Source organism: Elaeis guineensis, chromosome 16 (assembly GCF_000442705.2).
Source record: "Elaeis guineensis isolate ETL-2024a chromosome 16, EG11, whole genome shotgun sequence".
Classification (NCBI taxonomy): Eukaryota; Viridiplantae; Streptophyta; class Magnoliopsida; order Arecales; family Arecaceae; genus Elaeis; species Elaeis guineensis.
The window spans coordinates 41,452,353-41,524,441 of NC_026008.2; the positions used below are offsets into that span (position 1 = coordinate 41,452,353).

The window sequence follows — 72,089 nt, forward strand, 5'->3', positions numbered from 1 at the left end:
GTCGCCCCTGACCCCATCCCCACCCCCGACCCCCCAACACCACCCTTGCAACCCCTTCCACCGACCGACCCCCTCCTCGACCGCGTGTCGCCCCCGACCGCCCACGGCCACCCACCCCACCCTCGTGTCGCCCCCGATCGCCCACCCCTGCAACCCCCTCCACCGGCTGACATCCTCTCCGATCCCCTGTCGCCCCCGGCTGCCCCCATCTCACCCCCCGTCGCCCCCCGACCCCATCCCCATCCTCGTGTCGCCCTCGGCCGCCCACCCCCACCCTGTAATGTCCCTCCGCTGGTTGACCCCCTCTCCGCCCCTTTGTCACCCCCGGCCGCCCACCCCCACCCCTGCAACCCCCTCCACCCCTCGGTGGTCCGATTAACCAAAAAAAAAAAAGGTGACGGATCGTACCTATGAGGGAAGGGATGGTGAGCGATGGAAGAGCCGGAGAGGAAGCGATGGCAGTGGAAGCGACGACCGGTGGAAGTGATGATGGAAGTGACATCGGAGCCAGAGAGGGAGAGGGAGAGGGAGGGAGAGCTCCGAGGGAGCAGGGGGAGAGGAGGGTTTCACGGGAAGAAAAGGGGGGAGAGCTCATAGAGAGAGGGAGAGGAGGGTTTTGCGATCGCCGATGATGGAAGGGACGTCGATTTAATGTGAATTAAATAAAGAACTATTAACGAAAAAATTTTCATCGCTAATATTATTATTAGCGATGAAAAATGATTTTCATCATTAATAATTTTCATTTAAAAAATTTTTCATTAAAAAATTTTTTTTGCTAAAAAATTTCATCTAAAAATAAATTATTGGTGATATAATAAAAAAATTTCATCGTTATTAACAATATTAGCATCAAAAATATAATTTTCGTTGCTAATAAATTCTACCCAATTTTTTTTTTCTCTAACAATTTTTTCTTCAAAAAATTTAAAAAATTTATTTTTAAAATAATTTTTTTAACAAAAACACCTTTTCATCGCTAATAATTTTTTTTCATTAACAAATTTTTTATTCATAATAATTAATTAAAATAATATTTTTAAAATATGATTATCGATGAAAAATAAATTTACGTTATAAATATATTTTTATAAAAAATTCATAAAAGAATTTACAGACTATTTACAATGAAAATTGATTTTACGTTGCTAATAATTAAATATCTTTTCAATAATAATTTTATAAAAAAATAATTTTATATTTTTTTCACCAAAAAATTTTCATCCAAAAAAATTAATAAAAAAATAATATTAAAAAAATATTCATGATGAAAAATAAAATTAATTTTTTTAATCTAAAAAATTAATTTTTTATTAATAAATTTTTTTATATAGATAGTTAATTTATGATTTTTTTAAATTTTTTTTTTTCTAAAAAATTATGTACATAAAAAATATAATTATGATAAAAAGTTTAATTTATGTCGCTAATAATTATGATAAGAACAGCTATTCGACTTTCGCAATGGAATGAATTTTACTATAGAAGATCGATAGCTTTGAGATCTTCGATCTCTAAGGAGCTTGTCTTCTTCTTGGAGTCTTCGTTCTGAAAGTCAGAGTACGAAAATATCGTGACAATTCTGAGATCGCGAGAGAAATTTATCAAGATTGAGATTTGAAGGATAGGATAGGGACAGAAAGTTAAAGGTTCAGAAGTTCGTATATTGCATGCTTGTGAGGATCGAACTTGAAAAATTTAAGAGGAATTGTGTGAGCATCAAAGATTTAGCAATTAACCAGAATCAAAGCAAACCCACAGATAGTGCAAGTTGTATTATAAAGCACTAGCTCATATTTATGTTTTACATTGCTAGGAAGATGAGTGCTCTTATTGTTTGTTTCTTATGGTTAGAACTCCTATAGAGATATATTTGAGCATCGATCGATGCGGAAAGTATGGTACCTTTTGAGATCGTAGAAGTTATGCTAGAATGTGCTGCTTAACTATATGATTTTTACATGAAAGGAAACTCCTTTTATGTAGTTTAAGACAGATACTCTATCAAAAATATTCATTGATATCACTACAAAAAATAGATGCAGTTGCCTTACACAAAATCAAGAATTTAAATTTTATAATTTTTTTAAATTTTTAATTTTTTTACATATTGATGACGAAAATATTTTGATCGTAAATAATAGTATTTATGATGAAAATAAAATTTTTATCATAAATACTAGATTATTTATGACAGAAAATTTTCGTCGTAAATAATAAGCAACTTTTGATTTTTTTAAATTACTAATTTTTTTAAATATTTACGATAAAAATATTTTTATCGTAAATAATCGAGTATTTATGATAATTTTTTTTTTCATCATAAAAAATTTATTTACAATGAAAAATTTTCATCACAAATTATAAGCAACTTTTGATTTTTTTTTAATTTTTGATTTTTTAACTATTAGAGATGAAAATATTTTCATTAGAAATAATCATAAATTTATGATGAAATTTTTTTTTCATCATAAAAATACTTATTTATGATGAAAAATTTTCATCATAAATAATAAGTAATTTTTAATTTTTTAAAATTTTTAATTTTTTGACTATTTATGATGAAAAATTTTCATTGAAAATAATCAAGTATTTACAATAATTATTTATTTTTTATCATAAATAATAATTATTTATGATGAAAAATTTTATAGCAAATAATTAGTAATTTTTTATTTTTTTTAAATTTTTAATTTTTTTACATCGTAACTAATTAAATATTTATGATAAAAAAAAATTTTCATCGCAAATACTCAATTATTTATGATGCAATATTTTCATCGTAAATAATTTATAATTTATAATTTTTTTATTTTTTTTCAAGTATTGGTGATAAAAATGTTTTCATTGGGAATAAGATTAGTGCCGACGAAAAAATATTTTTTATTATAAATACTTAAATTATTTACGATGAAAATATTTTCATTATGAATATTTAAAAATTTAAAATTAAAATAAATAATATATTATTTACGATGAAAATATTCATCACAAATAATGTATATTTACGATGGAATAAATTTTTCGTCACTGATAATCAATTATTTACGATGAAAAATTATTTTCATCATAAATATTTTATTATTTATGATAAATTTTATTTTTTATCATAAATAAAATTAATAATGATAAAAATATTTTTATTATAAATAATTTTATTATATATATATATATATATATATATATATATATATATATATATATATATATATATATATATATATATATATTTTGTAGTGCCACACCCGTTCTCTCCTCCTCCATGCAATTGTGACTGCTATAAGACTGACAACACCCTCTAGCACCACCGCACGTATCATCCTGGAGGACACCCCCTTATATCTAACTTTTCAAGTTCTGTTTGGTATTAATTTATGATAAATTTTTCTTTGCTTGTCTTTGCTTTATCTTTCTTGTTCTCTTTTCTGATCTCAGATTTTCGTCTGGGAGATGGAGGTAAAGATGAGTACATATTCATACATTATAATTTCTTATTCAATCAAGAAAAGATCACACACACACACACACACACACACATATATATATATATATGGAGCACAAATTTATGAGACTAGTTTTAATCGCCTTATTTTTTTCTAATGGTCTAAATGAAATCAGCTCTAAAATTTCTTAAGGTAGGGTGAGAGTTGACAGCGACATTGGAAGGGCACAGTTTAGATCTGCTGTGCCCTGGGTGCAATACACGCAAGACTTCTGAGAATTATGCTCGGCGCTACAATTGCTTTCACACACAATATGCATTCTTTGTGCCAGCACAGCGATTAGCTCGTGCATGCATGACCCCGGTTTGCAGATGAATTACGATCTTGAAGATGAGGAATCAAGTGCTGTCACTTTCTTCGCTCTATTCTATTGAGGAGGAGTGATTTTCTCTCCTCTTAACTAGATAAGCTATGAATAATATTTCACAAGTCCAATCTACGATGACAAACGTTGATCCAATAAAAATAGAAAAACTAAATAATCAAGAATATAGAAACACCAAATTTTTATATAGAAAACCTCAATTCAAGAAAGAAAAAAATTATAGGACATCAATATGAAATCGACTAATCAATAATACGAAGAGTACAAGAGATTCATCAAAACAAAATAATATAAAAGTACAAAAAAAATCTCTACAAGAAAAATATCGATAAATTTTTAACATACAAAATTATATATATACTTTCAAAAAGAAAAATCTTTAATTTTTTAAAAGTACCAAATATTTTTATAGATGAAATAAGTGAAGAAAGCCAAGCTTTTTGTTTTGAACTTCCATCCTAAAAGAATCTTATATGAGAAATCCTTATGATATGTGAAAACTCAAATTCTATCTCTCCTCTATTTTTTTTCTTTCTCTTCTCTTTGTAGATAATCATTAGAAATATACGTCCTATTAACTAGATTTGTGTCTAATATCTATTAATATAGTGTGGATACAGAGTTTGCTCAAAATATTAGTAAGCCCAACATCTTCAACTACGAAAGTTCCAAATTAATGTTTTATGAAGTAGAGAAGGGAAAGAGAGTAGAAGATGTCAAGGACCATTAGCAGTCAGCAGACAACGGAATCATTGTCCGATTCTTCAAGTTGGTATGGCGACTGTTCCCTGGAAATAAAATCTGTGGAGTAGTTTACCGATGAGTGGCAATAATTAGAGCAATCAGATGATGGATAGCTCCAGCACTCAAAGACTTTTCGGCACTTGCGCACTCTAGGCTGAGTTTAACGAGAGCTTTTGATCTGTCCATGAACAACTGAGATCGTTGAACGCGATAGGTGGGTTTTTGTTATATATATGATGATATAGAGCACCAATTAGCAAAAATAATGAATAAATGAACAGGTCTGGCAAACAGCCAGCGCTGGGTTGGATGGGACATGCTTGGGTGGTGGGTCCTCTGGAAGTGGAGTTTTTATTTCCGGCAAGAATTAGTAAAATTACTGTAGATCATATATGATGTAATAAAATTGATATGAAATATATCATCTAATTATATTGAAACATACGATCATTATTTTTTAAGATATATTTTTTTAAAAATATTATAATATTCTATGATTAAATTATGACTTCTTATCTATATAAAAAAATATTTTCATCATTAAAAATTTATAAATTTTTAAATAATAAAAATATCTCATTCTTTTTTATAATATCATGTATACAGGAAGTCATAATTTGACTGTAAAAGCTACAGAATATCATCATTTTTAAAAAAAAAAAAATTCGTCATTCAATATTTTAAACGAAAAAATAGATTTGCAGACATTAAATGTACATTGAAAAGTGATAACTAGTAGCCTAATTAAATAAGATGATATACTTTTTTTTACATCAGATATGGTATACAAAGAACTACTCTTTTCGACAATGTATAAGGTGTATCTTTGGCTCGATAGAAAAATACATCTTCCTTCTCACACCGATTTCAAAATGATCCAAGTATGACTTATCCATTGCATATCTGGAAGTGAACAGTTGATGATCCAATTAATGGTGGATTAGCACGAAAGAAGAAGAATCCTCCTTTCATGCTAAAGCCTCTGATCCATGTGTATGGGTCGACCATTATTGGTTTCGATCTTTCGCTGCTCGCCTCTGATTGTTTTAAATTAGTTAAGTTTGTAAATGTAAAATATGTAAAAAAAATATCTTTTCTTAAAATTAATATTCTAGACATGTATTTTAAGATGCATCAGACGTCGGCCTAACATTATGAGCCACATAACCCTATTTGCATAGCATGTGTATCAGCAATGGTTGTCTATTTTTCACTCGAAAATGTAGTAATGAACTTGCATGATCAAGTTAGGTGCGCGTGATTAACTTAAATAGTATAATGTTAAAAAATGTGACCTTATTTTAAGCGACAGAATTTTTTGGATGTTTTTATTTTTTTGAAAAAGTAGAATGAGAGTGTTGGGGGATACCCACCGACCGACCGACTGGCGGCCCGACCGACTTGCGGCCCGACCGACTGGCGGCCCGACCGACTGGCGACCCGACCGACTTGCGGCCCGATCGACTGGCGGCCCGACCGACTGGCGGCCCGACCGACCGACTGGCGGCCCGACCGACCGACTGGCGGCCCGACCGACTTGCGGCCCGACCGACTGGCGGCCCGACCGACCGGAGGGACCGACTGGCCTACAGCCGGGAGCGACCGACTGACGGACGCCACTACCGGCCATTCAACGGTCCGCCGCCGATTGGGGATATGTCGGGCGTATCTTTCCCGACCGACCGAACCCAGGGATCCGATGGCCGACTCACGAAAGACTCGCCAACCAACGGAGGGGCCCGACACCACTCAGCTGGCCACCGACTTTGGGTCGGTCGGCTCCTCCAATCGCCGTACAGCCGCCAGACCTTGTCAGTTCTGACAGCGGCATGCGGCGCGGCTACCTAGGGACATTGTCCCGCCGAGGGCATTGTCAACCCTGGTGATTTGACAGCCGCATGGCGACGTGACATTTTCACGGCGACTCTGACAGTCCACAGTGAGTTGACAGTTCCTCACTTGTCCGCGCCATTAATGACGGCGCCATACCATGCTCCACTATATAAACCGGGGAAGGCAACAGTGCAGGGGGATGGATCCGCTCCGTCTCTCCCAAAAACGCAGGCACGCTCCTCTCTCCCTCTCTCTCTCTCTCGATCGAGCTCTCCGTCTACATTTCACTGTTGTCCAGTCACCTCTCTGACTTGACCGTCGGAGGGTCCCCGTCGGAGCCGCCTCCAGTCAGAGTGGACTTCTCGTTTTTGTAGGTGCACGCTTTCTGATGATCGGACGATGAGGCGATTGGCCGCAACAGAAAGAAAGCTCAATAAGGAGGATCGAAATGCTTTTAACATTTATTTTTCACCATCCTACGAAGCTCAACTTCAAACTAATGCAAACTTCAAGTCACTTGGCACGAATCTAATGGTGGTGTGGTGCAAATTTTATATGGTAAATTAATAATGCCAACTTGCACGCTCACCATACAACATTTTTTTCAAAAAAGAAAAAAAGAAAGCTCAGTAAAGAATTCAAGAATCATCAGATTTAGATTGGATTGCTGACACTGGATTAGGTACTAGATCACTCAGTTCTAAGGCTTAAACTCTAGGATCCAACTTAACGAGTTAATTAAATTATCAAGGAGTGCACGACTCAACCTGACTTAGCTTACTAGAAGATTTTATACATAAAATTATGTTAAATATTTTATTTATAGTCGCTGCAGTTTACTTTATATTTATCTAATAACATATTTTACTTTATAATATTTTTATATATATTTAGTTATTTGAAGTATTATTATCTCTGCATAAACTTGCAAGTTAACTTTTACCCTGTAAAATCACAGTTAAAATATATTGTTTGCAAGAAATCGTATCCAGGGCCAACTTATGGGCAAAAAAGTCATTCATGCAACTACTAATTCGGACCCTCTTTGAAGCTTTAGTATCCATACAGGTCCCATCTTCCAACCGCCTCCCCTCAAAAAACCTCGCCAGCGTTTCGAACCCATCCAGAGTCCGCCAACCGGAAACTATTGTCCCTTCCTTCCTATCTCCGCCCTGTTCCCAATGCAACGCCAGCCCTCCGCTGCCGTCCTCCTCCTCCTCTTCGTCGCCGTATGGAGAACCGTCAACGGGGACCCCCAGGCCAACCTTCTAGGCCAGGGCTGCAGCCTGTACAAGGTCTCCTCCCCTTCCCTCTTCTTCGATAACCTCAACGCCACCTTCGCCAACCTACGCTCCAACCTCTCTGCCTCCGCCTCCGGCTCCTCCCGCTTCGCCACTGCGCAGCAAACCTCCGTCTCCAACCCCGTCTATGCCCTCTTCCAGTGCCGCGACTACCTCTCCACCGCCGACTGCGTCTCCTGCCTTGCCGCTGCCGAGCTCCTTATCCGCAACTGCTCCACCGCCAACGGCGGCCGTGTCATCCTCGACGGCTGCTTCCTCCGCTACGAGAGTTCCCCCTTCTTCGACCAGACCACCCAACAAGGGAACCGGGGCCTCTGCAGCAACGGCACCGCCGCCGCTGGCGGCGCCTTCTCCGCTGCCGCGGAGGAGCTCCTCCTGGATCTGAGCACCGCCGTGCCGCGGATAGAGAATTACTTCGCGGCGGCGGAGCAGGGCGGGGTGTACGGGGTGGCGCAGTGCGTGAGGACGGTCAGCGAGAGCGGGTGCGGAGACTGCCTCCGGGGGGCGTACGGGAATATCAAGGGCTGTCCGCCTGATGCGGAGGGGAGGGCCGTCGATGCGGGCTGTTTTATGAGGTACTCGGATAAAGCCTTCTTCCCGGCCAATCAGACGGTCGATCTCGCCCCTTACTTGAAATCAGGTGAACTCTTTAAGATTTTGTTTAATTCTCAGAAAATTTTTTTGGATGACCCGAAGCGCCAAAATTAACGCCCCAATTCGCGCTCGAATCGCACTTGGGTTCGGGTTGTATCTTCTTTCGCGCCGTTAGATCGCATTTTGCACGGCTCTCAAAGCTCTCCAATTTTTTTTTTCCGGCGGCAAAGAAGGATTCACTTTCCTTGCGAATCTACCGTTAGATCATCTACTAATCTCTTTTTTTTTTTTTTTTTGGTAACATCTACTAATCTCTTTGAGACATAGGCAGCGGATCAACGATGGACTTCAGAGTGTTTTGAGATCTGTGCGGTGGATGATCCAATGGTGGATTCATCTGAAGGGGCATGAATCCTTCTTTTCCGGCGCATGAAAGACACCACCCGATCCCCAATCCCTATTATAACGGCCTTTTTGGCATATTGAAGCGGTTAGCTTTTGTTATAATATATACAAGAATGATATCCGAGCACCATGGGGAGACAATGAAGAATGAATAATATAACTATAAATATAAATATATATTTCTGTTATAAAAATATAAATTTATATAATTAAAAAATAAATAAATTTTGGCTTTCTTTTTCAATGTAACTCGTGCTCGATTTTTTTTGTGCACTATTTTACTTTTTTTTTTTCTTTTTGTGCATGGAGAATTATTTTTTTATGTGCTTTTGAACGAAATGTTTTATTTTTTTCTTTTTAAAGAGTTTAACTAAAAAATATCTAATTTATCTTCGGAGAAAATATTGCGAAGGAATTACACCAACTCCTTTTTTTTCCTACTCGTACATGATTTTTTTCTGCACCAATTTATTCATGATTTTTTTTGAATTTTTTTTTTTTACTTTCACTAATATACTCATGGTTTTCTTTAATTTTTTTTTTTTTGTCTCGTACATTTTTTTTTTGTGAGGTAATTTATTCATGGGTTTTTTCCTTTTTTTTTTTTTATATGGAGAAAATGTTACAGTTGGATTTCCTTTTTGAAGATAAAATATTACTAAGAAATTTTCATTTGGGTGAGTCCCGTTAAAAATCTAATTTGTGCATGAAGAAAATATTATGAGTGAATTATGTTTCCTTTGTTGTGCATAGAAGAAAATATGTGCACAAATTCTTTCTTTTACATACTTCTAAAAATAATTAAGAAGAGCCAATTTGTCAATGAATTGCTTTGTATTTTTTCTAAGAATTTCCTTTACATGAAAGTAGCTGCATAACACATTATAGGGCTGGCTCCTTAATTATTTTAGCATAAGTTGCTGCAGCTCGAGTGTTCCAAAAATAATGAAGGAGAGTCAATCTTTCTATATATATATTTTTTAATTTTTTTGAATTTGAAGAGAGAGCGAGTATTCCCTTTTATTTTCATTTAACAATATAGAGTTGGAATGCTGCTACTAGTGACCTATTATATCACTGCTCGGTCCATTGATCATATTTTATTACATAGAACTCAATGATTGGCTAAGTAGTACCCCTGATACTACTATTCCCATGTACCATTCTTGTCTACCGCATGAGACCGTTGAACCATGCGATAGTACATCTCTAGGATTTTTCTATTCCCGAAGTTTGGATTCATTGTATTTGGATAATATCCTTTAGAATAGCTATCAAATGGGAAAATAATAAATAATGATAAGAAAAGTTGAAATCCTCTGATTTACTTTTGGTGGTGTCGTCTGCAACTTTTTACACAATAGAACAGTCACTTTTAGCTGACTACAGCCTACAGCTGTTTGGTTGAAATTATCATTTTATTATATGAGCAGTGAAAAATAATAAATAATAATAACTGCTCTTATATAACGGTTATAACGGTCATAGTGCAATGGCCGCTGTTATCATTAGAAGCACGGATAGCCTGGTCTGTCCAACGTGGGCATATAAAATGGTAAGACTTTGGAAATTTACAGGGAGATCAAGCAAGAAAGGGGCCATCATTGGAGGAATCGCTGGAGGAGTTGGGTTTCTGCTGCTTCTGGCCATTGCCGCATTCCTTTGGATTAGACGATCCAGAAAGCCCGGGAATATTGAGAGAGGTGAGGATTCCGATATGGTGATTTTTTTTCTGTAGTTTTTTATTCATGAATTCAGGTGATTTATTGAATAATTGGGCTTTGAAGGAGACATATTGGGGGCAACTGAGCTGCGAGGTCCGGTGGATTACCGTTATGCGGATCTTAAAGCTGCGACAAAAGATTTCAGTGAAGAAAACAAATTGGGAGAAGGTGGCTTTGGAGAGGTATACAAGGTAAGATGACAAGCATTTGGAATGCTAACTTGGTCATAAAGGCTTCATTTTTGCAGACTCATAAAGGTTTCGTAAAATAGACTTGGTCTCTCAATCCGGATATCCGAATGCTGATGTCCCTTAACAACAGCCCCCTTTGAACAAGATGGAGGAGTAACGTCAGTTAGAGAAAGGGAGAAGAGGATGAGCTCCTCTCTCGAGTGCCATGAAGAGAGCAAGGGAACGAGAAAGGAGTTTGTTTGGGATAGGTAGTCATGGAATCGGGTGATATCATTGGGGATTTTTTTTTTTTTTTAAAGGCGATTACTTTATATAACCGTGGTATGAATACATTCCAGAATATCAGAAAAAAAGAACAAAGTCAAACAAGCAACATCTATCCAAATTCCTCCCATTCTTGGTTTCGCCTTTTAGATGAGCTGATTGAATTCTATGAGATTGGCTGATCCATTTTATGCAGCAAAGACTTAGACTTATTGTACCTTGCCATTTTTATTTGGATTTCCTTGTATCTGCTCAGAATTTGAATTCATTTGAATCTCTTAGGACATGCACATCTGCTATATACAGATTGTTATCGTACCAAATCAAGTGTAAATAAAATTATTAATTCTATAATAATAATAAGTATATCTTTATATGATTAATATATTATAAGACTAATAAATATATTTTTACTGAATATATTAATTATTAATATATTAATAAATATTAATATTTTATTATAATATATTTTATATTATTAATAAATATATTTTTATGAAATATATCGGGGTAGTTTTGATAATATATGCTCAGTGATCTTCAATTCCCATAAAATATCAAATAAGTTGCTCATCGATGCCTAGAAATCTTTAGTCAAAAAAATATAGCATATTAAATATCGTGATCTTAAATCATCCAAGATCAAACTATCTTAGAATAAAGATCACCGGATCTAAGATTACCTTGGTGATCCCATTGGATCACCAAATTCCACCTAATTTGCTTGAGCTCCAATTAGTGTTGGGGTCGAGGCCATTAGCAACATGGTGTTGGCCTTGAACTAATCTAGGTTGTTTGATCATAGCAACTTGCACAGTATTATATCTTATACTTTTGCAGAAGATAGAAATGTAAGCAAAGGAAAGGAGGGTGAATAAAGCTGGAAATGGGCTCGGGCCAGCCTAAGATCTATCGAATTGGGCCGACTTCAGGTTAGGCTAGGGCTAGGCCTGAAAGAGTTCAAACCAATTAGTATGGTTTTAAATGTAGTGCCAATTTATTTTTCAAGCCAAGCTTAAATATGTCATTGTCTTAGCTAGGGCCTAGCCTAGCCCGAGCTCAAGCTTGAGCCTAAATAAGGCCTAAAATGGAGATTGAATTTAGGCTTGTAGCCATTTGTTTTTGTATGCTATTATCTAGAGAGAATAATAAGTAAAGGATAAATTAGAATGTGTTTAGCTGAGAATGATGTATCATGTGTATCATTTATCTGTGTTATAGGAGAGAGCCTAGTTTTTAGCTAGCTCATCTATTTGTGAAGCAATAGTATGAAATATTAAACTTCAACTAAGTTTGAGCCGGACGTATTTTTGGCCCAAATGGGTAATTTGGGCTAGCCCAATCCAATTTGAGCTGGGCTAAGCCTGGGCTCGAGTCAAGCTCAGGCCTAGATCATCTAAAAATTTTGCGGGCCTAAGCATGATCTCAAGCCTCGCCCAACCCTACCCAATACCACCCACTTCCGGCCCTAATTCGGTGAGGGATAAGATGAGCACTACTGAGGCCAAGGGGAGATCAATTTGTTTTTTATTGGGTTTACTCCAAAGAAGAATTATAAACATATAGCTGTTCATCAAAAGAGAAATTGAGTTATGCATAGCGATGGCATAGACAATAATAGTGTGAGAGGTGAAGCGAAACAAAAGCAAATATTAAATTAAATGGTGAAAACTGAGGTTACTATAGGTGATGGAAGGCTAAAAGTAGAGTCCTGTTGCAAATTAAAGCAAAATTAGGGGGTTGATCTGTAAATTGAGAGAAGTAGTGATATTATACATATCTTCGACCAAATTTTAGATGTGATATACAAAAGATCTTTAAATTATAGTGACATCCCTCAACTTTGGATGTATAATAGAGGTGACCGCTAATTTCAAAAAATTTGTGTTCTTTTAAGTTTCCAAATCATTCCACGATGGCCCTTCCTCTCATTTTTGTTAAGAGAGTGGTGTCACATAACTATCACATGATGACATAAAACGGATGTAGGACAAAAATATTCTTGATATGTATTGAATGGGGTGGAGACTCAAAGGATATTTCATGTTAAAGAGATCTCAAAGTACTCTTAGTTTGTGGCCCATAGTTAAGGATCACCTACCACACAAATCTCAAAGCATTCAGAATCCCTTCATTCATCTATCTATGCAATCTCGAATTAACTTTGGAATATAGCCCATAGTTAAGGATCACCTACCATGCAGATCTCAAAGCACTCCGAACCCCTTCATATATCCGCCTGCATAGATCTCAAAGTATCCTTAGTATACAGCCTACAGTTGAGGATCATCTATTATATAGATCTCAAAGCATTCAAAATTCTTTCATTCATCTATCTGTGCAGATCTCAAAGTATTATTAATATATGACTCATAGTTAAAGATCACTCATGGCATAATCTCAATGCACTTTGAATCTTTCATTTATCCACTTGTATAGATCTTAATGCACCCTTAGTAATGGCTCATAGTTAAGGATCATCTATTGCATATATCTCGAAGTACTCCAAACTCCTTCCTTCATCCTCTGCACAAATCTCAAAGTATCCTTAATATATGGCCTCCAGTTAAAGATCACCTAAAACATAGATCTCAAAGCACTTCAAACTCCATTCATCTGCTTGCATAGATCTCAAAGTATTTTTAGCATATGGGTCAGAGTTAGGATCACCAATCATACAAATCAAAGCATGCCGTACTCCTTCATTCATCCATCCAGTTAAAAGACATTCATAGATATCTGAAGAGGGTGAGGTATTTTGGTCATTTGTAATGGCAAGCTAATGGCATTAGCTAGTTGGGGAGCTGGAAGACCACTTGAAAATGATGTGGAAACTTGAAGGATCAGTCGAAACTTTTTAAAGTTGAGAGGTGTCTCTAGGACATGTCCAAAGTTGAGGGGCTATTATTATAATTTTTCTCCTTTTTTTGGAATAACGATAGAGGACATATCTTACAACTCGCAAAGAACTATTGTATAACTCACGAGAATTTCTGAGATACATGTGGCATAGTTGAAAGTTGAGTTGCCAAGCTAGTAATATTATTTAGTTGGCCCATCAGACTATTGCGTCAGGATCCGGTACCACATGGTGCAGTAGGAAGAAAGAAGAAACAAAATAAGAAATACAATACAAATACGTGGATCGATCTTAAGTCTACCTCCACGGGGCGTACAAGCTTTACTTTGAGAGAATAAAATAAAATCAATACAAGAGGAACTCATCACTTAACCGTTGTACAAGAGTTTCTCAAGAAAAAATCTCAAAACCCTTACAAAAGCTCTCTAAAATCTCTTTTGAAGCCTTTTTACACTTTCAAAACGTTGTCAGCTTTCCAACGCAACTGACAGCTCGTCAATCGAAGTTATATAGACTTCAAAAACTCTAAAATACTGTTATATTAGGAAACAAAATCTCAATTAAGCCTAAAATCATCTGTGGCTGTCCGATCGTGATCGGTTCGCACCAAAGCCGTCCGATCATGCACATCAGGGCCACTGATCACTTGATCAAATTCGGAATCAACCTCAGCTATCTGATTGCGATCGGCTGCAATCTGAACCATCGGATTGCGTAAAAAACACCCTGAATTGTGCGTGGACCACATGTTCGGTCCACGTTGGTCCCATGGACCGCCTAGCACCCCGTGGTCCATGGTGGACCGCATAGGGGCGTTAGGCCTGGGTGCCCCGTGTGCGTTGGGCCGACCAGCACGCGCACTCGTGCTGGGCCGGCCTATGCGTGCGCCTGCGTTGGGCCCACCCATGTGCTGGGTGGCGCGCATGTCTCCGCCAGGCCCGACGGTGCCACCACCAGCCGTCGCCGCCTTGTGCATTATGCTTCTCTTCTTTCGCACGTATCTTCATCATTTAAATTTCGTTTGGATTGTTCTTGGACTCGTTGGACTCCGTTCGTCGTCCTGGACCTCACTGTGGGCTCAATATGGATCGAATTTCAAAGCATATTTTCTAACAATCTTCATCTCGACTCGATATTCAGCCTTCACTTGTCTCTGAAAGCCTATGATCCATCTCACCCCCATGCCTTGGGGCATACCTGCTATCTCATGGATGGACAAACGTAGGAGTCGAGCCAGGCCGCTCAATCCCACCTCCGTCATGAGCTGTCCTCTCTGACCAAAGACCTGCTCGGAGAAGTCTCCTGCGGTAATAGAAATCTCACCCTGCAACGTCGCCTCTCATCCTCCCGAGTCTTCCGTCTAATGTCCGATCCACCTCCATCTGGAGCTCCTCCTCACTCTGGACTTCTCCTAACTCTTGAAGCTCCACCTCGCACTGGGCTTCCCATTAGATAGTAATATCCTCTCATCCTCTTCTTTCTTTTCAGAACAATCCTATCACCACGCAACACCTTCAGAATTTCTCCATTAGCTACTGTCCTGTAGCCTCTCGAATCTAGTTTACTCAGTGAGATAAGATTCTGCCTGAAATCGGATATGTATCGGATCTCTCTCAATCTCCTCACTACACCATCATGTGTCCTCCAGCTGACTGTCCCGATGCCTTTGATCGCACAGCTCGATCCATCTGACAGATAAACAGTGCCCTCACTGCTTTCTAGGGAGTCAAACTGCTCCTCTTTGCAACATACATGATAGGTGCATGCAGAATTTAAAATTCACTGTTGGAAAGAAGTAGATATCTGACTAGATGTCCCAACTCGTCACGTCGGTAACATCTGATCTTACTCAAATCTCTCATCCTGGACTTGGACGGCCCTTGACGCGATCTCCTATCGTTCTGTCTACTGCTTCCTGCTCCTCCAGAAACCACCAAAGCTGAGCTGCCGCCATCTGAGCTCGAAGCTGGGTTCTCCTTCCTGAGAATCTCATTTTGAAGAATCGCCACAGTGACCTCGTTTATATCTTGATGGTGCTCTTTCCCACTAGAAGTGTAGTCACCAAAGACTCATCGAAGGGGGAAGCGATGCTAGCAAGACCAGCGCTCTGGTCTTCTTCTCAACTTTCTCACCAACACTGAAGAGGTCGGTGAGGATCTTCTAGAAGTGGTTAAGATGCTCCTGCATGCTCTGTCCCTTAGTCATCCGCAGCTGGTAGAACTGCCTCCAGAGGAAGAGGATGTTGGTGAGAGACTTCGCCGTGTACAACTCCTCAAACTTTGACCACAGTATCGTCGGAGAAGTCTCGCCAAGCATATGGATCACTACCTCATCCGTTAGGTACAAGCAGATCGTACTCACCACCTGCATATGGAGCCGTCTCCAATCTTGCACCTCTATGGTGGTCGGCTTCTCCTCGCACAAGAGAGCATCGATCAATCTTTGTTGGATGAGTACGTCTTTCATCCTCATCTGCCACAAAGAGAAATTGCACTTTCCATCAAACCTGTTGATCTCCACCTTGATTGTGCTTGTCTTTTTCATCTTCTATTTCGATCACCACCGCCGCAACCTACGCTCTGGCACCACCTTGCTTTGATACCACTTGTTGCGTCAGGATCCGGTACCACACAACGCAGCAGAAAGAAAGAAGAAGCAAAACAAGAAACATAATACAAATACGTGGATCGCCCTCAAGCCTACCTCCACAAGACGTGTAAGCTTTACTGTTAGAGAATAAAATAAAATCAATACAAAGAGAACTCACTACTCAACCTTTGTATAAGAGTTTCTCAAGATAAAATCCCAAAACCCTTACAAAAGCTCTCTGAAACTTTTTTTGAAGCCTTTCTACACCTCCAAGACGTCATCAGCTTCCCAACGCAACTGATGGCTCGTCAATCGGAGTTATATAGACTCCAGAAACTCCAAAACACTGTTATACTAGGAAACAGAGTCCCAATCAAGCCTAGAATCATTTGTGGCCGTCCGATCGTAACCGGCTCGCACCAGAGCCGTCCGATCGCGCACATCAGGGCCACTGATCAATTGATCAAACTCGAAATCAATCTCAGCCGTCTAATCGCGATCGGTTGCGATTTGGATCGTCAGATCGCGCAAAAAATAAGCTGAACCGCACGTGGACCGCGTGCTCGGTCCACACCGATCCCATAGACCGCCCAGTACCCCGCGGTCCACGGTGGATCGCACAAGGGCGCTGGGTCTGGGCGCCCTCGCATGCTGGGCCGGCCCGCACGTGCCCGCACTCGGCAGGCCCACATGCATGCTCGCGCTGGGCCTGCCCGCGCGCTGGGCCTCGCGTGCATCTCCACCAGGCCCGGTGGCGCTACCGCCGGCCCATCGCCGGCGGCTGCTGCCTTGTGTACTGTGCCGCTCTTCTTTCACGCGTATCTTCGTCGTTTGGACTTCGTTTGGACTGTTTTTGGACTCGTTGGATTCCGTTCGTCGTCCTGAACCTCGCTGTAGGCTCAATATAGACCGAATCTCGAAACGTATTTCCTAACACAAACTTGTCATGAGCATTTAAGGAACTGAAGGAATTTTTCATATTTATAGAATGTGAAATAAAAATTATATTACCTATATAAAAGGAAAAAAGTTTAAAAAAAATTTTTTTTTTGATAAAAATCGATGATTTATATATTGAATAAAATTTGATGCTGTAAATTTCTTTTTCATAAATCTTGACATTCGCGTTCTTTTATTTTTCATCAAACTTGGTTGTGTGTTTTGAGCAAGCCTTTTTGTGACAGGGCATTCTGAAAAACGGTAAAGCAGTCGCCGTGAAGAAACTCACGATAGCTAATGCCAGAAAAGTACGCATAGATTTCCAGAGTGAGGTTAAGCTTATAAGCAATGTTCATCATCGAAATCTGGTTCGTCTTCTTGGATGTTCTACCAAAGGCCCTGAACTGCTGCTTGTCTATGAGTACATGGCAAACAGCAGCCTTGATAAAGTCTTATATGGTACTAAATTGTTAGATCTACCTGTTGATTCTTTGTGCTATTTCTTCTTGTTGTGTTTGAGGACAGTCGTGCCATCTGCTTGACAGGTGACAAACGTGGAATTCTTAACTGGAAACAGAGATTTGATATAATTGTTGGCATCGCACGAGGATTAGCATATCTCCATCAAGAATTCCATGTCTGCATCATCCATCGGGACATAAAGTCGAGCAATGTACTGCTCGATGACAATTTCCAGCCTAAGATTGCAGATTTTGGATTGGCAAGGCTTCTACCTGGTGATCACAGTCATCTCAGCACCAACTTTGCAGGAACTTTGTATATCAGAAATCTTACTCATCCACATTGTTTCGCTCATTTATTGTCTCGCATCGTCTTTTACTTTTAGTTGGTTTAGTTGGTTTTTGTCTTCAGCTTTCAGATTTTGTGATGCTTTTGATCAGGGGTTACACAGCACCTGAGTATGCAATCCATGGACAGCTATCCGAGAAAGTCGACACATACAGCTATGGCGTTGTTGTCCTGGAAATAATAAGTGGTCGGAAGAGCAATGATGTGAATCTTGAACCTGTAACACAATACCTTCTTGAATGGGTAATTATTCTTCAAAATTTTTGCTCTCTAATCATATGGAGTTGTTATAATTCTTATTGAAAATTAGATAATGACAAGTGGGTTCTCTCTGCTCAGCTACATTAGCTTAGGTAGAATTCCAATGTGATCATTGGTTATCATCTCTAATGACTTTACTGACTGGCAAGTTGGCAACCTTGTCATTTAAGACTAAGTTTCACACAAAGTTCTTTTAAAATAGACTTTAAAAGTCAAAAAAATTCCATTCAGACTAAGAAAAAAAGATCAGTAACCATTCAAATTAAACTTTCCATGGTACAAATGGTAGGCTCTGGATTGCTTTTTCCTTGTTAATGCCCTGAAGTGCATGGTACCACTTCAACATCTTTCAAGCATTCATTGGCTGTGAGGGTCGATGGACACTTCTCCTAGTGGATAGAATAACTTATCCTATTTGGCTGTACCTTTAGCAATGCTCCCAAAAGTGAACCCTTTTTATTTTTTGTATTTAGTGTGAAAGAATTTAAAGATTTTTTGACGACTGTTTATCCATCGCATTTTCCGTAATCAATTAGGTCCTACTTATGGAAGCACTGATGCTTTATATTGCATGTCATTGCCGTATCCAATATATATTGGATTCCAATACTTGACGTATATAGCTATGGTACAAGTCGGATGCTATGCTATTTACAAAAAATAGGATAAAGCTCTCTATGTACGTCTTAGATGCACTCAGGGTACTGCTTGGATACTACCAGGGAATTCTTTTGTGGAAGGGCTCTATCTCTTTATTCTTTCCTTTCTTTGAATATGTTATCTTTTAGTTATAGGTGGTTAATTTTAGAGATTGTGATATTGATTTTACTTTGTAGAGTATGGATTGTGGTCTATAGATTTAACAAAGTTGAAATGATGGAGTTTGTGAATGTTGATGTTATCATATGAAACATGAAGTGCAAGTATGTTACTGAGATAACCTATCACAATTAACTGATGCTTTTTTACATGCATGCTTGGTGCCATACTCGACACAGCTGTTTCTGCGCATTTAGACTTCAGTAAGATGGTAGTAGATAATTGATTCTCCCCATTGAAGCGCCCTTTTTTTGACTCTTTCGTTCTTCTTATAGACAATGACAAGAAAAATGCCTTTTCCCAATGATAACACTACTCCACAGTAGTTTGCTTAGTTCAGACCATCACCCTCTGTGATTTATCCATGTGTTGCGGTCAATCGCCTCGTCGTCCGATCGCCGGGGAACGAGCATCTGCAAAAACGAGAAGTCCATACTGACCGGAGGCAGCTCCGGCGGGGACCCTCCGACGGTCAAGTCAGGGAGGTGACTGGGCAACAGTGAAATGAAAACAGAGAGCTCGATCGAGAGAGAGAGGGGGGGGGAGAGAGGAGCGAGCCTGTGATTTAGGAGTCGAGAAGTGGGGGGAGCGGATCCCTTGCACTGTTGCCTTCCCCGATTTATATAGTGGAGCACGGTATGGCGCCGTCATTAATGGCGCAGACAAGTGAGGAATTGTCAACTCACTGTAGATTGTCAGAGTTGCCGTGAAAGCGTCATGTCGACGTGGGGCTGTCAAATCACCAGGGTTGACAATGCCCTCGGCGGGACAATGCCCTTAGATGGCCGTGCCGCATGTTGCTGTCAGAACTGACAAGATCTGGCGGCTGTACGGCGATCAGAGGAGTCGACCGACCCTAGGTCGGTGGCCAGCTGAGTGGCGTCGGGCTCCTCCGTTGGTCGGCGAACTTTATGTGAGTCGGCCGTCAGACCTCCTGGTTCAGTCGGTCGGGAAAGGTGCGTCCAACATATCCTCAGTCGGTCGTGAGCCGATGATAGGCCGGTGGTGGCGTCAGTCGATCGGTCCGACTGTCAATCGGTCGGTCGGTCCCTTCGGCCGTAAGTCGGTCGGTCGGTCCGACTGTCAATCGGTCGGTCGGCCCCCTCCGGCCATCGGTCGGTCGGTCGGTGGGTATTCCCCAACAGTTGCCCCCCTCCACTCCTGAGTCGGACGGTGAGCTGGCCGATGCTTTTATTTGGGCAGCAACCCTGGGCGAACAGGAGTGGATTCGTCGCATGCCAGATTCCGACCGTACTGCGGGTTGATCCGATGTCAGGCGTCTCATAAATGCCAAGCGATTTGGACGTCTAGTCGGTGTCAGATGTCACGTCGGCGTCAGGTGTCAGACGTCGCGTCTTGTCGTCGTCAGACGTTACGTCGGTATCAGGAGATCGGGCGCCGGACGATACGGTGTCAGACGACCGGATATCTGGCGCCGATCGTGGGAGCGTGGGGCGCTGTCAGGCGTCCCATCGGGAACGCGAATCGGCGCGGGCGCATAAATGCGGAACCGCGTCCCCGCATGCCGCGTGTCGAAGGTGGTTGGCCGACGCCCCCCGCATTTAATATGGGCGGTGCGGCCGTCCCGGGACGGGGCGCGCCGAATCCTCAGGCCACCCGGAGACCGCCACGTGTCGCACATCCACGGAGCTTCGATCGGCGCAGAGTCATCTCGGCCGTCGGACGGGCCTATATATATAGGGCCCTCCGGACCCAAAACCTCGCTATTGCCATTTTCCTGCCAAAACTCTGTCCGGGCGATTTCTCAGTCGTCGCGGGCAGAGCTTTCCTGCCTCCAGAAGAGTTCTTCCGGTTCGTGGTCTCTCCTTCGTCCTCCTCTTCTTCTTCTTCTTCTTCGCCTCCGCTTCTTTTTTATTCGGTTCCGGTACAATGGCCAGAAATCCGACTCGGACCAGCACCCCCCGCTGCGGCCACAGACACCGCCGGATGATGTTCGGTTTCCCGAACGACATCCGGCTCCACTGCCTCCGGTGATGCCGCCGACGTTCCTTCGGCCGCTTCTTCCACCGGCCTCTCCTCCGTACGCGCCGCCGGAGCCGCAAGCGCAATGACGGGCTCTGATTGGTCGGTCACCGACGCTTCGACGATCGGCGCCGCTGGAGCAGGCCTCTTCGGAGGGCGCGAAGGACCGGCCCCCGACGCTGGCCTCTTCCTTGTCGCGAATTGCCGAATCTCCGCGTCGGTCGGCCGCATTCTTGGAGGTGTCCCTGCAATACCGACAAAGGTGTTAATTAAAGAACCGGACTAAGGGCCGGATGAAAAGGAGACCGGGAGATCGGGCGATACCTAGTCGGGGGACCAAGCTTAAGCCGGCGTCATAAAGAGCTTGTTCGGTAACAAGCTCCCTCTGCTTCGGGACCGACATATCTTTTAGTCGGTGGAAGTCCTCCCAGTCGTCCGCTTCCACCCGGCTGTTGTCATTGGCTTCAGTTCGGGGCACGCCCCAGTGGGAAGGAAAGCCCCAAGAAGATGGAGAAGAAACAAAGAAAAACTGGTTCTTCCACCCATGAATGGACGATGGAAGACCAGTGATGAAGGAAAGGCCCTTCCGGGGGTTGAAGAGCCACCACCCTCGGGCTTTAGGGTGGGGTCGGAGCACAAAGAAGGCCCGGAAGAGAGAAATGCGAGGGTTGGTCGGCAAGAGCTGACACAACAACGCAAAACTGATTATGAGACGGACGGAGTTCGGCGCTAGTTGCGCCGGACGGAGTCCGTAGTAGTTCCGAAGATTCCGGACGAACTCCGGAATCGGGAGCCGAAGACCCGCGCGAAGGTCCTCGACGTACAGCGCCAGCTGGCCAGGCGGAGGGCTGTTAACCCGACCGCCGGCCCCTGGGGCGGATAGTTGAAACTGCTCCAGGATGCAATACTGCTCCCGAAGCCGATCAACATTCGGCCCCGAAAGCGAGGAAACCTCAACTTCCGATCAGTGTGGACTTCTTGTTTTTGCAGGTGCTCGTTCCCCGGTGATCGGACGACGAGGCGATTTGCCGCAACACCATGTACTTATTATATGGTAGGTATACTAGCAAGGAATCATGCAGAGAGAGATTATCAACATCAGTGTCACATTACAAAACTAAATTTTATCTGTTTTCTTTCAATCTATTCCTCAAAATTTTTCTTGCCATTTGGTAAAATATGTTAATGTAGAGGAAGATACGCCTCATCTATGGATTCATTCATCTGATTGAAGACCTCTGAGCTCTGCCAATTGGTGCCAGAAAGACTGATTTTAGAATTAGTCTTCAGTCATAGGCGGATTGGCAGCAAAACAACTACTTGCTGCTGGAACCTTATATTTACAGTTTTTTCAGTGAAGCTTTTCTCTGTTACGTGGAGGGATATTTACAGTGCTGTTTTCTATTTGGCTGGACAGGCATGGAAACTGTATGAGACTGAGACGTTGCTTGAGTTGGTGGATGCATCTTTGGATCCAAATGAATATAGACCAGAAGAAGTGAAGAGAGTCATTGAGATAGCTCTAATGTGCACTCAGTCCACAGTAGCTGCAAGACCAACCATGTCCGAGGTTGTGGTGATGCTGCTGAGCAAGGGAGGGCTTGTTCTGCAGCCCACAAGGCCTGTCTTCATAGATGCCACAAGTAGAGTTCATGGAGATGCATCCTCAGCCAGCAAGTCATCTTCTTCTTCGAATGCAGCATATTCGAATGCAACATATTCAACCTCAGTACCTTCAGCTCGGTGAACTTCGCATGTGTCCTGGTAATATAGAACGATCAGGGATGGACCATATTTATGATCCATAGAGCACTAGATGTTGAATAATGCGATAAACTGGGGCATTGTGTTTACATTTTAATGAGCTAAATATCAGGACTGATAAGAACTGCATGCAAGATTGTTAATTTGCAGATTGATAAGGCAAGATCAATGTATCATGCTTGCAGTATAATAGAATAGTACTTGAAATAAAATGCATGGTGTAGCTTCCACGGTTGTCAATATGTGACTAAGATGATTTATGGAGGGCCAAACTGAATTAACACTTGTAGAAATATCTTAACATTTGACTCAAAGAATTGCAGCATTTGGAGGATCAAATGGTCTACACGTCTGGAAATATTCTTGCATGCTATTTACATTTTGAAGTTCTCGATGTACGGCTTATTAAGGCCACCTTAAGGAATGTAAACACTCAAAAATGGGATCGGGGATAACACAATGGTTGATCGCAGGAAGGACCAAGGGGGGGTGTAAACTAGGTCCTTTGTTAGATCACTAGTCCGAGTCTAACCCCAATCTAACAAGCAATCATTCGATGCCAATTGTGAGGAATCTCATCAAACCACTCTTTTTCGCCAGATCATGACCACTGAAGCAACTTTCAACTTGCATAAAGCTCTTAATGAAAAGAAGTGATGCGCAAACAATCTACTCCACAATAGTCATGATCCATAAAATGGGTTAGTGCATCGGATTCATGAACATGATTCAGATCCAACAAATCCCCATGAATTTTCTGGGGCCAACAAATATCCAGTTTGAAGTAACTCATCTTGTCCACATTGTTGGTGGCAAACATTACAACATTATAATTGATATAGGTCGGTTAATTTTAGAGACATCCCTGGCTTCAAGGATGGCCTATGCTTAAGCCTGAGTGGCTATTGCGATCAATCGACACATGGAACCGACACCGCGACAATGTAGAGATTCTCATATCAGTTAGGTCAATGTTTCAGTTGGACTCGAACCAGGAGGGTGTGAGCTTGCAGATGTTGAGCTTTGGATAAGCATGAGTTTGAAGGCCATTCATAAGGGTCCAAGAGTGTGGGATTGAGTGTGTGGGGTTGGGAGGGGGACCTTGTTATAGGGCTTCTTCACATGCTTGTGTCTACCGGGCCAGCGATATAACGTAAACTTGTCTTTGTATAGCACTAAACATCAAACACGTGCGCCAAGACTACTAGGAGCTGATGGTTCCTTTTTAGTTGTTTTAGATCAAGTGCATCATTCATGCAATTATAATTAAAAGAAAAGAAAATGAGAAAAATGATGCAGCCCCTTGTTCATTGTCTGTCTCCCATCCCTTCGAAAAAACAAAAAAGTTCGGCGGCACTTTGAGGACGGCTCGAATTTATATTCCTTCTATATTTAGAGATATTTTATTTTCTGATTTTATTGAATATATCCATACTACATAAGCATTAGCTTTCTGGTTGTATCAAAAACTAATATAAAAAATGAGATAAAAAACATGAACCAAATTTGTTTCTCTTAAAACACACTTCTAGACGCAAGTTAAGGGGACAGAAGATAGATAAGCATGTGCTTTCTGCCAATAATGCATCTATACTGTTCTCATTTTTAGTATGTATGTTTTCTATTAACTCTCATCTTACACGTAGGCAAACAATATGGATGAGTCCAAGAGAGTCATAAGACAGTGGCAATCTAATGAAGACAACTAAGCTGGACACGAGATACGACCAGCCAAAAGATATAGCAGGGCAACCAGATTGGAAGGGGCCCTCTAACGAAACGTTAATCATGTTTTCTAATATTTTGTATTTAACTGCAAGAGGAGGACTCTCAGACTTGCAAAAGAACAAGAGCCTGGAGTGCTATAAAGTGATTGGGAAAGCCTCATCAAGAAGCTATGGCAAAGAAGATCTCTTCCACCACAGTTTATTTGTCCTCATTTCGAGAAAAAAATTTATATCCTATGTATACTGCATTTACTATATGAGCCACCAAGCACAACCACTCTTTTTTGTAGACTTCATTTATCAAGAGCTTATCTCGATGCACCGCTGCAAAAATGAGCAGACATATATGATCATATATGGTGTGTGTCTTGTATGATATAATTTTTCTATTTTTCTCACCATATTTTTTTACTTAAGTATCTTGATTCCAGCCCTCCAAAATAAAAAAAGAAAAAAGAAAAAAAAAAGAAAAAGAAAAAAAATGATGGTCTGTTTAGAAAATCTAACACAATTGGACTGAGGTTTCTAATAGATTTGTAAATTTTGCAACCTATTTAGGTATGCTCCATATTCATCCAACAGTTCCACAATCCCAAACTTGAGGAAGGGTAAAAAAAGATTTTTATAGAATTTTTTTCTTCTTGTGGACCAACAACCTCTGTGGTTGGTATACAAGCTAGGACTCGAGCATCCTCTTAAAAGACTCTGGGCTAGAGGAGTCAACAAGTACCATTGCATTCCCACAGAAACAACCAAACAGGCCTTTATTTGTGTTTCCTTTCCACAGCACCCTTCTCACCAATAAAAAAACAAAAACATAAAAGCTGCCTGTTGGGTACTTGCAAGACTGCTATTATTCATATAAAGCCGCTACAGTATCTCTACTCTCTCTCATAACTTCTCCCGTTTACACAGTACTTCATAAATTTTAATGAACTACATGCAAGGTGGGGCCATAAGATCTGGCCAATATCTCGCTACAAGCTATCTGTGCCGGTCTCTATGATTGAATCGTGTGAGCCAGCATGTACATGCTTGATTAAAGTATCAGTTGGGTCCAAAATCATGCTAAATTTGAAGTGGTTGGATTGACTCCTATAGATCATGGCACGGTGCAATGCCCATAGCCACTTACCTTTCCTAGTGAATTTTCTAAATCATGTTAGATGAATTATCTCATGACAAGTGTCGAAAGTTTGTCATAAGGTCTCACGCTGTCCTCCAATGAACATAGGACACATGAACCTAAAAGTTGCACTACGTCTGAAAAGAAGATAGCCAACCTACTTGTCAAATGGGTCCATAACATAGACAAGACACAGAATAGGATGTAGCATGATAATCCCACAACATTGGCTCGGTGAGGTGAATAGGTGATCCTTCAATTCAAACAGTAGGGAATCCGCTACCTAATTGCCTACTAGACGGTTAACTTGATAATTATGTGTGGTCTTCAGCCAACAGAGATCTTCAATGGGGTCCACTTAATTTGTGGTGCTTTGGAATGGGTGCAAATTGTGTCGGGAATCTCTTCACCAGCCTAGTAAAGTAATACAGACCAAGGTGTTGGAAGGGTTTATAATGTAATGGTTAAGGGGACACCTTACTATAAGCATCTAGAGGAGGACCACCACTGCACCCTTTTGTGCCAGGTGCTACCAAAGGGATCGGTTCTCCCACGTTTTAATGGTTCCAAAAGATACGGATTTGTCTGAAGGGAATGCATCTTTTATCCAGATGGTGGTTTCCTTAGCCATGACAAAGATTGGGGCTTTGTCTTCTAAACAGCAGAAGAGCACAAAGGAAGTTACGTAGGTGGAAATGGATCGAGTGGAGATCAACGTACCATCATGTTTATGTGTCATGATATATTTTTTGTACTTTGCCTTTTTGTCCCCTTCAACTTTTTCGCCTGCAAGGGATGGGGCTATGATTCATGCAATCTTCTAAACTACACACACCAAATAAATAAAATTATAGGTGCAAGATTAGGTGACATTGCCACTTAAATCTACTCCATTCACTCATGAATGGAAACGTGTCTGGTAGTGTGATACGGAAGCAAACATGCATGATTGAATTCGCAAAGCAAATACTTATTGAGATGTCATTAAAATAAATAAATAAATAAACAAAATTATAGGTACAAGATTAGCTGAAATTGCCACTTAAATCTACTCCATTCACTCATGAATGGAAACGTGTCTAGTAGTGTGATACAGAAGTAAGCATGATTGAATTCACAAAGCAAATACTTATTGAGATGTGATTGATGAAACTTCTATATGTCTATATTCAAAGCACTGTCTTCGGAGCAAAATTAGAAATGTCATTCATCATCTAAAAATTCTTCGTGAAGATTTATGCTAATTGAGGCAATTTCTTGGGCCTTTTGAAAGGAGAGGAACTCAAAGAGCTTCCCAAACAAGATCTCCTCTAGTGCCTCCACTGTGCACATTGAATAATCTCAGACTTTTTAATAATTGGGGAATACTATGCTCACAAAGAGAGCTTCCTTGCTTTACAAAATTTCGTCAAAGATAGAGGAAATCTTAAGAGAATTATCTTCGAAGAAAATCTGAGCTCGAGACTATTGCCTCAATCAATAAGCCTAGCAAGATTTGTCTCAAAGTAGGGTCAAGACTGTATCTTTCACACAAAAGAAACTTTATCTTCCTTTTTGTATGCATCCACTGTTGGATCATCCACCAATCACTTTGAGATCCATCCCGATGGATGCATGATGCAGTTCCGAGTGCTTTGAGATCTATGGGGTGGATGATCCAATGGTGGATTTTGTGAAGGAAGGAGAATCCTTCCAAAAGGTACACCCCTGGCCCTTCAAAGTGGAGGTTTTAACTTCTTACTTTATTCTCTATGGATTTGTTTTCCCATCTTGATCCTTATCACCTACTCTTGCTTTCAGCAGCTAAAGACCTCTGTTTGTGATCAACAGTTTCTTAGGTTTAGCTTCCTTCAATCTATACCAGTAAATCCTTGTGTTAACTCCTACATAACCTCTTAATGTAAAGTTTAGCTTCTTTTCAATAAATCTAGGTGGTTGTGCCTCCTTTTTGTCAAAACAAAAAAAAGAGAGAGGGAAGATTATAAAGAGATCTTCTAGAATTGTTTGATGACTAGATTAGACTACTATGTCACTAACGTTGGACTTCGTTGTGGGAATGATGAAGCTACCCATTCCATTCTGGATTCTATTATAGATTACTTGTGGACTAGGTCCCCAGTGCCTGGATTAACAAATCCACAAATTCATGTGTATCGGATGCGAGTGGAACCGATTCGCACACCTAAATTGACTCCACAATGACGCCAAGGAGCTACCCTACATCCATTGGACCATCCTACCTAGAAACCCATTATCATCAAATATGCTGTCGCTCCAGTGACATAATATTAACATATTTATTACCTTAAACTCTTATCTGTTCTTTATATAATCAATTTCATTTTGGCCATATTGCAGAGGATTCAATGCATAAATTTCAATATCAAATGCCTTCAAGGCCTTTTTCAGCTCATTTCCGATCTGACATTAATCTTAGAAGTAGAGTCTTAGGTAAAAATGTATTATTCCATCATGCTATGCTGTAGGTAAGTATGGTGTAAGCTGAAAGGCACTATTTACCATGAGGCTAATAGTACAGTTGATTGATCTTCTTTGTGATTGAGCACTTCGAAGGAGCTATATGGACGGAGATGATTGAGGTGCCACAGACAATTCAAGATATTCTTCTTTCTGATTTTTTTGACCGTATTCACACATGTTTTGCATGAGTGTTTCATTTTATCAAAAAAAAAAAAAATACTATTCAATGTACAAAATTTGAGACTCTATTAACATAATCACAGTATAATGTAAAAAACTTGGTTCTTTAGTTTTTATTATCTCCAAGTTTGGAGGAAATCCAAACCTTTCAACTTAAGATTGTATTTGGTAGTTGGCAATCTATCCAGATTGCCAGTAATTTAAAATAGACCCACCGGATTATTGTGTTTGGTATGCTTTTTACATGACAATCCAGATTGCCTTTTAGGAGGCAATCCAGATCGCCTTTGAGAGAGGTGGCTATTCAAATTACTACTTGTTAGGCAATATTGCAAAAAAAAATTTAGATTAAATTATCCCTCAAAAATATACATAAAACACACCCCTCCACTCCCTCCCCCGACAGCTCTCACCCTCCCCTTCTTCTTCGAACTCCCTCATATCCTTGCCGCCTTCGATTGCCTCCCCTCCGCCCATGCCCCCATCATCTCCGGCTATGGCCCCCACTTCTACCCCGGCATCAACCTCTCCTCCCTCACCTCCATCACTATCACTCCCTCATCCGATGATCCGGCCGCCGTCTCGAGTTTCAGAAGACCAACCGCTGCGAGCACGTTGACGCCTGCGACCTTGCCCACAAGGTCTTCAGAGCTAGCTCCACTCGATGCGTTATCGGACTCAGCCATGCAAGACGGCACCGCCTGCCGCCACCGTGTCTGCTTCTTCGCACACACCCCTGCCCATCTTTGCTTCCTCCCTCAAAGCCTCTAGTCGCCGCTACAGGTCGCCATGTCATATGATGGAGTGCCAGCTCGGTGGTCCAAGAATTTGATCACCTTGTCGAGGTCGACTCTGATATCGATCTCGATGTCGCCAACGTCGAAGTCGCCACTGGTATCATCGATGGAGATGGAGGTGGTGAATAAGGTCCTAGTGGAGATGAGGAAGCTGCAGTTGAGCAAGATGAGGTCGGTGTCATATTCTTCGGGGGCTGGGATGGAGAGTGATGGTGGGTTTGATTTGCCGAGAGGTGTTGAGGTGTTCAAAGTGGATTTTGTTAGCTTGCCGGCGACACCAATGGCGATGAGCAGCAGAGGGTATAGGTAGGGCAAGGAGGCAGTGGGGGAGTTCGGGAGGGGAGTGAGGGGTAAGTTGTTCGAGAGTTTGGGGAAAGAGGTATCAATGGAGGATTGTTCGGATGCTAGCAGAGTCAGCGGCACTGTCATAAGGTTGCCGGATTTGGGATTGATTTCGGAGTTGGTGAAGTAATGGCTAGATGGGTACTTATTCGACGGATAGTTTCTATCGAAAATAGGAATGCCGTCGATCTAGTGCTCATTGGACGGCAGGCCTCGGCATTAGAGGCCAAGACGATCGAGCTCATATCGAGAATTTTTTCCTCTTGTCAAATTTATTTTAAAAATTTTAATTTAAATTAAAAAAATAAAATTAATTTTTTTAATAATTCAAAATTTCATAAAAATTTATGGAGATATTTTGAAAATTTGTTTCACATTATTGATAATCTAATTGTCGTACCAATCAAGATTTCTAATAATTTTACTATAATATTATCTTCGTATGTCAAATATAATAATCAATATTATTGATAATTTAATAAAAATAATCTATCTTAAAGGTAACTTAAATTATCTTCTAATATTATTTGGCGATGACCTAACAGGTGAGTTAAGCACTGTTTCCATAATGAGAGAGCTGACAAAAAGCTCTGGATGGATGGTAGTGGTAGCCAGCTTCCAAAAGTAGAATGGTGCATGTGATATGGATGAGAACAAGAGTAAGAGATCAGAAGGAAGGCCTAGGGGATCTTAGCAGTAAGATCTTTTCCCATAATTACCCATAATTACCCAACCTCTGTCCCAACAATTGCCAAATATTGATCCAAGCCAGAGAGAAGATCCCCATAAAAAGGTTAAGTGTCACAAGAGCAGGGGAAGCTCAGATGATGCCAAGGTGGGTCTCACATGTATCCCTCCAAGTATAGATTTGGGCTCCCAATAGATTTGAAGCCAGGACCTGGGGATGTTTTATTCTGTGGCCTGTCTATAAATGCAAGCAGCCCTTGGTAAAGAGTCCAGTGAGCTCTATTCCCTTGCCCATATTTTGTTAGAGGATTTCTATTATTATCCTTCTTCCTCTTCTTTTATTTTGGTGCTCTGTTCCATCTCCATCTCTTCGTTGATTGTAGTGAGAGAAGGTATTGGATTCTTTTGAAACAAGTGAGAGTACGTTGGAAGGGAGAATGCTCTGAATGAAGTGAAAGGATCGCATGTGCTCTCTTTGGTGTGTGATGGCTTCTCCTTCTGAGTTTTTGGCATTTCTACTTACCTCATCCTCATAGAACTCTCCAAAACTCACCTTCTATCTTAGTTCTTCCGTATCCATCAAGTTTCTTACTTCCTCTAATTGGTTTCCTCGCTTGTTTAGGATCTCTTTTTCTGAGTTGACTCTTTTTCAAGCATGCGTTTTGCCTCTAGTAGATTTAGTATAATCTTATTACTTACATTGAAATAAACAATAAAAAACACAAAAAAATTCATGGTTTATAGTTCTTAAATGTTAACTTCTCACTACCCTTCCAAGGACAACTGATACAAGTTTCAAAATTTTTCTACTAATTTCTCATTAGTGCACCCCAGGCTGATTGATCAAAGCAACAAATTGGATTCGTGAGTAACTCCACCCCATGGAGTTTGCAATGTTTTGCACCAGAGTCAATACCCTGCTTGTCCTGGTGGTGCTCTGTTCCTCATGTAAGTTCATCCAAAGCCCAATGGACTTTGGCCCCTTGAACATCGCCCAGACCACCAACACAGCATCATTAGACTTTGGAAGGATCCTTTTCCACTCCCCTTGCGGGATTCTAAGGCCCGACTCTCCCAGGGACATCTCACTCCTCCTCAGCTTCCTCTCTGCCTCTTCCTTTAGCCAGGTCAGGGTTGCTGCAAGAGGAGCTGGCCATTCCATCTATGGCCAGGCCCAAGCCCTTGATGGCATTGTCATTATGATGGACTCCCTTCCCCCCACCATAGAAATCCACAGGAGAAGGGATGGTGACGCTGGCTTTTCCTATGCTGATGTTAGTGGTGGGGTTCTTTGGGTGGAGCTCCTAGAGGAGAGCTTAAAGGTGGGACTAGCTCCAAGGTCTTGGACTGATTACCTCTATCTCAGCATTGGTGGAACTCTTTCCAATGGTGGCATCAGTGGGCAAGCATTCAAATATGGTCCCCAGATCAGTAATGTCCTTCAACTTGATGTGATCACAGGTGGTAAAAAGTTTTCCCTTCTTTCATGTTTACATATAAATGGAATTTATGTTTTGTTTTTTTCCTTCCTAACAATAATAGGAAAGGGAGAGCTTGTCACATGCTCACCTACAAGGAGTTCAGAACTTTTCTATGCAGTTTTGGGTGGGTTGGGCCAGTTTGGCATTATAACAAGTGCAAGGATTTTTCTTCAAGATGCTCCTCATAAGGTGCTCACTCCACCCTAATGGAGTCTCTCTATTTAACATTAACCTGCCAACTTGTGATTAGTCTCGATTTTAATCCTTTTTAGGCCATTTATGACTTTATCCAGGTAAGATGGCATAGGGTCTTCTATGAAGACTTTGACATCTTCACCAAGGACCAGGAGCTCCTGATTTCAATGCCAGATAAGGTAGACTATGTTGAAGGGTTCATAGTACTCAATGAGAAGTCCCTTCATGGCTCCTCCACTGCTTTTCCTTCCTACATGGACTCCATCCCTCACTTACAAAAGGGCAGCTCAAAGGTCTACTACTGCATCGAGTTTGCAGTACATGTCTACCAAGCCAAGGATTCTTTCATAGAGCAAGTAATTTAATCCCTATTAGGAGTCCTATGCCTCTAAAGCAATGGACAGAGTTCATGGATATTAAACTTATGTTGTTTCTTTTGTGCTGTCTCTAAAGGTTGTGGAGGAGATCTTAAAGCAGATGAGCTACATGCCTTCACGTATCTACAGCGTCGAGGTGTCCTACTTTGATTTCCTCAACAGGGTACGGATGGAGGAAATGGAACTGAGAAGAAGAGGGGTGTGGGATGTTCCCCACCCATGGCTTAACATGCTTGTGCCCAAGTCAGGGATCAAGGAGTTCAGAGACTTGCTCATGGAGCACATCTCACCAGAGGACTTTGAGGGCCCTATACTCATATACCCACTCCTCAGAGAAAAGTAAGCAAATTTCTCCCTTGTCATATTTTCCTCTACTTCAGATCTTTCTTCTGTTACTTATTTTCTATTACACCTTCAAGTCTTCGACTTTACAAGTGGGATGACCTTACCTCCCTCTAAAAGAAAAGACCTTCCATTGGGTTGCCTTTGTTGGCACTTGTACAACTTTAAATGGATTTTTTTTTCCTTTTCAGCTGATATTCTATAAAGCCATCCCTTTTGTTTTCTTGTGTGTTTGATTCACTTTCTTTTCTTCGTGGGAGAACCTGCGGTGGTTCTTGGCTTTTTCTGTCCAAATTCCACCTTTGTGGTGTGCCCTGCGGTGTAAAAGATGGGCCAGCTTTTTGCATTTATACCCGCCATGGTAAAGCATAGATGCTGTTTTAGGCATTGTGGATCTTCTGCAACCCAAGCAGCAGAGACCTCGCAGGGCTGGCGTCAGGGACTATTTTTGTACGTCCCCTGGTCTCTGCTTGACGCCACCAGCCTCTCTCTGCTGCTTTAAAGTTTGCAACCAGACCTAGACCAGGCCCGTGAATTGTACTGGTGAACCAAATCCATTGGCCGACTTGTGTGCGGTTATTAATTCAATGCTCATGTTGAAGAACTTCGATCTAGGGTAGCAAAAGTTAAACCGGACCTGGCCCTGGATTTGGGTGTAACATTTTTGAGCACGGCTCTTTGCAACACCCGCGATGCACCACATAGTGTGGTACCTCATGCACACCATCGTCTATTATACGATGGATGGCTGCACGTCGCCTCATGCAGTGCATAACAGGGGATTTGCATCTCAGATTTTTTTTTTTTAAAAGATCCAATCAAATGTTTTGAACTAAATTTTTAAGTGTATCACACACAAGTCAGCTTTGACTTGACTCAAATGCCAAGGCTAGAGTTTAAATTGAAACGAGCTGCATAGGTTGCCGGGTTTGGATTTAAATTTTTAAGTATATTTTCTTTAGCCGCGTCAACTATTGAGTCGTGCAGCAGCTACTTTGAGATTTATAGCGTAGATGGAAGAAAATAGTTGAAATGCTTTGATATTTGTGCAAGATATGATTTAATGGTTGATATTGCAAAAGAAGATGGATCATTCTTTCGCATGAAAAATCTTACCCAAATCAGAGTTATGCTAGGTTATGGCTGTCGGGCAAGATTTTTTCTAGATCTTTTTCAAGTTGGAGTCATTACAAGAAGTTCGAATTAGCTCAAATCATGAGAATAAACCCATTACAAGAATGGATGAAAAAAATCCCATTTGTCATCCAGGTTGTGTTGCATTCCGATCAAATCTGGCAACCCAAGCCTAATCAAGTTCGACCTATAAACATCCTAGTTCTGCCTCCAGTGTTCCATCAGTCCCAAGTATACACAATTGCACTAGCATGTCAAGAGAGGCACTATTTGACCCCATATGGTACCCTTAGCTCCACTCTGGGTACACCGATCCATCCACAAGCCGGTCAGCTACACCCACCTCCAATTCAAACCCGACCTCCGAGAACCGGACTCGCCAAGAATACAACTCACCATGGCTAACTCGGGTCCAGTCGCCCAACCGAGTCCAGGTTCGCCAAATGGAAACATAACTCACTCTTTTCCTCCCCCGTTTTCCGTTGGCCAGGTGGAGCACGAACACGTCGGCCGTCTTGCCGGAGGTGCCAGCCGCCTCCACCGTCGGCGGCGAAGATGACGACGTCGTCTACATCGTGGGTGTGCTGCGCTCCACCACCCCCAGCAGCTGCCCGCCGGCGTGCCTCCACGATCTCCTCCGCCGCCACCGCCGCATTGCAGAGGAGGCCGTCGGCGGCCAAGTTGGCGCCAAGCAGTACCTGCCCCACCACCAGACGGCGAGGCAGTGGCGGGAGCACTTCGGCCGGGGGTGGGAGCGGTTCGCGGCCCGGAAGGCCCGGTTCGACCCGCTCAACATCCTGGCCCCGGGTCAGGGAATTTTCCCCAGGATCTCCGATTCCATCCCCAGGACTACCACCCCTTCTCCTCTCCTCCTACACTCTTCTCAGTGATGCCTACTTCTCTTTTGAAGGGGGGGGGGGGGGGGAGAAAGGAAGGTTAGGGGAAATGTGGGCTATTCTATACTCCTGTTTTTCTTGCTTTCTCTGTTGTTGTTTTTTTTTTTTTCTCCTCCCTTTTACCTCATCTTCCTTTATGCAGGCGAACAATATTTTGCACTTTTGTCCACAGCTGCTGGATAAGATTGAGTTCCTAGGTCAAGTGAAGGATTAAAAAAGTTGTTTACTCTTAAATATGGGTTATAAAAATGCTAGAAGGATTAACTTATGTCGATATTATTTGATGAAATTACTTTGTAGCTCTTTGTTGGGGAATACCCGCCGACCGGCCGACCGATAGCCAGAGGAACCGACCGACTGCCGGAAGGACCGACCGACTGACGGCCCGACCGACCGACCGATGGCCGGACCGACCGATTGGCGGTCGGAGCGATCGACTGACGGACGCCATCACCGGCTAATTATCGGCTTACGACCGACTGAGGATATGTCGGACGCACCTTTTCCGTCCGACTGAACCCGGAGGTCTGATGGCCGACTCATGTAAGACTCCCCGACCAGCGGAGGGGCCCGACGCCACTCAGCTGGCCACCGACTTAGGGTCGGTCGACTCCTCCAATCGCCGTACAGCCGTCAGACCTTGTCAGTTCTGACAGCAGCATGCGGCACGGCTATCTAGGGGCATTGTCCCGCCGAGGGCATTGTCAACCCTGGTGATTTGACAGCCCCACGGCGACATGACACTTTCACGGCGACTCTGACAATCTACAGTGAGTTGACAATTCCTCACTTGTCTGCGCCATTAATGACGGCGCCATGCCGTGCTCCACTATATAAACCGGAGAAGGCAACAGTGCAAGGGATCCGGTCCGCTCCCCCACTTCTCGACTCCAAAAACACAGGCTCGCTCCTCTCCCCCTCTCCCTCTCTCGATCGAGCTCTCTGTCTACATTTCACTGTTGCCCAGTCACCTCTCTGACTTGACCGTCGGAGGGTCCCCGCCGGAGCCGCCTCCGGACAGTGCGGACTTCTCGTTTTTGCAGGTGCACGTTCCCCGGCGATCGATCGACGAGGCGATTGGCCGCAACAGATTGACGCGCCAGGTAGGGGACAGCATGACAAAGACAAGAGCTCAACGATCGAGAATCACTGGATCGGCAAGGCGCTCTTCCCGCCGGGAAGAGGCCTCCCCGCCACCACCGGCGGCGGAGCCCAACTCTCCACACCCCGCGGTGACCACGGAGGCGCAGATCGCGGCCATCGTACGGCAGATGACCGTACTGACGGATGCAGTCAAGAGCCTCCAGCAACAACCGGCGGCCCGTCCGATGCCATCCAGGAGCAGCCGCCGACGACCGCACCGATCCCCGTCGCCTCCGCACGAGCGCCCTCAACAGCGCTCCCACGGAGAAGAGGAGGAGTGGCCCTGGTGTGATGACCGACGGTCCCAGCAGCCCTCCCTTCCCCCGCTGGAACGGGCAAGGAAGGAGAAACGACCGCGCACGCCGTCGGCCTCCCTCTCGGAATCTTCCGGAGACTCCACTCCCGGGGTCTCCCAGCATCGACAAGCGGACGACTACGAGTGCCGGTTCGAGGAAATCGATCGCCGACTCGCCCAGTTGCAGATGGACGGCTAGAAGTCTTCGAACGACGTCGACTTCCAGACCGCCCAACCTCTCTTCCGACTGGTCCTCGATGAGCCGATTCTCAGTCGGTTCAAAATGCCGCACGTGGAGCCATACGACGGCTCCACTGACCTAGTCGACCACCTCGAGGGCTATAAAGCTCTCATAATGATTCAAGGGGCAACCGACGCTCTTTTTTGTATCGGCTTCCCCGCTACGCTCCGCAAGGCTGCCAGGGCCTGGTACTCCGACCTCCGATCGGGAAGTATCCACTCCTTCGGGCAGCTCGAGCACTCGTTCGTGGCCCATTTCAGCACCAGCCGAAAGCCGCCGCGAACGTCGGACAGCCTTTTCTCCCTCAAGCAGGGGAAAAATGAGACGCTCCGACACTTTGTGGCACGATTCAACACGGCCACGATTGAGATCCGGGACCTCAACGAGGACATGGCTGTCTCAGCCATGAAGCGGGGCCTGAGGGCGTCCCGATTCACCTACTCTCTGGACAAGACCCTCCCCCGGACATACGTCGAGCTGCTGGAGCGCGCATACAAGTATATGCGCGCGGACGAAGGAGCGTCCGACCGACGCTTGGTCGAGCCCAGAGGCTCGAAAGAGAAGCGGAGGAAAGGTCGGGAGCCCGCCGAACCTAGCAGGCCCCCGACCGATAGTCGGGTCTCGCCACCCCGACGAATCCAAAAGTCACCCCGGCAACAGACTCCGAGGCCGGCACGCCCCAGGTATGACTCCTACACTCCTCTCTCCGCTCCTCGTGCGCAGATCCTGATGGAGATCGAGGGGGAAGAATACCTGCGACGGCCTCCGCCTCTGAAGGCAAAGGGCCTCGACCGTCGGAAGTACTGCCGATTCCACCGAAGCCACGGCTACGACACCGAGCAGTGCATCCAGCTGAAGGATGAGATCGAAGCTCTCATCCGTCGGGGGTATCTCGACAAATTCTGGAAGGGTCCGCCGACCCAACCAGCTGCCGATCGACGACCCCAGCCGACTGAAGAAGCGGCGAACAATCAGCCGACGGCCGGAGTCATCAACATGATCTCCAAGCGGCTGGACCCGGGGACGTCTGCGGGAGGGGAGCCGACGAAAAGGCCGCGCCCGAACGGCGTAATCACCTTCACAGAGGACGACTTTCGGGGCATCCAAACTCCCCACGACGATGCTGTTGTTGTGTCAGCGACAATAGCAAATTTTGATGTAAAACGAATTTTTGTTGATAATGGAAGTTCAACGAATGTTTTGTTTTACTCGACCTTCTCCCGGATGCAACTGTCAATCGACCGACTTAAGAGGGTCTCCGTGCCCCTGATCGGCTTTGCCGGAGACGCTGTCACGACAGAGGGAGAAATTACCCTGCCCGTGATGGCCGGCACCGAACCACGGCAAAGCACGGTCCACTTAACTTTCGCGGTCGTCCAAGTTCCTTCGGCCTACAACGCCATACTCGGACGACCCAGATTGAACGCCCTCAGGGCAATCGTTTCGACGTACCATCTCCTTGTTCGGTTTCCGACAAAAAATGGAATCGGGGAGATGCGCGGAGATCAACAGCTCGCCCGACGATGCTTCCAAATCTCCGCTCAAAGCGACGAGTCGAGGGGTTCTCTAACAATCGACAAGCTGGACCAACGGGAGGAGAAAGAACGAGGTTCGCCGGCCGAGCAGCTCGAGGCGATCCCGATAGGAGAAAATCCCGATAGGAAAGTTTGGGTCGGGTCCCAACTGTCCGACACCGAACTACGCCGACTGACGGAGCTGCTGACAGCCAATGCCGACATATTTGCTTGGTCGGCAATAGATATATTGGGCATCCCCCCAGAAACAATAACCCACCGACTCAACATCGACCCGACGATGAGGTCGGTGAGGCAGAAGAAAAGGTCCTTCGCTCCAGAAAGGCAGAGGGCCATCGACGAAGAAGTGGACAAGCTACTCGAAGCAGGCTTCATCCGAGAATCCACGTATCCCGATTGGCTCGCCAATGTTGTCATGGTCAAAAAAGCCAACGGGAAGTGGAGGATCTGCATCGACTACACCGACCTCAACCGAGCCTGCCCAAAAGATAGCTTCTCGCTTCCCAAGATCGACCAGCTGGTGGATGCGACGTCCGAATTTTGACTGCTCAGCTTCATGGACGCCTTCACCGGGTACAACCAGATCCGGATGGCGCCTGAAGACGAGGAGCACACCGCGTTCGTGACTCCCAAGGGCCTCTACTGTTATCGGATGATGCCCTTTGGACTGAAGAACGCCAGCGCCACCTACCAGCGACTCGTCAATAAGGTCTTCAAAGACCAGATCGGCCGCAACATGGAGGTGTATGTGGACGACATGCTGGTGAAAAGCACGCAGATCCCGGACCATGTTCAGGATCTCGAGGAGACCTTCCACACCCTTCGATGACACCGAATGAAGCTCAACCCGACCAAGTGTGCTTTTGGGGTGACCTCAGGGAAGTTCCTCAGATTCCTCGTTTCTCAGAGAGGGATTGAGGCTAACCCTGAGAAGATAAAGGCAATCCTCGACATGCGTCATCCGAACACCAAGAAGGAGGTCCAACAGCTGAACGGAAAAATTATCGCTCTTAGCCGATTCATTTCTCGATCAGCTGAAAGGTGCCTCTCATTTTTCAAAACTTTGCGTCACGCAAATGGGTTTTCTTGATCGGATGAGTGCCAACAGGCCTTCGAAGACCTGAAGAGGTACTTGGCTTCCCCACCGCTGCTCGTAAAGCCGCAGGTCGGGGAAACCCTGTATCTCTACTTGGCCACATCTTCTGAGGCGATCAGTTCGGTGCTCGTCTGAGAAAACGAGTGCCGAACCCATCAGCCTATCTACTACACCAGCAAGGTGCTCCACGGCGCAGAGGCCAGATACTCGGAGATGGAAAAGATGATTTTTGCCCTGACCGTCTCCGCGTAACGACTCCGTCCATACTTCCAGGCCCACGCCATAGTGGTGCTCACCAACCAGCCCCTGAGGGCGATACTGCGCCGACCCGACACATCTGGACGACTCGCGAAGTGGGCGATGAAGCTCAGCGAGTTCGACATTCAGTACCGACCAAGGCCTGCCCTGAAAGCTCAGGTCTTGGCCGACTTCATCGCCGAATGCCCGACAACCGACCAAGGGTCGGGAGCTGAAGACCCAGGATGGGATGCGGTCTCTGAGCCAGACCCGATCTCCACCTGGGTACTCCACATCGACGGAGCCTCAAACGCTCAGGGAAGCGGGGCCGGGCTCCTGCTCACGAATTCGGATGGGGTGGTCACCGAGTACGCCCTCCGGTTCGACTTCAAGGCCTCCAACAACCAAGCCGAATACGAGGCACTCCTCGCCGGCTTGAGGATGGCAAGGGAGCTGGGCGTCGACAGCCTCTGGGCATTCTCCGACTCTCAGCTGATCGTAGGGCAGGTCAAGGGCGAATTCGAGGCGCGAGATCCGACCATGGTCAAGTACCTTCAGAAAGTGAAGGACCTCGTGGTACGCCTCAAGTATTTCAAAATTTCCCACATCCCAAGGTCGGAGAACGCCCGTGCCGACGCACTCTCCAGACTGGCGACTTCGGCCTTCGACTCCTTGGGTCGGACGTTCGTGGAGAACCTCGAGCACCCGAGCATCGATCGGGTCGACGAGGTACTGCAGCTGACATCCGAACCAAGTTGGATGGATCCGATCGTCCGGTATCTGACCGACGGGATCAGTCCCGAAGATCCCACGGAGGCCAAGCGACTCCGATGGTCGGCCTCACAATATGTCATCATGGACGGCCGACTCTACAAGAGGTCGTTCTCTCTTCCCCTGCTTAGGTGTTTGGGACCGACCGACGCCGACTACGCTCTCCGAGAGGTTCACGAAGGAATTTGCGGGAATCACTTGGGGGGCAAGTCCCTGGCCTACAAGGTCCTGCGACAAGGTTATTGCTGGCCTACCATGAAGAGGGATGCAACCGAGTTGGTCCGGAGGTGCGAGTCATGTCAAAAGTACACCAATATTCAACACCAACCGGCCAGCCAAATTGCCCCTATTGTCGCTCCATGGCCCTTCGCCCAGTGGGGGGTCGACATTCTCGATCCTTTTCCACCAGCGTCGGGCCAGAGGAAGTTCATCATTGTCGCCATCGACTACTTCACCAAGTGGGTGGAGGCCGAACCATTGGCGCAGATCACCGAGCAGAAGATGGAGGACTTTATCCAGAAATCCGTCATCTTCAGGTTCGGATTGCCGCACACCATCATTACCGACAACGGACGGCAATTCGACAACCAGGACTTCAGAGACTTCTGTGTCAGGTTCCACATCAGGCACCGACTGACTTCGGTCGGGCACTCCCAGTCCAACGGCGAGGTCGAGGTGACCAACCGAACCTTGCTCCACAAACTCAAGACCCGACTAAACGAAGCCAAAGGTCTCTGGGTCGATGAGCTGGGCTCCGTTCTGTGGGCTTACCGAACGATCCCCCGTGTTCCGACCGGGGAGTCGCCTTTCAGTTTGGCCTATGGAACGGAAGCCATGATCCCGCTCGAGATTGGCCTGCCATCTTCAAGGGTCAAGCGGTATCAAGAGCCGGACAACTCCGAGAGTCGGAGGGCCGACCTAGACCTCCTCCCCGAACTACGGGACGAGGCCCAAATTCGCATGGCTTCGTACCGACAGAGGGTCGCTCGGTATTACAACGCCAAGGTCAGACCGAAGCTTTTCAGGCCTGGCGACTTGGTCTTGAGGAAGGCAGAAGTGTCGAAGCCCTTGGACCAAGGGAAGCTGGCCCCCAATTGGGAAGGACCCTACAAGGTAGCAGACACCTACGGTCCGAGAGCCTACCAACTGGAGACCCTTGAGGGGAAATCCATTCTTCGAACTTGGAACGCCGACAACTTGAAGCTGTATTACCAATGAACTTTGTAATTCGATAGTCGGAATACAAATTCAGTTTGAAAGTTCGGAGTTTTAACTCTTCGACTAATGATCGGTGCTCATCAAGGTCAAGCCCCGACATGCCAAGGAGGACTTAGTATCCTCCTGGAACCAACGGCCTTATCACCGGTGATCCATCGGACTCTTGCGAGGACCGACTCATCTACATGGTCGGGAGTTGACACTCCTTCGACGATCGATGATCGACGATGCATCGGACCCTTACAAGGACCGATGAACCCTTATTGACGGGAGTTGACACTCCTTCGACGATCGACGGTACGTCGGACCCTTACAAGGACCGATGCACCCTTACGGACGGGAGTTAACACTCCTTCTACGGTCGAACTTTTGGGCCAAACCATCGGCTGACAAGCCGATCGGGCCCCGACCAAAGAGAGGCGAAAAGCCTACGCGACTGACGTCACGACTTCCGACCAGACTACGGCCGGTCGAGGGATATTTGGCTTACCACCGTCTATCGCACAACGCGACCTTAGTCGCATCCACGACTTGCCGACCGACCTACGGCCGGCTGGACGATATTCGGCTTGCTACCGTATGTCGAAAGATGCAGAACAATACCTGACGCAAGAACATGGGGATCCGACTTATTGTCGTTCCCCCGACACTGCGTCGGACGACATTCGACTGAACGCGTCTATGGAAGCCCGACTACCGAACCTTTACCAGGTTCGGTCGGCTCCCGACTCAACAAGACGCGCCCGACTGATGAGCTCGACTATCAGAAGCCGACCCAAAGTCGGGACTTACCCTTCCTTCGTAGTGGCACGAGTTGCCGAACGTCCTACCGACTTATGTGAGTTAGCGACTTACACAAGTTAATGACTCACTAAGGCATTCAACTATACATTTGGAAGAAGGCGACAAAGGGAAAACAGAAGAAATTTTCATTCAAAATTTTCATTCAAAAAGTACAAAGTCGGGTCGAAGCCCGATTACATGTATTTCAAAAAACAGAAAGAGCAAAGGAAAATCGGTATGGCCCGATCACCCATCTGAGTCGATCTCCTCGACCGATGGGAGATCGGGGATGACTGGTGTGTCGGCCACGAGCGGAGCCGGGTCGATGGCTGAAGCTGGTCCTTCGGTCGGCGGGGGACTGGCAGTCGGCGCCGCTTCCTCCGGGATGACTTCCTCCGCAGCAACTACGCCTCCCGACGGCTGGTCGGCCATCTCCTCGGTGGCTTCCTCCTCGGCCCCCGGTGGGACGATGCTGCTAAGGTCAAGCTCCGGATACAAGGCCCGGACTGCCTCCCGACCGTCCTCGTACCCCACCCGGTACGAGGTGAAACCCGACTCGAGCATCTCCTCCCGATATTGGTCGGAGACCCGGAAGTCTTCATCCGCTCGGTCGGCCGACTCCCTCACCGACCTTGCCTCTTCCTCCGCCCGGCCGAGCGACTCCTTCGCCGACTCCGCCTCCGCCTTTGCTATGTCGGCGTCGGCTTGGGCGATCGAAAGCTCCTCCTCGGCCTTGGCGAGCTTCTCTAGGCTCACCCGAAGCTGCTCGCGCTCGCCTTGGAGTTCGGCGGTGGCGCCGTCCCGTTCGTGCCGAAGACGACGCACGGCCCGACCCTTATGTCTAGCCTCCTTCTTGGCCGACCTAAGCTCGGACCCAAGCCGGGAGACCTCGTCTACTAACTTGGCCTCTCGATCGGCCGATTGCTGAAGATGGTCGACCAACTTCGCCTTCTCGACTTTGGCCGCCGCCGACCTCTCCTTATAAGCGGCCCGGACGTTACCGAACCTCCGGTACCCGGCCTCCAGTTCCGACATTGTATAGATCAGCTATCGATTGCAAATGCTTCGTCAGGATCACATAACGAGAAAAATTTCTAAGGAAAAGAGAAGGCGATGCGAAGCTTACCTCGACCATAGTCGGGTAGAACTTGGACAGCATCTCGGTTACCTGCCGAGATCTCAGCGACTCCACGTCGGCCGGAAGAAGGATCCCCTGGCACAACCTTCTCGCCAGGTTATGGTCGGCCAACGCCGACGCACCCTCGAGGAACTGTGCGCTGGGCGGTACAGATCGGCTCCCCGACCTCGTTTCGTCCGCGGGGTCCATCGGGGCTTTCCCTCGATCGATCGCCCCGACCGACGGAACCGGCAGCGAGGGGATGCTCGAAGTAGAACCAGCACCCCCCGCTGCGGCCACGGACCCTACCGGATGATGTTCGGTTTCCCGAACGACATCCGGCTCCACCACCTCCGGTGATGCCGCCGACGCTCCTTCGGCCGCCTCCTCTGCCGGCCTCTCCTCCGTACGAGCCGTCGGAGCCGCGAGCGCGATGACGGGCTCCGACTGATCGATCACCGACGCTTCAACGATCGACGCTGCTGGAGCAGGCTTCTTCGGGGGGCGCGAAGGTCCGGCCCCCGATGCTAGCCTCTTCCTCGTCGCGAATTGCCGAATCTCCGCGTCTGTCGGCCGCATTCTTGGAGGTGTCCCTGCAATACCGACAAAGGTGTTAACTAAAGAACCGGACTAAGGGTCGGATGAAAAGGAAACCGAGAAATCGGACGATACCTAGTCGGGGGACCAAGCTTAAGCCGGCGTCATAGAGAGCTTGTTCGGTAACAAGCTCCCTCTGCTTCGGGACCGACATATCTTTTAGTCGGTGGAAGTCCTCCCGGTAGTCCGCTTCCACCCGACTGTTGTCATTGGCTTCGGTTCGGGGCACGCCCCAGTGAGAAGGAAAGCCCCAAGAAGACGGAGAAGAAACAAAGAAGAATTGGTTTTTCCACCCATGAATGGACGATGGAAGACCGGTGATGAAGGAATGGCCCTTCCGGGGGTTGAAGAGCCACCACCCTCAGGCTTTAGGGTGGGGTCGGAGCACAAAGAAGGCCTGGAAGAGAGAAATGCGAAGGTTGGTCGACAAAAGCTGACACAACAAAGCAAAACTGATTATGAGACGGACTGAGTTCGGCGCTAGTTGCGCCGGACAGAGTCCGTAATAGTTCAGAAGATTCCGGACGAACTCCAGAATCGGGAGCCGAAGACCTGCGCGGAGGTCCTCGACATACAGCGTCAGCTGACCAGACGGAGGGCTGTTAACCCGACCGCCGACCCCTGGGGCGGACAGTTGAAACTGCTCCAGGATGCAGTATTGCTCCCGAAGCCGATCAACATTCGGCCCCGAAAGCGAGGAAGCCTCATCTTTCGGAGTCGATCGGGAGTCGTCGGTCGGGTTCCCCGATCGAGCTTCCTGAGTCGGATTCCTGGCCATTGTACCGGAACCGAATGGGAAAGAAACAGAGAAGAGGAAGAAGGTGAGGAAGACGGAAGATGGACCACGAACCGGAGAAACTCCTCTGGAAGCAAGAAGGCTCTGCCCGTGACGATTGAGAAATTGCCCGGACAGAGTTTCGGCAGCAAAATGACAATGGTAGGGTCTCGGGTCCGAGAGGTCCTATATATATAGGCCCGTCCGACAGCCAAGATGACTCTGCGCCGACCGAAGCTCCACGGATGCGCGACACATGGCGGCCTCCGGGTGGCTGAGGATTCGGCGCGCCCCGTCCCGGGACGGCCGCACCGCCCATATTAAATGCAGAGGGCGCCGGCTAACCACCTTCGACACGCGGCACGCGCGGGCGTGGTTCCGCATTTATGCGCCCGCACCGATTCGCGTTCCCGACGGGATGCCTGACAGCGCCCCACACTCCCACGATCGGCGTCGGATATCCGATCGTCTGACGCCGTATCGTCCGACGCCCGATCTCCTGACACCGACGTAACGTCTGACGACGACAAGACGCGACGTCTGACACCTGACGCTGACGTGACGTCTGACACCGACTAGACGTCCAGATCGCTTGACATTTATGAGACGTCTGACATCGGATCAGCCGGCGGTACGGTCGGATCTGTGCATACGACAACCCCACTCCTAGTCGCCCAGGATTGCTGCCCGAGTAAGAGCATCGGCCAGCTCACCATCCGACTTAGGAGTGGAGGGGGGCAACTGTTGGGGAATACCCGCCGACCGACCGACCGATGGCCGGAGGAACCGACCGACTGCCGGAAGGACCGACCGACTGACGGCCCGACCGACCGACCGACGGCCCGACCGACCGATTGACGGTCGGAGCGACCGACTGACGGACGCCATCACCGGCTAATTATCGGCTCACGACCGACTGAGGATATGTCGGACGCACCTTTTCCGTCCGACTGAACCCAGAGGTCTGATGGCCGACTCATGTAAGACTCCCCGACCAGCGGAGGGGCCCGACGCCACTCAGCTGACCACCGACTTAGGGTCGGTCGACTCCTCCAATCGCCGTACAGCCGCCAGACCTTGTCAGTTCTGACAGCAGCATGCGGCACGGCTATCTAGGGGCATTATCCCGCCGAGGGCATTGTCAACCCTGGTGATTTGACAGCCCCACGGCGACATGACACTTTCACGGCGACTCTGACAATCTACAGTGAGTTGACAATTCCTCACTTGTCTGCGCCATTAATGACGGCGCCATGCCGTGCTCCACTATATAAACCGGGGAAGGCAACAGTGCAAGGGATCCGGTCCGCTCCCCCACTTCTCGACTCCAAAAATACAGGCTCGCTCCTCTCCCCTTCTCCCTCTCTCGATCGAGCTCTCTGTCTATATTTCACTGTTGCCCAGTCACCTCTCTGACTTGACCGTCGGAGGGTCCCCACCGGAACCACCTCCGATCAGTGCGGACTTCTCGTTTTTGCAAGTGCACGTTCCCCGGCGATTGATCGATGAGGCGATTGGCCGCAACACTCTTCTTTCTGACTACTGTTCAACAATCTAGACCACCTGATCCAATATTTCCTTATTGGTTGCTTGTTTTGATTGATATATTCTTAATTATGTGATATAAAAATGGTAGAAACATTGTCGTGAGTTTATACTATTTGATGAAATTACTTTCTAGATCTACTTTTAACTATCATTCAACATTCTGGACCTAGTATCTAAAAATTTACTTCTCAGTTGCTTGTTTTAATTGATATTTTGTTATTAGTCTCTGACCTATGTATTAAACAAAATAGAAGTTTCTATAAAACAACCACTCGTATTTATAAAGCAGCAATGTTTGCATACAAAATATGTATAATATGTCTAAAACAGCAATAAGGATGAAATAGTAAAACAGTAGATAGCCAAAGATTAATTGTTAAATTGCAAACAAGCTGAGGACTACCAGATTGGACTAAAGAGGAGCTGGAGCTAACCAATCTGCTATTGATTGCTTTTTCACTGAAGATATGATTAACTTTGAATGCCCAAATTGATTTCTTAAACTGCTAGATATCCCTTAAAAGAGGCTTAAAGTGGGTGGCATTATAAGGAGTGAAGGAGATCAATTGATCCATGATATGATTGTCATAAAATTAGCCTCCAAACAAGGGGTTCGGGTTGTATCTTTCGTATAAAATAGTAGTTGATCTTTTTTTTTTTTCATAATATTAACTATTGGATCACATCTTGCATAGATCTCTAAATAATTCAAATTCTATCATTCATCTATTTGTATATTTTTCAAAACAATCATTACATATGATCGGAATGGTAGACTTATAAGAAGAAAGATGAATCCTCCATTTCGCACAAAAAATGCCACCTCCATCCAGGACTCGAGCCAACTTAATAAATGAAACTGTACGATGAGGTAATCTCTTTCTGGCAGGGTAGATTAGGTGACCCAACTGTTCTATGATTATAATATCGGCTTGAGTAGTTAACTGATCCATCAAAGTTGACATTTAACGCACCAAGAAATGGGGGTAATTGCCAGGTAACAGTGGGATAGGATAAAGGAATAGGGCATTTCGTGCCAGTGTTACCCTAGTGCAACTTGATTAGACGTGATAGAGCTCAGTTTTAAAATAAGATGGTCATATCCTCTTACGCAGGCTCTGTGCTCGCAATTATTTGTTGGATGTGGGTCCAAATCTTTCACTTAAAAATAGCTTGAGTTAAAACTGTGGCTTACAACCTAATCCAGCTCACTTGCAGCGTTGCCCAACTAGACTTCGTTTTATATTATACCTAGCCAAACTTTTAGGAGAGGTGTAAATGAACCAAGTTTGCTCATGAGCAACTCAGGCTCAACTCGCTAAAAATTTATATGGGCTAAGCTCGCTATTGAGTTGGAAAACAAGTCCGGCTTGAGCCAAGCAAAACATCTCTATTGTTCAGATATGGTAAAAATTTCAGTTTGGCTCGACTAAAGCTTGTTTTAAGGTTTAGTTGAGCCAAGTTCGAGTAGGTTATGTGGAGTTCGGCTCGAGTTGTAGCCAAGTTTCAGCAACTCATTTGCTTTCAAAGCTAGGCCTAAGTAATTTAGCCCCTAGGCTCATCTCGACTAGTTTGCATCTTTGCCTTTTAGTGATGTTTACAGCAACAGCTCTATATTTTTGTTATGTCAATAACAGTTTTGCAAATATTAATATCATGTATATAAGATAATTGTCATGCCGTGCATTGCACCAACTCCATAACTTTATGCAACTCTAAGCATCTAAAGGCTATATAGCCTGTTCATTATTCAACAATGAAGCCAGATCTGCTTTTGATGTTCATCTTAGTTGAAGAGTATAGGAAAAATGTCCATATTAATCATGCCTTTTGAAAATGGAACCTTTATATAACTTAGACAGTCCTTTTATTTTGCTTGATCCCTATGTTGGTCCACCATGATGGACCGAAATCATGATTAGATGATGAAAACATCATATCGTTACTTGAAGAGTATTCCACAATATTATGGCTCTTAATTAATGGGATTTGTTTGTAGCAGTCCTGGAGAATACATGTAACACAGATTAGCATCACAAAATTAAAGTTCTAAAGGGACACGCATGAGAACTTCATATATCCATGCCATATTCAATGTTGGATGCTTGCGGATGGTAAAATGAATGGTTGATCCCATTGTGGTGTAAAAGAGTCCATGCATTAGTAACTAATTTCTTCTGATCCATGTCATTCTTAGATAACCTGTTTTCATTAGATTAGGTATCAGGACAATTGAGAAGAGGATTTGTTGACTTGCAAGTGTAGACAGTGGTAGTTAAGCCTTTTTTTTTTCTCTCTTTTTTTCCTTCCTTTTTCTCCCTTCTCCTAGCTTGCTTGTAAAAAGAGAACCCACATTGTGGGGTTTACTTTTGCAATTAGGCAATATGGTACCAATTTAGTCTTTGTTATTAATTCTTAAACAATTTTAGGGTTTTGGTTCATGGGTTTTCATGTAAGGATTTATATAGGTGTGTAATTTTTTCGAAAACTAACTTGATTTTATGAACCCTAAAAAAATCAAGAATTAGTTGCTTGAGAAAATTATATAATTCTTATATAGGCCGGCAAAGAGGGGAAAAAAAAGAAAGCATAACTAGCTATGTTGAGATTTTGCATATAATTGACAAGAAGTATAATCCTGTAAAATCAAAAATTAGCGTTTTTGGATGTAATAAAACCAAGTAGGCATAATGTAGCCTAACACCATATGAAAACTATTTTGCATTTAAATGATTGAAGTTGCTATCACATTTTTTTAGTCATAGATTTTGTCTAGAAAGAACAATTTGCAAATCAAAGCAGATAGAAAGTCTTCATATACCTAAATGAGGCCAAAATTTTTTTTTAATAAAAAAAGCGTGACAAAGTTATCTAGAAGACGGTTGCTCTAATATCAATCTTGCAATCATCATAGAAAAAAATTTCATTGCAACGGTGATATCATATTAAATTTATCATAATTTAATTAAAATATTTATATTTCATCAATTATCATATATTTTATCAATTTTTATGATAATATTTTATATTATTTTATTAATTTTTAATTTTTAATTAATTTATTATAATTTTGATATAATACCACCGTTGCAAAGAGTATATACTCCCATCGTAGCTATACATTCGGAAGCAAATGACTAGGTGATGATAGTCTTCCTCGTTAGAGCGTGGTAACCTCTTTGCCAGAACTTTCACGGCCAGCCTTTTTAAAGTCGCCCATCATTAAAGCATCTTAACTACTTGGAATTTGACAACTTCTGTCACCGACCATGTGACGTTTGTGACCTTCATGTCCAATCGTGCTACATTTTCTCAATATAGCAAATATTTTTCACGCGGCAATCCGACCTTTTCCCATGCATCTCTTAATTTGTACGTCAGAATCTTTCTAAGATGTTTCTCAGTCATAATTGAAATCTTTGGGGACGCTTTTTTTTTTCTTATTTTTTATTTTTTATTTTTACCCCTTTTCATCTAAATGCAAAGAGAGGCTATCCCAATTCACTAACAGCATAAATGCTTTGGTCCCATGGATATGACTATATCTATTATATATGTATATAAAAGGGCACATTTTGTGCAGAGCTCTTCCTTTCCCATGTAGGCACCTCGTATAAATAATACTGATATTAATATACTAAAGTTTATTATTTAATATATAATATATATTAATAATATTGATATTAATATACCTGAGTATGATTAAATTTTTTTAAATAATATATAATATTCTTTAATTTATTATTTTTTACTATATAATTATATTATTAAAATAATTATTGATTGATATTAAGAACGTCGGTATTGATGACAGAATTTATGTCCAATCATTTATGTAAAATTATATCAATGCTGATATTAATATATGGACCATCACTATAATTGATTATTTAGTATGCAGAAGATTTTAATGATACTAGTCGTATTACTTGGCTATAATTAAAAATTTTATTTAATATGTAATAAAAATTTATTTATTAAAATTTTTTATTTATTAAAATTTATTATATTATTATATTTAATTTTAAGAATGAAAAAAATGTGCATAATGTTGCCATATTAATGATGAAAATTACTATTTGTCCACCCATCAATATTGTATTAATGTACTAACCATCACTAAAATTTATTACTTAATATATAATAAATATTAATGATGCCGATCATTTTTAAAATTTATTTCTTAGTGCAACAAAATTTTGATTATTTAAACCTAATATTTATTATAATTTATAATATTATTATATTATATATTTTCAAAATAATCAAAAAAATATCAAAAAAAATCATATCTCAAACATGAAATAGCATCAACATTTACGTGTAGATTTTTTATCAACTATCATTAAAATTTATTTTTTAATATGTTACAAAAATTTTACTATAAAAATATTTATTTATTTTATTTAAATATATAAACATATTATTTTTCAAGAGAAAAAAAAAAAAAAAGGGCGTGGGGTGAGGCAGTGGGGAGGGCGGGTGCCGTGCGGTACGCGGGTTACATTCTAAACGCAACATCCCTTCTTTTACTCATCCACCAAATTTAGTTACTTGCCTCCGTACCTGCATGGATATCAAATGCCACGTACTGGCAAAATTGCAAACCCAAACATAGTCCATTCGCACGTATCCCCAGACAATGCCGCCACGTAAACCATTCTCGGATCCCACCTCATTCCCGGATTCCGTATCCGGTCAACACCGGACGGCTACGTGGCCCCCCGCTCGTCTCACCCCCTTTTAATCCTAATAAATGTACGACGACAAATCTTGCCACACAAACCCTCGCAACCCTTCCCCTTCTACCACCAATGTTCCCACGTTCAGTGGCCCCCACTTTTCAGACCATGTTATGTTATTCAGAAAAGGACGCTGTCAAGTTCCCACGTGATACAACTCGTTTCCCTGCAGCGGACCGGCCCGGTTCATCCAGACCATCGAAAACACACCGCGTGGACCGGGATGCAGTGTCCGGAATAGCCCTGGCCCGCGATGAAGATCTCCCGCGTATCTCTCGTAAAGCCCCGTGCGGTCTGGAATGGCGTATCCTCCATTGGGAACACCAATCCACCAAACCGGGTCCGGTTTCCCCCACTCGGCCGGTGGGCTTTTTGTTTTATTTTATTATTCTTCTCACTTGCCTTTAAGGGGAAAAAAAAAATTAATTGACCAGCTTTTCAGAGGAATCTTTCCTCGTTTGTTTACCTGCTATCTTGATGTGGGGTAGAAGATCTCTCTCAGGCTCCGGACAGGATACGCTCCTTGAAGAATATCTGTTCCCCGTCCTTTTCGAGGTTTTTACTTTCTAAAGTAGCTCAAGCTAATTGAGTTGTGGAGCCTGTACCAACCTGAAATTGTTTATAAACTTCTAGTTCAACAGATAGAGCAAGCTGTAGTTATTAACTGCATGCTCAAATGTAATAATCTTGATTATATGAACTAAATTAACATATAATAATTAAAATAATAAAAAAATATATATTTAAAATAATATATCATGTATAATTTTTACTTTTATGTCTATATTTTGAGATGTTAGCTGAGCTAAGATCAAATAAGTTAGTTTTTCAAATGGCCTAAGGCATGTTCCAACTAGTGGTTTCTACGGTTCACATTTTAAATAAAAAATTTTATTTGTTAAAACTATTTCAGTACGTGATATTTGCACCATCAATAAAATATTATAACATCATTTGATAAGATAAAAATAAAAAAAAATTATATTAAAAAAATGGTTAACTATATAATCTATTTCTCTTCACACAAATGAAAAATCTAGAAATTTTGGATCACCAAAAAATATTAGAGGATCAAAAATCATGTGGTAAAATAATTTTAATCAATAATTTTTTTAAGCAGAATAATGCAGTGCTAATAATTAAATAATTAATTTTAAGAATATAAAATAGATTTTAATTATGTCCTTGGGTTTTGCGAGTGAGAGGGACGGGGATCTCCCTCGGTACAGCTTGGAAGATCTTCTCCACCTTCCCTTCCTACCCTCTGTTTCTTAAATTAACTGGACCACCTGGTATCCATCCATTCAAACAAACAATATAATTAATTGGAACAGGAGCGCAATATCTAGGCAGATTCGGTGACGCAATAATACTAGGAAGGGATAGGGATGGGATATCGATAATAATGACGAGGGGTTGTCCTTTGGGTTTCCCGAAGCAAGATCAGTCAAACCGTGGACTTTTCGCCTCCCTCCCCTCGACCCAAATCTTGGGCTACCCTGTCCGAGTCCATCTGGTATATCCCTTGGGTGTGAATGTGTGTGAGAATTGGGGAGGAAATCCGGATAGGGGACCACGCGGGATAGTCTGTGGGGCCGGAATCGACGGTGGATTTGGTGTCATTCCATCTGGTCTCGGTTCTCCCGCTTCCTCGGATTCTCGGTGGATCTGGGGGTTTTCCTTTCCTTTTTGTTCTCCTCCCCCTTATCCCGGTCTTTTCGTCCCGGTGAGGTTGGCGATTATATAAGCCGGGAGAGCCAGGAAGAAAGACTACCACCGAGTACCGAGTCTTCTCTCTTTATTCTGCAGATATTCCGGATAGAGAGTGGGTTAGAGGGTGGGATAATGATGTCATCGGCGAGAGGGGGCAAGGGTACGAGCGGAGAAGCGGAGCGGGAGCTCCACGTTCTGGCGGTCGACGATAGCTCCGTCGACCGAGCGGTGATCGCCAAGCTTCTCCGGAGCTCTAAACATAGAGGTAATTTTACAGTCTTTGTTTTGTGATTTAAAAATTACCACTTAGAAATCTTGAATTTTTTTGGGTGAAGTGTATGGAATTAATGAAAAAATTCGGGTTTGGCAGTGACGACCGTGGACAGTGGCAAGAGAGCATTGGAGCTCTTGGGCTTGGTATGCTTATCATTTCATTATTTTATTGTGTTCTATCTTAACACTTACTCAATGAAGAAAATAATATAGAAAGTTTGGTTCTTGAGACCATGGGTTAATTATTTGTGTATCTAAGCTTAATTCATTGGAATACTCATAAGATTTGTTTCTAATGGAATTTTTTTTTTTTCCTTTTCTTGGGTGGCAGGAGCCTAATGTTAATATGATAATTACGGACTACTGGATGCCGGAGATGACAGGGTATGAGCTCCTGAAGAAGGTCAAGGTCAGTGTATTTCCCTTTTTTTTTCCTCTGAAAAATTGATGAATTATTATTTGAGGCTTCATGGGTTTGAGATTCACAATGTTGCCATTGGAACTCTGTGGGTGTAGGAATCATCGACGCTGAAGGAAATCCCTGTGGTTATCATGTCATCCGAGAACGTACCCAATAGGATCAACAGGTAGCCGTTTTTTCTACGTTTCTCAGAGCATGCGAGGGCAAAGATGTCTTTATAACATTATCCGAAATTTTAAACGGCTAACGTTTAATTCTTATTTTTATTTTTGGATCAGGTGTTTGGAAGAAGGAGCAGAGGATTTTTTGCTCAAGCCTGTCCGGCCGTCGGATGTGTCTCGGCTGTGCAGTCGCATGATGAGATGATGATCAGTGGCATCGACTTTGATGCATGCATGGATGAATGGATAGATCGCCGAGTTTTTTTTTTTTTTTTTTGTGTAATCCTTATACATATTTCAGTGTTCTGAACATGAACTTTTTTTTCCCCTCTTTTGGAGAATAATAATATAGCATAGAGAGGTTAGACGGCCAAAGAGATGAGGTTATATGTTCTTTAATTTTTTTTTTTTTTAGTTTTGAGAATTCTGCGAGTGGCTGATTTTTGGGAATGCGAGCATCTGGAATGCAGTAATAGCTTCAAATTGTTGTCCGTAGCTTTCAGTCTTTTCTTTGCTTTCTGTTGAGAGCTCATTTGAGTAAAGACTCTTAGTTATCTCCTTTTCTCTATTTCTCTTTCATATGTGAAAATGACACTTGGTGATCTCTGACTGCTTGGTTTATAGAAACAATATGCACAAAAATTTTAAAAAAAAAATTGTTAACTGCAGCCTTTAGATGTTTTCAAATTATTTACCATGCAAGCATTCCTAGGGCAACCTTTCATTCCCCTGATGGATTTTGCTTGATGACAAGTATGCAACTTTGTATTCCCTGAAGCTCTGGTATCTTCCTAGCACGGAAAAAAAAAAAAACTAAATATCCTTCCATTGGATATTTGAGTTTGTTTCATAAAGCGGGGTGAGAGATTGGACTTTATACCTATTTTGAAGTTTAATTATCTTTTGGATACAGAGATAAGAGGGATGGGATTCCATGATATATATAGATGTTTAAATTTTTAGTAATTTCTTGATAACAATACAAAATAGACTAATAAAAGTTACTTCCTTGGTATGGGAGTTTCTTCTAATCCAAGGTGTTTTGAAGCAATTAACTTGGAGTTGTTGGTAGGAGTCCGCATCGAGGAAAGAGTCCCAGTCCACGCTGTCGTTGATGAGTCACTGTACGCGGTTAATTCCAATCCATTTAAAAGGCGTGTCGCACAGGTCGAGCGACTACTACGAGCCTGATCGAAAACTTTCCATGAAAACCCGAAAGATTTCCCAGATTTTGTCGCGATCTCTCGATTTGATGACCGAATCTATGGAGATCTTCCGTAGAGGAACAGCTGCCAATGTTTGGGCCCCTCCACTGGGGCCCAGCTTAACAGTCTCGTGATATGCGTGGGACTTGACCTTAAACAATGTGGGGCTCTGCTTGATATCAAGTTTGGCTCGACCCAAGCCAAACGAGGACTTGTTGCGTTGGGTCTTTTGATTGGGAGAAGAGACCTTGGAGATCCATGGACCCCATTGCTCTGATCCAAGGGTGCATCGTTGGGTCCATCACTATTGTACATGGCAGGTGTATTGCATGTGAAACTGTAAAGAATATACGTGTCATGATGAATTTTTTTTTTTTGGATGAAGTGATGGTTACTGCAAGCTCGTAACATTTTAATTCTAGGTACAATGGACTGAGCTGTCCACTTTAATACGTGATCGTCTGATTGTCTGGCAGAAGACACGTACAGGATGCTGCCAAAGGCCTTGCTGTGTTGGTTACCCCGTCAGCAAGTCTGATCCGTGTGAAGGCAGGGAAGGTGCATGGACTGAAATGTGAGATTTGCGAAAAAAATAACCATAGTTTTGCAGTCACCGTAACTGCTGCACCGGTTGCAGGAAAACGTCTTATCGGGTTCATTCATTCAGGCGACAAGATCACGGCGATCGCTTTATCGACGACAAGGTCGTCACATGAGATGAGATGCCATGTGCGCATGTTTCTTAGATGTTGAAAATAGGGACTTGAATGAAGCTGCAAAATTGGTAATATCTAGTGGCGCTTCATTAATTTATTTCTCATGTGGTAGTAAAATATTTTTATTTATTTAAATATATAAATATTTTTTTAAATTTAGATGAAAAATATTTTGATTCTAGATTTTTTTTTTTTGAACAGACATTATAACTTATTTTTTATTACAATATGGTATGATGGTTTATGTGTGCTCTCGTATTATTATTGTTATTGGAGTATAAAAAATAGCTAAAATATCTTTCATCTTTTATATTGGTAGGAAAAAATTATTTTAACTATGATTTTGTTCAGAAGGATGTTGGATTTTTAATTTTTACTATCTTTATTGTCTATTTAGGACCGATAGACACGATTCAATTAGTGGGGAGGGATTGATCCAGGAGGTTAGAATTTGAAGGGTAGAGAGGATAGAGATAAGAATTTGAGAGAGGAGTGGTCGTCCTACCAGCAGAAGAGGCTTAGGCTTAGATGAAGCGTGGCAAGGGGTGCCATAATTAAGAGGGCAGGGAGGGGATGGGCAAAAGAGAAGGTGGTGATAGGGGTTCAAGGGATAGGGTGAGGAGAGAGGTAGGTCATTAGGGTGAGAGATGAGTGACATCAAAGAGGAGGCAAGTATGAGATCTTTGGTGGCGATTGCAAAGAGGAGGGGATCTATTTTTTCTCCTTCTTAATAGCCCTTTCTACCTCCTCGAGATTGCACGATGAATCAAAACTGTCGGCTTCGATTGGGAGTGCACAAATGGTCTGCATTTTTGCATGTCTAAATTTTGTCGAAGAGTATTTTGCTTAACTTGAGCTCTATCAAGAGACCTTCAAGAAGATTTAAGACGAACTTAGAGGATGAGATTGCCTGTTGGATCAGCATCTTCAACATGATCTTTCATATCTGCATCTCTAGTAAGCACCATCTTGACCTTTGTGACCATATATTTGCCAGTCTCTCACCCTTCGCTAGCTTCCTATCCTCTGCGATTAGATTTTCGTCAGTCTTTATATCCTGATCTACATCGATCTCTATGATGAGATCTTCAGCAAAGCTATGAAAGAAAAGAAATATGATTGGATTCGGCTCCATTATATGTTAAAAATAATTTTTATCTAAATATATTTTTTAAATATAAATATCATAATATTGGATATAGCGATTAAACAAATCATAAAACTTGTTGATAAGTATCTAATTATCTCTCTAAAACTATAGCCATCTAACTTAGTCGGAAAAGGCATTAAAGGAATAAAAGATGTATTTTGTTACCATGTGATGATTACATAATAGTGACTTATAACATAAATGGATGATTGTGCCGTATTGTAACGATAAAAATAAGCTACAATGTCTAATTGAAAAAAATTAAAAATTCAGAACAGAAACTTGACTTGTAGTAGTAATAATAATAATAATAATAATAATAATAATAATAATAATTATTATTATTATTATTATTGTTGTTGTTATTATTATTTTGATCAATTTTATAATTATGTTAACAAAATAGAAGATTTTTTTGCTATGAGGAGAGGAAAGGGTGCAATACACATTTATATCTAATTAAAAGAAGAAAATAATTTTCTCAATCAGCTCAACTTGATCTTTAAAAGAAAATAAAAAAAAATAAAAGTACGATTTAGATCCATCTTTTTTCATTGATAAATTGTCATTGAAATACATAGTCTTTATTTATGCTCATAAAGTCTGTTCTTTTATAATTTGAATCAAATTTTTCTTCTAGTCAAAAGAGGATATAATTTTTTCGAAAATAGATATAACTAGTATAAATAATCATGAAAAAACTAAAATTCTATATGAGATAAATCTTAACTTTTACATCAACTATTTTCAAATACTTAATCTAATTCTTCTTGGAATAGAAGATATGTTTGATTAATTTTTTTTCTCGAAAAAAAAAATTATTTTGATTGGCCCGACGTGCCAGACCCTTCACATATTGGAGCTACTTCATAGAACTCAAAAGATTACTCAGTTTCAATAAATGAGCATCTCAACTAAGTATTGTATGGGCAAATTATGATATCCGATGAAAGTTTGACCAATGATTCAACTTTCTGATTTGATGGATCTTATTTTTGGATCCATCCAGTCATTGCTATGCTGGTGAAAATGATCAAGCATCAATTTTTGGTGATGCTCTTGAATCATTTAGCTTCTCTTTTTTTTAACTTCCATCCTTCAAGGAACATATTTACATAATTTCACATATAAAAAGTAACTAGTTTTATATGTTTGGTATTTAATAATCATATATAATCAAATCATTTTTTCTTGAGTTTCATTGGTAAAAGATATTGGTAAAAGTGGGTTTGCTTGATTTGGCCGCCGATTTTGTCTATCTTTTGATCTTGTAACCCTATTTATTGGCCTATTTGGTTAAAATTATGTTTTTTGGGCTACATAAATCCATATTTGTTTGGGTTTTGGCTTAAATTTGGTTTGGGAATGAGTTTAAATGTTATTCGGTCCACTAATGCATTAACCAAAAATAAGAAAAGAATGAGAGTTTTATTTTTTAGAGGATAGGCTGATTACATTCAAAAGATATGCAACAATCTTGCAAGAGAAAAAACCCAAAAGTTAGTATTTTTGGCTATTCTTGAAAAATCTTTCTTTTGCCTTGTATTTATTTAATAAACACTTCATAGATGATGTTATGCAATACCTTTCTTTAAATATCTTTTTCTTAACCTTAAAAATTATGAAAAGACTGTGACGTAATCGAGCTTATCTTGTAGATGCTAGGGGGGTATGTTGAAATATTGAACCCTGTATTAATGGTTCCTTTTGTAATCTCCTGATGGATTTCTCTCTCTACCCTTGTGTCGTAATTCATGCATGGCAAGATGGGTCCAACCAGCGGTTTTACGTGGATACGGGACATGGTTAAACTTTCGCGACAGTCAATATAAAGCCAAGAGATATTTTAGTGGTATAAATATCTCGTACATAAAAGAAACGGTAGAATATTGCTAGGATATTTTTCTATTGAAGTTGATACGTTCCCAAAATCTAACACCAGACAGTATATAACTAACGGGAAGTTGAGGCAGGTCTATATATGCCAGTGTGCTTTGGGATGCCCTGCTACAAAAAAAAGATTTGGTTTTTTCCCATCTGTGTTGGATATGATTGGTATCTTCATCTCTTAGGCATTGCGTACCTTGCAACACCTCGCATCAGAGGTGGCAGTAGGTTGGTTAGATTAGAAGAGGAAGAAACAGCCGCTGCGGCCGCCGCCTTAACCCATTCATGATTAGGTTAAAAGTAGAGCTGAGCATGAGTCAAATTCGATCAAATTAAAAGAAATTTTATCCAATCAAATTTAATTAAATTAAAAAAAATTCAACCAGCGACCAATTATTCATCATATATAAACTGTTCGAAATCAAAATGGATGGTTTGCAGCGATTTCGGATGGATTGTGGCGGTTTGAATTTCAATATTGGTCTAATATTGATTTTAAATCCAATATTGATTCATTTAAATTTTTTTTTTATCAATTTAATACAAAAAAAGACTCAAACTTTTAGAATGAAGCCTAAACGGAGTATTGAAGTCTAAACGATGCCATTTAAAATAAAAGTGAATTTGTGAAATACTACATCGGTTGGATTCGATTTCATACGGATTAAAAATATAAGAACCGAATACGATCGTAAATAATCAATTTTTTTATAAATTTCAACTTGATTCGATTCGTTTTATGTCTTTCAACCTACCAAAATTGATGTTTATTAGATCGGATTGGATGGATTTCTTCGGATTTTAGTTATTTGCTCAGCCCCAGTTAAAAGAGTCTATTTTCAAACCGTTTACGTGACGTGGATATCACAAGACTGAGGTCTAGATGTAGCAATTTCTAAACACATTATTTTCAGGGAAATATAATTTTGGCTTCACTTACGTGTTATATAGCTTAAGCAATGAAAGCAGAATGTGGCCAAGATGAGGGTATCTATGGATCATCAATCGAAATAAGAGAGAAAAATGTGGGCAGGGGGTTTTGGGATGGGGAGCAGGAAGTGTGATAAATCTTAAAGATATTATATGCTTCCTTTTCTTCACTATATTTTGTTTTGCTATCTATTAATTGCACACCCTTCTCAATCATCCAAATTAACAAAATTTTGATTCCCAACTTGCACCTAACTTCGAGAAATTTGAACCAAGATAGCTCTCCACACGAAAGAGACTGACCTTTTCTGTTTGGCTTTTCCACGAATTGGTTATTAAAGGATTCATAGAGCATTACTAATGCCCTTTGATTGCCCATGATACCATGTATAGCAAACTGGCTGTCAAATTGGAGTTGCGACTAACAAACAGGATGCACCAGAGTCACCATTGGATTACAATAACTCATGCATACTTCTATTCAATATGGTAAGGTTCATAACCTTTATTTTTACACCATTCAACTATAAGCAATTTCAAATGCGAACTCTCTAGTATTGAAACCACGTACCTCCACCTTCACCCTCCTTTTGCCTCCAGCCAGCCTCTCTGCCTGCAGACTCTTAAACAGCCCTTTTTTTTAATAGATAATTGACTCCCAATTCCCTTTTTAACTCCATTCAAATAGAAAATTTCTGTCGATCAAAATTTTAACTTTCGATCTATTATTTTAAAAAAAAATTAACATCCGATCTATTTGTTGACCAAATTTTAATTTTTAAGCTCCGTTAATTTTTTATATAACTTTCAATCCACTTTTAATTGAACTTTAATTTTCACTCATAAGATAAAAATATCTTCAATTTAATATCATACTTTCTTTCCATTTCTCTACATATGATAAAATGGAGGGGGGTTGAAACGGAGAGAAACATATCCATATAAGAAAAGCAATAAATTAATTGAGAAAGCTAATTAACTATGTGCAATAGTAAATTAATTATATACAGTGACAAATTAACTATATATAGTAGTAAATTAACTATATACTATATTATTTTAACTATATGTAATAGTAAATTAACTGTGTATCATATTAATTTAACTGTATACAGTAGCCAGTTAACTGTGTTTCATATTTATTTAACTGTGTAGTGGTAAGTTAATTGACTGTATATCATATTAATTTAATTATATACAGTAATCAGTTAATTATGTACAATGACAAATTAATTGTGTACCATATTTATTTATCTATGTACAATGATAAATTAACTGTGTACTGTATTTATTTAATTGTATGCAATGGTTAGATAATTGTATACCATGTTAATTAGTCAATTAATTATATACAATAGTAAATTAACTATACATCATTACCATCGTCGCCGATGGCGCCCTCCTCGGCCTTGCCTTCAAAGCCCTCTTTGGCTTTGCCTTCGACCATCTTGCTGACCCGCCTCTTATCTAATCGATGACCATTATATACATTAGTAAATTAACTGTATACCATATTTAGTTAACTGTGTATCATCTAATTTAATTATGCACAGTGGTAAATTAATTATGTATCATATTTATTTAATTATGTACCATAGTTAGTTAACTGTATATTATGTTAATTTAACTGTGTACAATATTTATTTAATTGTGTGAAGTATTAATTTAACTGTATATCATGTTAATTTAACTATATATCATATTTAGTTAATTGTGTACCATATTAATTTAACTGTGTATATTATTCATTTAACTGTATGCAGTGTTCATTTAACTGTGTAACATATTTATTTAACTGTATACCATATTTAGTTAATTATGTACCATATTAATTTAACTGTGTACCATAGTTAGTTAACTGTGTACCATATTAATTTAACTGTGTACAGTATTCATTTAACTGTATGCAATATTCATTTAACTGTGTATCATGTTAATTTAATAGTGTACAGTGTTTATTTAACTATGTACAACGGTAAATTAATTAATTGTATACCATAGTTAGTTAATTATGTACCATATTAATTTAACTGTGTACAGTGTCCATTTAACTGTATACAGAATTTATTTAACTGTATATCATGTTAATTTAATTATATACTATATTTAGTTAATTATATATTATATTAATTTAATTATATATCAAATTGATAATTTTTTATGCTTGAGTTTTTCAAATATGCCAGCATTATTCTCAATGCAGCCATATTTTGAGTGTATGTCCACCCGAGCCGAACCAAGGATCTAATCCACTTCCATATCCATCTTATTCATGTAAGCATGGATCCACCTTAACCGAGAGCACCAAACTGTGCAATCGCTGGAAGAATGCTCACAAGCGCAAGGGCATTTGATCTACATGAACTAGTTTGAGTAACGCCTTTGATCTACATGAACAAAGGGCATTTGTGTAGTTCACGAATCACAAGGAATTGAACTACTTGTGCAGCAGCGCAAGCAAATTACCAAATGTCCGAGTCCATGGACACCGCAACTCCTCGTAAGCTTGCAACTATTTCATGTCCGGACCATTTTGAAGCTTTTGGGTGTCGAGGATATCCAACTAGCCCTTATCATCATAGCTCATGTCCAACTAGCCCAAACGGAATGAACTCGTTCATGGATCCAATTCCAAACTTGGGTAATTTTAATGGAGAAAAAATACATCAGTCCATCAGATTGGGTTATATAACGTTATGAATAAGAAAATAGATATTTAATATAGTTCAATTTTTTTTCAATTTTTTTTAATTAAAATATTTTTTATCATTGAATAATATGATATTTTGGATAATATTATGACGTACTATTATTTTTTCATAAGATGCAATATGAAATTATATTATTATTAATATTTTATTATTTTTTATAATATTTTGATAATTATTTATAAAATATAATAGAATGTTATATCATTATTTATTATGACATTCTGCAAAAAGATGTCATACTATTATTATAACGTCATGTTATTTTTTATTATATCTGGGGATGCAAAATGATGTTATAAAATTTTATTTTTTTATTTTTTATGACTATTAATTATTACGATGTTATGTTATAATGTATAATATCTTGATCAAATATTAATAAAATAAAAAGAGAAAAATATTATTTTAAGAAAAAATAAATTATATTAAATGTCTGTCCTTTATCAACGGTGCTGATCCATCCAATGAAGTGGTATAACTTTTCTCGATCTAGCCCGTGGATAAAGAATTTCTCTTCCAAACCCAAGCATAATGGGCCGCAAGCTCCTTTCGGGGCTAGATCTAACGCAATCGACACGCGTCAAGCACCAGACGCAACCATCCGATCGAGATCAGACGTACATGCGCCGGCTGCGCCCGATTCTTGACCCACACTCGATCGTACGGTTACCTGCCGCAAACAAGTTACATCAAGAGTCGTGAACCGTCCAAGAGCACCGAGAAAGGCCCACTCCGTTCTCCCTTCAACTCACACCCTCCAGTTCGAAGAATCCCAGATCCCGTTCTCGATCTCCTCCGGCGACGTTCCTCCCTCCCGGAGCCGTCTCCTTCGCGATTCCCCGCCCTCCACCCCTCTCTCGGTTCTTTCTGAGATCTCTAGATCCAAGATCTCAGGCAAGATTTCTTCTCTCCTCTTTCTCGATCTTTAATATCTCGGTTGTCTTTGTGTTGATCTTTAGTTTTGAGCATTAGATCCATAGAGTTCTCTTGGCTTTCGTTTTCAAGGATGTCGTAGTGGATTTTATTACAGTCGGATCTGGAATCACACCGAATCGCATCGCTGGATCGATTACCCTAAATTTCAGCTTCATATAGGGTAAAGCAATAATAGATCTGAATTCTTGGCTTTCTCTCAGATCTGTAAGCATTGTTTCTAGAACTGTTTAGAATGAGAAAATTGAACCTCTATCAGCTCTGATAGGAGTGTAAATTCTCTCTTTTCTATAGAATTTGGTGGAAGTTTTGTTCTGATTTTTGTCTTTCTTTTGTCTGACTGAGATGTGTTGAAACTTTTCAGTATGACTTGCTTGAATTTTATCGCTGATCCAGAAGATTTCATGCATTTTGACGGTACGTTATTGCCTTGTTTCTAGGTGCTTAATTCGCTGAGACCTACAATTGCTTATCGTTCGTGGTGTTCATTCATCCAAAATGGTATGCATTATCCTTCTCATTTCTCACTTTCTTCCATTGTTGGTGTGCTGAATGGCTAAAACTATACTATTAGTGTTGTGTTTATTATTTTCATTTGAGGTTGTGATTACAAACGGCATTGTTGATTGAAGTTGGCTCATTGAGTTGTCCTTTTAAGACTAAGCCTTCTTCAACCTTCACAAATTTGCCCTCTCCCTAAAATTTATGTGCTAAAATAATTGACCAATAGTTTTTGTGCTGAGAACATTTTTTTCCTTTGGTGAACAGGTGGTTCTTGCAGCATCTATCGTAACTAAGTCTGGAAAAGGTGAGTTTGATGTTGCCCTGAATTTGTGGTTTAAAGTTATTTGGTATCTCCCATTATTTTACTCGAACCTATTTCACTCTCATAACTAGTGCAGGATGTCAGCTCAGTAGAACTCGATTATTAAATTAAAAAAGATAGTTAATAAGGTCGGTGCATTTGTCTTCACAATAACAAATTGAATGAATTAAGGGATAGGATTAAGAGATATTATAAGAAAGTGTGTGGAAGGTAAACTGGTAGATGCTAAAAGGAAGAAAAGAAAAAGAATTCTTGGGAGCCATGAATTTATGGGCATATTTAATGGTTACTTCCATTTCTGGATGTCTTTGTTTTTTTTTCATCATCTTTCTACCAGATAAATGCTAAAGAAATTAGAAACAAAAATGTTTACCTGATATTATATTTAATATTTGTCAATGATGATAGACTTGAACAACCTTTGTAGAATTTTTGGCTATGAAAAGTATTAGATCAGGTTGATTTACTTATTCTTAGTATTTCTACTATACTTTTGTGGCTATTTTGAAGAACATTATCATTGAAATGGGTTTCATTATATGCTTTTTTTTTTTTGATAAGATCCACGATTTTAAATCTTAGTGGGACGATGGGAGAGCATCCTAACCATCCTGTTCCTATGAGAAAACAGGGACCAGAATGAGGTGGGACTTGGAAACCCATCCTCACAGGAGAGAAGAAGAAAGAGCAAAAAAAGGGGAAGAAGGAGAAGAAAAATGAAAGAGAAAGGATGAGAGAAGAAAAGAAAGAAAGGAGGAAAAGAAGGAAGAAAGGAAAGAAAGAAGAATAAAATGAAAATAAAGAAAGGGAAAAGAAAAAGAAAGGAAGGAAAGAAGGAAGAAGGGAAAGAAAGAGGAAAAGGAATAAATAAAGAAAAAAAAAAAGAAGGGGAGAGAGTAGAGGGTACCTACTCGAATGCTTGACCAAGAAGGCTGCTGGGATTGGGCGGGATGGCGGGGCATCTCTTTCCATCGTGAAACTGGGATGCGTCTGTCCTATGAGATTTAAAACATTGATTGGATCTACTCCCACTTTTGATATTATACATGATTAGCTTCTCTTGCTATTATTTTATCCTAAATCACATTTGTTTAGTACGAACCCATCATGTGACTTTTATTTCTTTTAATACTTCATCGCAGCACTTGTTTCAAGGCAATTTGTGGATATGTCTCGAATAAGAATAGAAGGACTCCTTGCAGCATTTCCTAAGTTGGTGGGAACAGGAAAACAACATACCTATGTTGAAACTGAGAATGTGCGCTATGTTTACCAACCAATAGAAGCTCTTTATCTGCTACTTGTGACAAACAAACAAAGTAACATTCTTGAAGACCTGGAGACTCTGAGACTACTATCCAAGCTTGTATCCTTAAGATATTGGATCATCATACAATAGCACAATCATTTATTGGTAGCAGTTCATATCATGCTATCTTATGCTTGATGCCTTAGGGGTTACTTTGGAACCATTCCAATTTCCTAATTGCAGATTATCTTTCATAATTTCTTGATCCTTTCATGTGCATGCAAACTGGTTTTTGAATGTTAATCTGCATTCTTTATCAATGTTGGTGACAATACTTGCCTGTGAACTTTATGTTGGAAGACTGTTGGTGGCAGACATTACTTGGTTTTCTAGATTCATGCATTACTCATGCACAGAAGTCGAATTTTATTGTAACAGGGTATTATTTTCTGAAATTACTTAAAATTGAATAACCCTATAATTGGTGCATGCATTATGTCTAATGTTGCCTAAATGTCTGATAGGCTAATGGTTGTTGATTATGGTCATGATTTTTACCTTTTCTGTCTGTGCATCTGGTCTAAGTTCACCATGGTTTGTTGAAACCTTCTGCATATCTCATACGTGTTTATTGTTATAAATTTAAAATGTTGATTACCTTAAGCAGTTATAAGGTACCTGAATATTCGCCTTCCTTGGATGAGGAGGGTATTTGCAAGATGGCTTTTGAGCTGATATTTGCTTTTGATGAAGCCATCTCTCTGGGGCATAAGGAAAATGTGACAGTAGCACAGGTTAAACAATACTGTGAGATGGAGAGTCATGAAGAGAGATTACATAAGCTGGTCATGCAGAGCAAAATTAACGAAACGAAGGATGTTATGAAGCGAAGAGCAAGTGAGATTGACAAAAGCAAGGTATAAATATTTGCTTCTTTTCTCAATCTTAATTAGCAAAAAAAACTTCAGTTTGTGAGATAAAATTATGGGCAAAAGATAACAGCTACTAGCTCCAGATTTGTAATGGTGGAATTCTGCTTTGAAGTCATATATAAGAGAATGTTTTAATTGCTCAACCTGTATTTAATTGTACAGTATTCCTGATAAGTATCAACTGAATGAGATGATAACAAATGCACAAGGATGTCCTTGATTCCTTTATATACCTAAATTGCTTATTCAGCTATAGAACTGTTGTAGTGGATTTTCTTGGTTTGATTTTTTTGGGTTTCTATCATGATCTCCATAATTTTTATTTTGGATTATAGAGATGATTGCCTGCATAAATTGTAATTGGCATTCTATATATCTAAAATTCAATTCTTGTGTCACCTCTTTGATTATCCTCATTCCTCATAGTTGTTCATAAGTCACAACTATGATTTGAATTATTTCTTTACTTGGAAAATTTATTCACCAGGATGAGCTCTGAGTTATGTTCTGACACTTGACTTTGATAATTTTCGAATTACTATAGACTTTTATAATGTCACTCTTGGTCAGAGCTCCAATAAGGATAGCATCAGATTCATCTACATAGATATTAACCAGCAAAGGAGCAGTTTATGTTCTATGTAATTAATCCTTGCATCACCTCTATGATTATCCTTATAGTTGTTCATAAGTCAGAATGATGATTTTTTGTGTTATTTCTTTTGTTGGTAAATTTATGAGTGCAGTTGGTGAGGATGAGCTTTAAGATATATGTTTGAACACACGTTAAATAGATAATTGTCAAATTACTGTGGAGACTTTTATTAACTCAGAACTCCAATGAGGACCGTCAGATTCATCTATGTAGCTGTTAGCCAGCAAAGGAACAATTTATCTTCCTTTGATTGGCAGAATCATAAATGGCATAATGCATACTAGAAACTTACATTGAAGATTGCACCTTCTACTATCTCCTAGAGAACAGCTTCCAAATCTAATATAGAGAGCCAAAGGTTGTACATTCACATCTTACTGAGGGCAGCTTCCAAATCTAGTTTAGCTACAGGTTATTTCTAGTAAGCCACCATGCTGCAAGTTTTCCATATGTGTTTTTTACTCGACTTTTCATTAAACTAATACGATCAAGGGTATGATAGAAAAGAATGCAGAAAAAATTGATATACATTCAGAAAAAACTGATATACATTTACTTTTTTGTGTATGATGCTGTTTGTCGATGTGTAACTGCAACTTGGACAGTTTTCATGAATGCCTCTCACTTCTATATTTTGTCAGCGACATTTACTTAATTTTACATTTTAAATATTTTTATATTTTCTTGTGTACATTAATTTGTAGATTGAAAAGAACAGAGGTGACAGAGGAGGATTTATGTCATCCATGTCTGGTCCACGGAAACTTGACAGCGGCTTTAGTGATATGAGTATCTCCAGTAGTGGAACCGGTTTTGGAAGTGGTTCTGGATTTGGATTGAGCACTGATGTGGATTCCTTCTCTAGCAAGCCCAAAGGTTTACATTATTGCCCCAAGTCTCATATGAATATTGTTAGCATGATTTACAATAACGTACAATATTCAATCTTTTAATTCAAAGGTGGCTAATTCTGACTATTTTAATTCTAACTTTTAAGAGATCATTGATTTTTTTCTTCTAAAATATTACCTTGATTTAGAGATGTATTTTTGTCGTGACTGGAAGTACATGGATCTTTTTCCTTTTTGTATATTTCTTAGTTTTCTATTTGTTGATTGTCTTGGCTTTTGATAATTGTTGTTAAGAGTATTTCAAGATATAAATCTTTCCTCCAGGAGTTTAAAGCATTCAACATTGATGAGTAACCTGAATTTATGCTAGAAATGTCAGACCCCAAGATAACTTTGTTGCAAAATGGTCTATTTCCAGAAATTGAGAAAAAGATCATGGGTCACAATATCAATGTTCGCTGTACCGGTACCGGTCGGCGTGTCGGTGTCGGATCGGTATGATACCGGTACCATACCGTACCGACACACGGTACGCCCCGGCATATCGGTTCGATACCAGTACACAATTTTTTTCGATTTTCATTTTTTTTTTATTTTTAAAGTTAATAATTGATAAATACAACCTCAATATGGCATTATATTGCATATTATTGACATATTTGGGTTCAATTTGGAGTTAGGTTGCGGTACAAAGATTCTGGATCCAAAATTTCAAACATATATTTATTTACATTATATTTCAATTATGTCATCTTAAAATTAAAGAAAAAATATATAAAATACGCATTAAAATGTATCTAAATATTTAAGTACAAAGTCAAATAACTGATATACGAACCTTAAGATGTACTCTGTATTTAATTTCTTGTCGAGTGTCTGTGACGCTCGTAGATATCTGGATCATCAACATAGTCTGAAGGGACATCAGTCCAACCCTCTAGTCAAGCTGCACCGTACTCTCGAATATTCATCATCCCATAAGGCATCCTTTCTGGATTGTAAGACATCTCAGACTTCTCGTTAAAATTCTGACTCTGAGAAGTATCCTCGAGATGATGGTACGGTTGTGGAGGAGTCCATCCAAATATGCCAGTAGCAAAATCTGATCCTGGAGCTGCTCCAGGCTGCATAGGGTAGTAACCACTAGAAGATGATGTCTCGGATGCACCATATGCATATGGATCATAAGGTGGCTGTGGATAATAGGATCCATAATGCGAGGATGATCCAAATACATCCATGGACCCTACTCCACGTGCAAGATCGTCCGCAGCTGCATCATGTGCTGGACGACCTCTAGGAGTCCGTCGTCTATATGAAATCGGCTCCCCACGATCTCTATCGATTCATCCACCATGATTCCTATCTTGTGTGACATGCGTAAACTGAGACTCATCGATGAATCGAATATCACCCTGTGGCTGTATCTCATAAATGGTGGTTTTCTGTCCTCTAGTTCTTTCCTGATCATCAGATCCATGGCTACTACTACCAGTATTATCATCACTCTCCCTGGTGTCCGTATCTGAACCAGATCGCTCCTGTACTCTCGAGAGTGGTGCACGTGCAACTGTCTTTTCCTTTCCCTCCTTGTGCCCCTCTGTGACTGAGTTTCCTGTGATTGGGAGGATGGATGCCTTCTTGCTGGCTACCGGGAGGAACGTCTATACATCTCTCGCTCGAATCTCTAGGAAGATGTATCGGATAGCGAGTCATATGATGAATGAGTCCCTTGTGTCCCCTCAGACTGTGGCTGATCAGCTGGAACTCTATGTGGAATATTTTTTTTTCTGCTCATTGCCTTGGATCCATCCTGATCTCCTTTGCCACCACACTGGCTGGTCGTGGAGGGGATCCTGGCTCATCAAGCTCTGGCTCCTGCTGCTGACCTGCAAGTCATCTGATGATCGAATCATCATCCTCATTGGCATAATCATCCAGCGTCGGATCAGTGTACTTCAACTAAACTTCCTCTTGAATATATTTTAGCCTCAACCTCAGATTGTAGTGAACATATACAAGATCGTCGAGGCATTTTTGTGTCAGACGATTTCTCTGTTTGCTGTGGATAAGGGCGAAAGTGGACCAATTACGCTCACAGCCACTAGCAGAGACCGTCTGAAAAAGAATACGGACAGCCATATGTCTCAAATTTTCTGCTGACGTTCCAAAATGAATCCACCATTCAGCTACAAAAGTAAAATTATATATCAAATTTGATGATAGTATTAAGCAAAATTACATATCAATCTACATTGCTTATTATTGATATGTAATTTATCTGGATTCATCTGCTTTTTGCTTACGACAGCTGATGGGACTCCAAAACTGTCTGATCCCTCTCTAAACTATTTCGTCTGAAATAAAATATATTTATTATTTATAAATATATCAGATCGAATTCAGTTGAATAATTACATCTGTTTTAAACTAGCATACCTTTTGCAGACACAACGACGTGATTTCTGGATCGGACACTATCTTATATATGATATTGCGAAGAGCAACAAGAAGCTCGCTATCCATATTTATCTCCGGAATAGTATACTGAAATCTCGGATTCAAGTAATAAGCTACAGATAAATTTCAAGACTGATTAAGCACAATTTTATTTTCATGCTTCGAAAAAATATTTTAAAACATTCTTGAATCCAAACTTATCAGCTAGATACAAATCTCTGCCCATCTGATAGTCCCAACGGTGCTCAATAATGTTAATGAATTCTTGAGCATGCTTGGGATCATTCTCACTGATCTGTTTCTTTGTCCTCTCCATCATGTAATATAAGAAGCCCATCTGGGGGTATCTCTCGCCGTCCACGGTGCGAAGCACCTCATATAAAGGCTTGATAGCCCTCACTATCTTCTCAGCCCACTGTCAAAATGACTGACTCGTCACCAAGTTCTCCACATGACTTCCATCAGTGCCGGCCTTCGTATATCTGCTCTCCTGTCATTCGGTACTGACAAACATCTGACGTAGGGCTGTTTTCTTCTGAAGAAGACTATCAAGTGCTATGTAGTTGGTAGCAAATCGTGTGATATCCGGTCGTAAGATCTCCCCCCAGTATATGTCCGCATCAATGAAAGAATCCGTGTGGTTGTAGATGAATCTAGTAATGGTCTGGGCAATCTCCACTACCTGCTGCACCCTGCGAATCTTTCCGATATCCATTAATATAAGATCAATGCAATGTGCAGCACATGGGGTCCAGTATATCTGCGGTCGCTGCTCCATCAGCAACTCTCCGGCAGCCTTATATTGTGGTTTGTTATCTGTGATGACCTGCACGACATGCTGCTCATCCACTGAATCAATCACCTCCATCAGATCAAGGATATATGTGGCATCGTGCATCTTATCTGAAGCATCGATTGATTTGTAAAAAAATATTTTTCCATCACAGTATGTCCAAAAATTAATGATGCTCCGCCTAATAGGATCTGTCCAATCATCACACATCACTGTCAAATCGTACGTAGGTCATTTATTTTTGTAAGAAGCAATCCATCTCTGCAGATCCTCCTTATTGCTGTCAAGAAGCTGACCATAGATGTCCTTAGGTCCTGGAGGATCTACACCGTGGCCGGCAGCCTCTATGGCTGAAATAGCAGATCGGTAGTAAAGATTGGCTGTTGCATTTGTTGGAATATGATTGAAATGAAACTATGATCCAATAGCTTGTCACATATCCTTCTTCTTATCTTTTTTCAGCATACTGTCAATTCTCTGCTGCTTTGAATCCTTGCTGGACAAAGCATGTGGATCCAAATCCTGAATGCTGGCTCCTGCTGGAATATCTCTGGAGGACCTCCTACTGCTAAAAGCTCCTAACAAAGAAGACATGCTGCGTCTGCTCCCTCTACCACCAGGCTCTCTGACTGAGGTAGTCCTCCTGAACTCGAATTCTCCCCTACCAGTCGTTGATCCAGATCCTGATTCGTAGCATGATAGTCCGAATCGGTCTCTGTACCGGGCCATCTCCTCCTGCTGGTACTGATCCGCCAAGCTCGTATGAATGGCAGTCTCAATCTGTGACTCATCATCTGGAGCAGAAGCCTCTTCTGACTCTCTAGAGTGATAAGGTGGCTCTGCAGCTCGACGGTCTGCTTCGATCTTTTTCTGCTTTGTCCTTTCCTTCGCTGCTTTCGAATCAGCAAAGTGCTTTTTTATCAATTGTCGGACCTCTTGCGGACATTTTCGATACATCGACACATTAGGATAACCACCAGCTAGATGCTGCTTCAACCTAATCACTCCTCCCTTGAACTTTGTGTTGCACCATTTGCATCTCCAATGATGCTGAGCCGAGAGCATCTCGCCATGATCCCAACCGATGTTACGCTCTTGATCTTTCTTCTTCCTCATTTCTGCATATATAACAAAATATTAATTATTTTGAATTATCTGTAATATAATACTAATTACATATATTTTTTATTTGATAATATTTTTTACTATTTAAATATTTATAAAAAAAATTTCAAAAAAATCTCAAGTTAGATTCAAATATTTCAATTATTTTGAATCATTCTAAACATTATTCTCAATTTCAAAACTAACACTGGTTTTTTATTTTTTTAATAATTTTTATATAAATAAATATATACTATAAAATAGCTGATTAATTAAAGTGAACGAACGTCATGCTCTAAATTTTTTTCTTATAAATATATGCAAGTATAACAAACAACGATAGTTTA

The 72,089-nt window shown here is 41.7% G+C and overlaps 4 protein-coding genes and 1 pseudogene across 4 annotated transcripts in view; all 5 read left to right on the top strand.

The window, feature by feature from the left end:
• Positions 1-7,472: 7,472 nt before the first annotated feature.
• On the top strand, positions 7,473-23,149 carry LOC105058923 (cysteine-rich receptor-like protein kinase 2). Its single transcript, XM_010942007.3, has 7 exons — positions 7,473-8,346; positions 10,283-10,408; positions 10,493-10,620; positions 17,518-17,731; positions 17,818-18,049; positions 18,175-18,325; positions 22,563-23,149. The coding sequence occupies exons 1-7, from the start codon at positions 7,587-7,589 to the stop codon at positions 22,890-22,892; spliced, it is 1,941 nt and encodes a 646-aa protein (XP_010940309.1). The 5' UTR covers positions 7,473-7,586; the 3' UTR covers positions 22,893-23,149.
• A 3,173-nt stretch (positions 23,150-26,322) lies between these two features.
• Positions 26,323-29,692, top strand: LOC105059207 (zinc finger CCCH domain-containing protein 20-like; annotated as a pseudogene).
• An 835-nt stretch (positions 29,693-30,527) lies between these two features.
• On the top strand, positions 30,528-34,733 carry LOC105059208 (cytokinin dehydrogenase 3). Its single transcript, XM_073250076.1, has 5 exons — positions 30,528-31,710; positions 31,792-31,919; positions 32,024-32,281; positions 32,379-32,641; positions 34,269-34,733. Exons 1-5 carry the CDS (start codon positions 31,131-31,133, stop codon positions 34,666-34,668), a joined length of 1,629 nt encoding a protein of 542 aa, XP_073106177.1. The 5' UTR covers positions 30,528-31,130; the 3' UTR covers positions 34,669-34,733.
• Positions 34,734-52,487: 17,754 nt separating this feature from the next.
• LOC105058925 (two-component response regulator ORR5) lies at positions 52,488-53,760 on the top strand. The gene is made up of 5 exons (XM_073250370.1): positions 52,488-52,750; positions 52,856-52,902; positions 53,090-53,167; positions 53,275-53,345; positions 53,458-53,760. Exons 1-5 carry the CDS (start codon positions 52,618-52,620, stop codon positions 53,543-53,545), a joined length of 417 nt encoding a protein of 138 aa, XP_073106471.1. The 5' UTR covers positions 52,488-52,617; the 3' UTR covers positions 53,546-53,760.
• Positions 53,761-62,644: 8,884 nt separating this feature from the next.
• The window catches only part of LOC105058926 (coatomer subunit delta-1), a 15,668-nt gene continuing 6,223 nt past the window's right edge, over positions 62,645-72,089 (top strand). Inside the window, 6 exon segments of the mRNA XM_010942009.4 lie at positions 62,645-62,833; positions 63,313-63,373; positions 63,641-63,680; positions 64,841-65,064; positions 65,622-65,864; positions 67,239-67,410. Of these exon segments, the coding sequence (XP_010940311.2) occupies positions 63,371-63,373; positions 63,641-63,680; positions 64,841-65,064; positions 65,622-65,864; positions 67,239-67,410 (682 nt within the window). The 5' untranslated portion in view covers positions 62,645-62,833; positions 63,313-63,370.

Excerpts from the sequence above, each read along its gene's own strand:
- LOC105058925 (XM_073250370.1), top strand. The coding sequence starts at position 52,618 with ATGATGTCATCGGCGAGAGGGGGCAAGGGTACGAGCGGAGAAGCGGAG. Across the intron at positions 52,751-52,855 it reads CCGGAGCTCTAAACATAGAG|TGACGACCGTGGACAGTGGC; the intron begins GTAATTTTACAG and ends CGGGTTTGGCAG. Across the intron at positions 53,346-53,457 it reads GTACCCAATAGGATCAACAG|GTGTTTGGAAGAAGGAGCAG; the intron begins GTAGCCGTTTTT and ends TTTTTGGATCAG.
- LOC105059208 (XM_073250076.1), top strand. The coding sequence starts at position 31,131 with ATGGAGTTTGCAATGTTTTGCACCAGAGTCAATACCCTGCTTGTCCTG. Across the intron at positions 31,711-31,791 it reads TCAACTTGATGTGATCACAG|GAAAGGGAGAGCTTGTCACA; the intron begins GTGGTAAAAAGT and ends TAACAATAATAG. Across the intron at positions 32,282-32,378 it reads AGGATTCTTTCATAGAGCAA|GTTGTGGAGGAGATCTTAAA; the intron begins GTAATTTAATCC and ends CTGTCTCTAAAG.
- LOC105058923 (XM_010942007.3), top strand. The coding sequence starts at position 7,587 with ATGCAACGCCAGCCCTCCGCTGCCGTCCTCCTCCTCCTCTTCGTCGCC. Across the intron at positions 17,732-17,817 it reads CCTTGATAAAGTCTTATATG|GTGACAAACGTGGAATTCTT; the intron begins GTACTAAATTGT and ends TCTGCTTGACAG. Across the intron at positions 18,050-18,174 it reads ACCAACTTTGCAGGAACTTT|GGGTTACACAGCACCTGAGT; the intron begins GTATATCAGAAA and ends GCTTTTGATCAG.